The sequence below is a fragment of the Pygocentrus nattereri genome, chromosome 10 (assembly GCF_015220715.1).
Source record: "Pygocentrus nattereri isolate fPygNat1 chromosome 10, fPygNat1.pri, whole genome shotgun sequence".
In the NCBI taxonomy this organism is placed as follows: domain Eukaryota; kingdom Metazoa; phylum Chordata; class Actinopteri; order Characiformes; family Serrasalmidae; genus Pygocentrus; species Pygocentrus nattereri.
Window position 1 is genome coordinate 12,393,290 of NC_051220.1, and position 72,089 is coordinate 12,465,378.

The window sequence follows — 72,089 nt, forward strand, 5'->3', positions numbered from 1 at the left end:
ACGAACAAGAGTGGAGACAGAGCACAACCCTGGCGGGGTCCAAAGCTAACACTGAAAGAGTCTGACTTAATGCCGAGTATACGGACACAGCTTTCACTCCAGGAGTACAGAGATTAGACGGCCTGGAGTAGTATCCCCAGCACCCCATATTCCCGGAGGACCTACCACAAGATATCTCGAGGAACACGGTCATAAGCCTTCTCCAAGTCCACAAAACACATGTAGACTGGGTTGGCAAACTCCCATGCCCCCTCAACAATCTGTGAGAGGGTGAAAAGCTGATCCATTGTTCCAAGGCCGGGACGGAATCCACATTGTTCCTCCTCAATCTGAGGTTCAACTATCGGTCGGAGTCTCCTTTCCAGCACCTTTGCATAGACTTTCCCAGGGAGGCTGAGCAGTGTGATACCCCAATAATTGGCACACACCCTCCGGTCCCCCTTTTTAAAAATAGGGACCACCACCCCAGTCTGCCAGTCCAAGGGTACTGTTCCTGAGATCCATGCAATATTGCAGAGGCGTGTTAGCCATGACAGCCCCACAATATACAGAGCTTTAAGCATTTCTCGACGAATCTCATCCACCCCCAGTGCCTTGCCACTGAGGAGCTTACCAACTACCTCAGTGACCTCCACCAGGGAAATGGAACTTGACACCCCAGAAGCCTCTGGCCCTGACTCCCATGAGGGAGGCACGTCTCCCGAATTAAGAAGTTCCTCAAAGTGCTCCTTCCACCGACTGACAATATCTTCATTCGAAGTCAGAGTTTCTCCACCCTTGCCGAATACAGCTTGGGCGCAGCCACCCCGACCCCTCCTGAGTTGCCGGACAGTTGTCCAGAACCTCTTTGAGGCCGAATGAAAATCTTTTTCTAAGGCCTCACCAAACTCCTCCCATGCCCTGGATTTTGCTTCTGCAACCGTTGCAGCTGCCACCTTTTTTGCCTGTCGGTACTAATCTGCTGAATCGGGAGTCCTTCGGGCCAACCAGTCCCTAAAGGCCTCTTTCTTCAGCTTGACGGCCTCCCTCACCACCGGTGTCCACCAGGAGGTTCTTGGGTTACTGCCCCGACAGGCACCCACAAGCTTTTGGCCACAGCTACGCCTGGCAGCTTCCACATTGGAGGTTTCGAACAGGGTCCATTCAGACTCCATGTCCCCTACCTCCTCCGGGACGTGAGAAAAGCTCTCTCGGAGGTGGGCGTTGAAATCATTCCAAACAGGGTCCTACGACAGTCGTTCCCAGCACACCCTCACTATTCGCTTGGGCCTACCGGATCTGACCATCAGTCTTCCCTGCCATCTGATCCAACTCACCACCAGATGGTGATCAGTTGACAGCTCAGCACCTCTCTTCACCCTAGTGTCCAGAACATATGGTCCCAAGTCAGATGAAACGACAACAAAGTCGATCATTGACCTTTGACCCAAGGAGCTCTGGTAGCACGTACACTTATGAACATCCTTGTGTTCAAACTTGGTGTTCGTTATGGACAATCCATGCCTGGCACAGAAGTCCAATAACAATTAACCATTCGGGTTTAGATCGGGCAGGCCATTCTTCCCAATCACGGGTTACGTTGGCTGCACGGCCGCCAGGCACTCGCCGTGGAACACTACCCCCAGGCCTAGCTCCAGGGGTCCCGGTGACCCATTCCCGGGCAGGGTACACAATTTTTTGTGCACGATATGCATGGAGAAACTTTGGATCGTGTTAGTCTGGGTCTTCACTCCAGACCTGTTCGCCCTGGGAGACTCTGAAGATCCCTAGACCACACAAGCCCTTCCACCATGACAAGGCCCCGATCCAGGAAGGGTTTTCTTAACCTAATATTTTAAAACAGAACAATAAAATAAAAGCCTGGAGATGAGACAGGGTGCGTCTAGCCAATACAGTCTAGAAAATATAATCTCAGTACAGTTATGATCCCTGGCTAAAGGTACTGACATGTACATTTGAGGATTTCACCCCAGTGACAAAAGGGGAACTGTCCCAGTGACAGTTTACTACTTATTTCAGAGATTGTATAACACAATGTTCTGTACCATTAAGTGACATGATGAAGAGAAAATAACAGTTAAAAAACAACTAACAGCTACACAGTGGAAGTGTGCACAGCCTACATTTAGCATCTGTTATTGTTTGCCTTGTAAGTAGAGCTAGATAAACAGATCAGCTTCAATGATGTTGTACGTTCTTGATGGTTCTCCAAGGGTTCTTTAGTAAAGATAATGGTTCTATATAAAACCACAAACTCCTTTGCAAACTTAAATGGTTACTTGCGTAGTGAAATGGTTTTTCATAGTAATGGAGAATGCATTGTATACGGTTCCATATAGAACTTTTATGAAAGTGGTTCAATATAGTACCAAAAGTGGTTCTAGCTTGACATCAGGACAATAGCAGAATATATCTTATGTGATATAGAACCATATACAACATATTCTCCATTAAACTGAAGAACCACGTCACCATGCTGAGAACCATTTAAGCATGCAAAGGGTTCTTGGAGTGTTCATAGTTCCATTTCATGGTCTTTGATAAAGAACCCTGGAAGAACCATCATTTTAAGAGTGTACTCATGTATGCTGTGCTTGATTACTGATCACTTTTACTTTAGTGCGCGTGCACTACAACCCTTTCAAAGAACCCAGCTCGGGCATAACATCCCATGGTTAATATGCTGAGGGTGTTGTAGCTCCACTGAAGCAGCCTGATGATGCTGGAATTGAGCATCACACTGAGTGACAACGGCACGACGAAACTGCCATAGCAGAGAGAGAGAGACTGTAGAACAACTGACAAGGGAAAGATTTAGAACACGAATGACCGAAGCATGACACAGCTGTCAACAGCCATCCATCACCTGCTCTGCCACAAACCTGTAGACAGATTATTGTAAATGTCACATATACGACCAGTGAGCCTCAGACCCACTGTTTTTATGTGTGTACTGCATTTATGATTAGGTCCAGCTTTACACTGACTATACCAAATGAGCAGTTCACGGTGCTTATTTGTTTGTTTATTTGTTCTCTTTAATTAACAACAGAAGCAGAAGACTGTGTCTCAGCAAGAGGAAACTCAGCACTGATCTATGAGATCTGTACATTCAGGGTACTTGAAGTGTAATCCAATATACTGTGGAAAATACAGACATTACTCAAAGCTTTTTTAAAACACTGTAGCAAATACAGTTAATAGAGTAATTTTTCAATGTTTATATAAAATTCCGTAGCAAATAGAGGTTTTTCCATTGCTTAAATAAAATATACAATGTGGCACCAAAAAGGGTTATTTTCTAAAGCTCAAGTACTGTAGCAAATGAAGTTGCTACTTATAAAAAAAGCTGTAGCAATATATATGCTTATATAAAATGTTGTATAAAATACAGTAATTTCTCTTGCAAATACAGTCATTTCTGTAGTAACTACAGTAGTTTTTAATGATATATAAAATACTGTAGAAGACAGTAATTTATGTAGCAAATACTGTAATTTCTGCAGCAAATACAGTAGTTTTTCAATTATTATATAAAATGCTCTAACAAATAGTCATTTCTGTAGTGAATACATTAGTTTTTCAATGATTATATAAAATACTGTAGAAAATAGTCATTTCTGTAGTAAATACAGTTATTTTTCAATAATTCTATAAAGTGCTGCAGTAAATAATCATTTCTGTAGTAAATACAGTAGGTTTTCAGTGATTATATAAAATACTGTAGAAAATACAGAGAAAGAGAGGGGGGAATGAAAAGAGCAGACTGGAGTTCAGATGAAGCTTCTGGCTCCAGTGTGAAAGAATGCTTTAATATGACGGCAGCAGAGTGTTAATGAAGATAAGACTGAGTCTCAGACATTTAAACACTAAATGAATTATGGAGACATTATGTTCATTATGTATGACCTATTCTGATTGAGTGAGAGAATGAAGAGTGAAGAGACACAACACTGATACACACACACACACACGCACACACTTTATACATACGCCCTAACATACATGTACATGTACGCTAATACACACATTTGTCGACAAACCCAGTGACACACACATATTATGTAATCATTATATAATGAATATCATAATGTAATATACAATATTATGCAATACCCAATATAACATTTAAAATGTTTGTGTGTTGCTGTGATTATATACATGATATGATATAATAATATAGATTATTAAATGAATCAAGATAAATTTGAAGAATGCAAAGAAAGAAAATTATTTTGTGCTGTCCTAACTTCAAGTGACCTGGTCCAGAGTTCACTGGGAAGCTGTGGTTTGAATGGCAGCGTTCTCACTTGTTGTAATGAGCTGCACTAACAGAGCGATCATACCGAGTTACCATTCACTCCAACCCAACCTGCCAATGTTAACACGCCCTCAGAATAATGGCCTCTGTACCAGCACACTGTAAACACATATAGGTACAATTCAGCTTTAATTACTCCCTGAGGTTCCTCAACGGTGAGAAAAACGATGCTCTTACACATTGGCTCTCATTTACCCAGTTAGTGTCTGTATGTGTGTGTTTCCTTCTCGATCTCCTCCTCTAATAGTGTGTCTTAAGGTTTAAGTGATACAAATGGATAGCGTCATCTCATTCTCTCCTCAGCCAGACGAGTCTATGTGGGGGGGGTAATCAGCCCATAGGGAGCTGTAGAGAAAGACTCTCTAAGCTCATTGTTACAAAAACAGCTATTACATATCCTGCCTGCTTCCATAGCACAAACTGACGCCTACTGCAGAGAAACTGTACTCTTTAACTGTACTCTCTAAACTACGGATGCATCAATATCAGTGTTTTCAGAAGAGTATGAGTATATACTTTTTGGTACTTGCCAATACCATAAGTCAGACAAAAGTCTGATACCATATTGAGTGCCTACTGAGAATGAACTGTCTCTTAGTATAAATGAGTGCAGTGTACCTTAACAGTTAAATCATTATATCTCTCTGATTTTAAAAGAAGTGTGTTAGCTAGCGGGTTTTGTTCTCCATCAGAAAAGCTCTTCTGTACAGCTGTAAGTAAAGTAGGTTTCATAGCTTTGATCCTCATATGTCTCTTTCAGCAGCAGCACAGTGAGAGCACGAATCACATCTGAAGCTAATGCGTCCAAGGACCTCACACATCCAGCTTAACATCTTGTTGGAGTATTTAGCTGGTTTAGCTGTAGCTGAATGTCCTCTAAAGCCAGACAGACACTGTGTGATTTTAGAAATCTTGTTCTTTGGTGACTCACACCGTATGTTTAAATAGACTATTGTGTTCAGACAAAGCTACAACTTATATACTCACACTGTACAAACATGCTACGTCTGACTGAGCTACTACGTGAAATGCAAGCTCTACAGACACTCTGTCTATATTTAATAAACTACATGCACTAACCTATACACACCAAACTGTACTCACTGAACAATATTCACCCAACTATGCTCACTACACTGTACTCACTGAACTACATTCACTGGACAATACTCACTGAACAATACTCACCCAACTAAGCTCACTAAAATTTACTCACTAAACTATACTTACAACTATACACACTGAACTACTGTATATACACTAAATTATGTTCACTGAAAAGTGCTGAATGTTCAGCTTTTATTTCAAGGCATTTATATCAGTACTGACTCACAGCATTTTTACAATATATCCCCTTTTTGGAGGAACAAAGTAAATGAGCAAATTGACTTCATGTAAAGAAAAACTACATTTAAGGGTTTGGTTTTAAAATTCTTGGCTGCAGAGATCTGAAGGTTTGTGACCCCATTTTCAGTTCTTGTGTATTTTACAACTTTTTGCCTGAGGTTGTATCTTCAGCTCAGTGAGTTTCAGGTTGGGTGATTGATTTGGCCAGTGAAGAACACAACACTTTTCAGCCCTGAAAACTCCACAGATGCTTTAGCAGGATATTTGGGGTCACTATCCTGCTGCAAGGTAGGGCACCGTACACTGAATTTTGAAGTCTGAGCAGTTATATATATATATATATATATATATATATATATATATACAGGGTGGGCCATTTATATGGATACATCCAAATAAAATGGGAATGGTTGGTGATATTAACTTCCTGTTTGTGGCACATTAGTATATGGGAGGGGGAAAACTTTTCAAGATGGGTGGTGACCTTTATTCTTTCATGAGTTATTTACAAGTTTCTGACCACTTATAAAATTAGTTCAAAGTGCTGCCCATTCCACTTTGGAAGCTGGCACGTTCCCTGAGTTTTTCCAGCAAGATGTTGCACCACCACATTATGGGTGTCAGGTCCGAGCATTCCTAGATTAACAGTTTCCTGGAAAGTGGATTGGTCGTCGTGGGCCCCAAGGTCTCCCGATCTGACTCCCTTAGACTTTTATCTTTGGGGTCATCTGAAGGCAATTGTCTATGCTGTGAAGATACGAGATGTGCAAAACTGAAACTACGGATACTGCAAGCCTGTGCTAGCATTTCTTCTGCGGTGTTGCTATCAGTGTGTGAAGAGTGGGAGAAGAGGGTTGAAAATGGCCACCATGGTCACCACCCATCTTGAAAAGTTTTCCCCCTCCCATATACTAATGTGCCACAAGCAGGAAGTTAATATCACCATCCGTTCCCATTTTATTTGGATGTATCCATATAAATGGCCCACCCTATATATATATATCCTATATATTATATATATCCTAAATATATATATCCTAAATATATGGTACACATAAAAGTACACAGGAATGTACTAAAGGAATGTCATAATTCATTTCTACTAGGCTAATTTATTCACTGCCCACATACTTTCTTCTCTTCTCTTTTCTTCTCTTCTCTTCTCTTCCTCTGTGAATCTGTATTCAGTAATGTTCTAATCTCTCCTCAGGGTTTTGTCTCTGTTGGTCATTATTGCTAATTTAGATGTATGGATATGCCTGTTTCTCTTGTTCAACGGCGCCCCCTGCTGCGACCCCAGACTCTTCTGGACTCCCTCTCTGCCGCATACACACACCGTCACACCGGTCACTTAACACTCAGCCATTCATCACGGCGGCCAGTTACTGTCACACTGCAGCGTAATTGGAGATGCTGGATCAGCATGGGGGAGAGAGAGTGAAAGAAAGAGAGAGAGAGAGAGAGAGAGAGACAGTCTACATGTGGACCAGTTGTCAGAGTGCTATGTTTACTTACAGTGTGTTTGCAAAAGTCAGAGATAAATATATTTACGTTCCTGTGAAAAAGCTCATTAAGTAAAAGTTGTTTTTTTTTTTTTTCAGGACAAAAGCAGAAAACATGTTTAACAGTAAATGACACAACAGCTAAATCTAATCTCAGCTGTTTGAGTGTTCAGTGAGTCACTCTTTGCCTTTATTCTAGCTTCCAGTCTTTTCAGGAGACTCACTTTCAGTTCCTCAAAGAATCTGCAGACACGCCTCCAAATTCAGTGGTGTTGAGGTCTGGACTCTGGGCTGGTCAGTCTCTTGTTCAGCTTCTTTGTTTGATATGTCTCCTTTTCTCAATGAGGTTCCTCTTGAACAGCTACACATCCTTTCAGACCCACAGCGCTGAGTGGTCTTCTCACAGTGGAAGGATGGACAGAAACACCAGTGGATGCTTTCAGATCTGAAGCAGCTTGATTTTCTCCTCTCTCTCAAAGATCAAAGCTTTAAGTGCTGTTAATCAGATGGGGCAATTCTCGTGTTCATAGTTCAGATAGTTCAGATAGTTCATAGTTCAGATTAGTAACCATACTGCACAGCCCTACTACACTACTGTTGTGTTCGTTCCACAATGACTGTTACAGAACATTTAATTTTCTTCTTTAATTTTCTTCAAACCTTCACTGTAAATTCAAAACAGTTGCCTTAAAAAAATGCAGATTGGCTCCTGAGTGGAACCATCTAAGCGCTGGCCTCCTCCTCATCAGGTGATTGTGAGTTCGATCCCTGGTGATGCTCCGTAGCCGGGAGTCCAAGAGAGCGCATTGGCCTCGCTCTCTCTGGGTGGGTAGGATGACTCTCCTTTCTCCTCCCATCACTCAACGCGATGCTAGTCAGCGCAGGCGTCTGTTAGCTGACGTTACAGATCTGGCGGTTGGCGCTTTCCAAGACGAGTTGAGGTGTGTGGGGTCAATGCAACTTAGACAGTATCATTTCAATGGTACATTTACACTACATTTTCAAAAGTATTCACTCACCCATCCAAATAATTGGATTCAGGTGTTCCAATCACTTCCATGGCCACAGGTGTATAAAACCAAGCACATAGACATGCAGACTGCTTCTACAAACATTAGAGAAAGAATGGGTTGCTCTCAGGAGTTCAGTGAATTCCAGCGTGGTAGACCACCTGTGCAAGTCATGAAATTTTCTCGCTGCTAAATATTCCACAACTGTCAACTGTCAGTGGTATTACAGCAAAGTGGAAGCGATTGGGAGCGACAGCAACTCAGCAGTGGTGGACAGTAACTAAGTAAATGTAATTTGTTACTGGACTTAAGTAGTTTTTTCATGTATCTGTATTTTACTTAAGTATTTCCATTTTAGGCGACTTTTTACTTTCACTCCACTACATTTCAAAGTTAAATATCTTACTTTTTGCTCCACTACATTTTGAGAAATCTGTCATTCCTTTTGGTTTCTGTGTGTATAAAAACGTAACATGTCAAAACAAAAGAAGTGCACAGCAAGAGCACCAAAAAGCAAGTGACCACAGCGGTCACTTTATTCTGAGCTTGTTTTGACCTGTTGGTCATACCGACCCAGTGCAGCACACAGTTACGCAGCAGCGTAAAAATTTGGCAGCACATACATCACCTAAATGATGAACTAACCTAACTTTGTGTAAATAGACCACAATATAGAATTATGTACACATATGCAGTGGTGACTGGCATGTTTCTATTTTTCTGAATTTATGCAAACACTTTCATTTTATAGTAAATTAATTTGGGCTGGTTTGTGTTTATGAACAGTGACCTACAGATCAATATTGTCACGACTGGCCCCTCCCAGTCCTGTACGTGTTTGTGTTTAGGTATAGTCCACGTGCTTCTTTGTTTTGGTATCCATAGTCCTGCCCCTTGTTTTGTAAGTCCGCCCCGATTGTTTTCACCTGTTCCTCGTCTTCCCGGTGTAGTATTTAAGCCCTGTGTTTGCCCTTTGTTGTCGCTGGTCTTTGTTGTTTGAATCTTTGTTTGCTGTATTGGTGTTTGCTGTTGTTAGTATTTCTTGTCATGTCTGTTTCTGAATCTCTCCGTGTTGGCTCTATGACCCTGGACCGTTATGACCCTGATTTTGGATTTGCCCTCAATAAAAGTCGCTTACCTCCACACATGCGTCCGCTACCTCGCTCCCCGTTACAAATATAGTAAAGGAAGCTCATTTGTGATCCTGAGTTTAAAGCTAGTTTTTATTAAACTTAAACTTGGAACCAAGTTGTAAATAAATTTTAAACTGAAACTTTGCTTGTGTGTAAAAAGTGATTTCAGAGCCACTCGGTTCTCCCTGATGGAAACTGTTTACCTTCAGTGTTTTGTGCTTATGATCATTTTAATAGACGTCAGCGTCACTAATTAATGACATTCTATTAAAAGACTGGTTTACCAAGAGAGACGCTGGAGGACTTTCACCTAAAATGAGTTCATGAAGTGAGTCTTGTTATAAAAATGATGACAGATTCAGATTCAGAGATTCAGATTCCTTTATTGATCCCAGGGGGAAATTGCAGAATCCCAGGGGGAACATCAGAGCCATAATTACTCTTTTAGTACTTTTACTTTTGATACTTAAGTACATTTGAAGGCAAATACTTTAGTATTTTTACTCACGTTGTGGTCTAGAGTAATGATTTCTACTTTTACTAGAATAATATGGGTATCTCTACTTTAACTCAAGTACATGATTTGTGTACTTCGTCCACCTCTGCAACTCAGCCACGAAGTGATAGGCCTTCTTACGAGAGCGATGAGACGCTCTTGTTCCCTCAGCGCCAGGGGATTCACTGTCACTGGCAGGGTGGCGTTGGGACGCGGGTAACTTGGGCTGCGTGGAAACAGCCGGAGTTTGTCCCAACAGTACAGCCACAAACCAGTGTGTCGCTTACCTGCTGCGTCCTGTGTTGGCTGGTCTTTCTGTAATGGGGAGAGAGGTAGAAAAGCAAGGTCCATAAAGACATGGATGAGCAAGTTTGGTGTGGAAGAACTTGACTGGCCTGCACAGAGTCCTGACCTCAACTCAGTAGAACAACTTTGGGATGAATTAGAGCAGAGACTGCGAGCCAGGCCTTCACGTCCAACATCATTGTCTGACCTCACAAATGCTCTTCTGGAAGAATGGTCAAAAACACCCATAAACACACTCCTAAACCTTGCCGAAAGCCTTCCCAGAAGACTTGAAGCTGTTATAGCTGCAATGGGTGGGCTGACATCATATGAAACCCTATGGAGTAAGAATAGGAGCTCACTCAAATTCAAATGCATGTGAAGGCAGACAAGCAAATACTTCTGGCAATATAGTGTATGTTCCCTAACTAAAAGTACTGAGATGAACCCTTGAGACAGCAACCCAGTGACAAGAGGGGAACACTTTAGAGACAGTTTAGTACATTTTTTTCCGAGAGTGTGATAAGAAGTCTGTATAAATAAAAGTAATGCATGGATGTGATATAGTAAGGTGTGGGAATGAGACCCTAATACGTGGCCATGAATTGGTAATTGTGGGCATGAGTTAATTAAGCCTTGATCATGTCTTCATAAGGTATGATCTTGTTCCCGCGCCTTATTAAGTTATAGCCGTGACTTAATTATCTCATTTCCATGCCTGACTATGCCCTGGATAGCATTAGGATCTCATTCCCACAAGTTTATACAAGCAGGGCTCCATATTAAAGTGCATTTCAAAGTGAAAATGCAGTAGAAACAGCCACATTAGACTGCTGCCTATAGACATTCATTATTATATAACACTCATAGACACAGCTGTACATCTGGATTATTGCAGAGCTCATAAGGAGCAGAGTCTCATCCTAAACTAGCACCCAGCGCACTTTTTCACCCGACCACTGCAGAGTTCTTAAAGCTGAAAGTTTGTTCTCCATGTTATGAAAGCATTTTGGCTGTGGAGCTCAGTAATAGGCTTTCATGACAGCCTATTTTTAAGCTCTCAGCAGCTAATTTCCCATAAATGGTGCAATTAAAAGCTGTTTTGACTGCGGCGGGTGTGAGGAGACGTGCGCAAAATAGGATCAAAAGCGCGTTAAAGAATCTGGCCGCGTCTCGGGAGGTTAATATTTCATTTTCGGCCTCATTTACGTCTCATCAGGAAGGCAGCGGAGACTCTGACCGGCCGTCAACTTGCCTGGCGCGGCAGAAGAAATTTCATTTGTGTCTATTTGTCTGGAAAATGATAGCACGAACGTTAAAATCAAGCATCTGTGTGTGTGCGTGTGGTGAAGGGCAATGGAAACACTGTCAACTACAAATCAGTGATCTTTTCTTACGGTTGTTCAGCTAATTTGGCTAAGATGAACTGACGCCTAGAGGCTATTTATGTTTTTGTCAGATGCATTCAGAGTAAATACACTAACACTCTATCAAGAACACTATAGATTATATCACAGTATCTACATTTAGAGTCAGTTATTCACTCAACCTAATGAGAAACTGTAGAACAGTCAGTTTATATCACAATACCTACATTTAGAGTCAGTTATTCATTCAACCTAATGAGAAACTGTAGAACAGACTCAGTTTATATTACAATACCTACATTTAGAGCAATTTATTTTTATTAAATTTGTACAAGTAAAGTGTAAAATGAACTGGAGCTTTAGGTTTATTAGTGCTCTGAATGCATCACTGTTTACATGCCATGGTGCGTATAAAGATCATGTGTAGTTATATATGACATATTTTCTCTCCAGTTTACAGCTACATTGAGAATCTGTGATTATATCATCATCTTGCATTATAAAGGACTTATGTGCTTCTTTTAAATTTTGTTTCTGAACATTGTATTTCTATGAATGCCTGTCTGTGTCACCTAGTGGCTTGACTTTATTGTTGTGCTGTGACTCTGCTGTAATGCTGGTAGTATGATGAAGAAAATGTTAAGTTTAAAGTTTATAGTAATTTTAACTATACTGCAGTGTAGGCTTCAACGCTAAATTAGCAAGCTAGCAATGTTAGCTAGTCCCTTAGGTTATCTTCAACCACACAGTACCACACAGTGGTACAGGCTAGAGGTCACTAAGAGGTGGACCGCGGTCCGGGTCCGGTCCCAGACGCTGTGCTATGCGGACATGGACCTATAACCGATAAACTATGGAGAATTCTTTCATTTCGACAGGCTGCTCCTACGTAGCTTTTCTAGCCTTTGCGGTACGGCTTTAGCGGCAGGAGACTCACAGACCAATCACATGTTTTGTGCATTACAGTGCATTACAATGAGCACTGAGACTCGAGTGAGTCTCGGAGAAGTCGGAGAAGAAAATGAGTCAGAGGGTAGTTATTTCACATGCAAAAAATATATTTTGTTGAAATGTGACCGAATTGTACTTTATTTGATTTGACATTCAGTCGTTGACGACTTCAGATGTTGACATACCTACCAGGCTACTTCAGTTTACAGTATATGGTACTGAATCATGATGCAAGTTAGATATTATGATGCTCCGGACCTTTGATTGAGGACATTTTCTATAAGTGGACCTTATTGAATCAGTTAAACACACCTGGTATAGACTAGGAATAGTATAGGCTATGATCTTAGTGAGCTAGCAATGCACCAACAAGTATTAAGCTTAAATTTGAATGAAATGAAGGTTTGTCCATCAATCATGTTGCACAAATTTTAAACCTCATTTTAAAATATTTAGGGTTACATTTAAACCATTATTTTAATCCTGGCTTGCTTTTACAGTAAATCTGGATTAGATTTAATCCTGTTGCACCGTTACTTTACAGTCAGATTCAGATTAAACTTTGCTCAAAAGTTAAATTTAGAATTCCAGTTTTTGGTGCTTTATTGTGTTTAGTTGTTGCAACTCACCCACTGATGGTTGATGATTTTCCCCACAAGGGGGTGCTATTAGCACTCATGTAGCGTTTGTGTGCATCACTGAAATAGAAGGAAATAAACAGAGCAACAAGATCTCACTAATGCATGTTTTACAGTTACACACTGCGTATAAAACCACTGAAATAAACGGATAAAAATGGATGAAAAAGACTGAAAAAGACAGTCATTTTACACTTTATAAGGTAGGAAGATGAACTTATGTTTTAACACAAACTCTGCTTCATCCATCCATCCATTTTCTAAGCCGCTTCTCCGTCAGGGTCACGGGGGATGCTGGAGCCTATCCCAGCAGTCATCGGGCGGAAGGCAGGATACACCCTGGACAGGTCACCAGTCCATCGCAGGGCAGACACACAGTCACTCTGAGTCACTCTCACACTCACACCTAGGGGCAATTTAGCATGTCCAATCAACCTGACTGCATGTCTTTGGACAGTGGGAAGAAACCGGAGAACCCGGAGGAAACCCACACAGACACGGGGAGAACATGCAAACTCCACACAGAGAGGACCCCGGTCACCCGGCCAGGGAATTGAACCCAGGCCCTCCTCACTGTGAGGCAACAGCGCTACCCACCACGCCACCGTGCCGCCCAACTCTGCTTCATTTTCATCATTTTCATGGTGTTGCTTTCTTTTTCCTTCACATAGTTCATGTGCAGAGAACTGTGGGTAACCGAAGGCCTGGAAGAATACATCTGATGCGTCCATGAAATCACTCAGAATATAGGCTGCATTTCTAGGCTTTAAATGAAGGGTCCTTCAATTTGGAACGAGAAATGTTAGATTTGAGTAGTTATTGAACTCTTACTGTAAAAGTGCAGCTTACAGAATAACATACAGAGCGTTTGATTTTAAAATATTTCGATTCAAATTCTAACAGTTGTATATAAGTAGTCTTCTCAGGTTTGGCTGAATAGTGCCCCCCTGATGATGCAGAGGGTCTAGACATGGTCTGTTTAAACGTCTCAGTTTGCTCTTTACCTGTGACAGCTGTTTCTGATGTGGCCCTGCACTAATTTTCACTCAAAATACATAAACAGTAACTTACAGATAGTGATTAGTGTGGAGAGTAATGTTACTGCTTGTTTAGACCAAATCAATCATGGCAGACAATCATAATTAATGATGAATTAAGGTTTTAATCAAAGATTAGGGCTTTAACAGCAGATTTGTTAATCCATGTTTAAAATTAAGTGGTGCAAACATAGCTCGATTTAAAATAACACCTAGATTAACAAATCGTGGTTTAGCCACGTTTAGCCAGATTTGTTGGTGCAGCCCACTCTCAGACTAATGTCTGCCATGCTACTGCAGCTATGATGCTAATGTAGCTAGCCAACAGTGTTTGCAAATCTTTGAGTATGTATCTCATGCTACAGTAGCTACCAGTGTAGGCTACAATACTGACTTAGCTAGAAACATAAGTTTGAGTAACTTCACACCTGCTAGCTAGCAGAACCCCTAGCTTTTGAATAAGATTGAATATGAATAAAAGAGGATCAGTAAAGACTTATTAATCCGTGATTTCTATAAAATTATTGATAACTACAATAAAACAGATAATTATAAAGTTATGAGTAAGTGCTGTTTATCAGATGGGTACAATTTTAGCGTCTACCAGGTCTTCCAAGTGGTTGTTAGGGGTCCCATCTGTGGCTTTTAATCAGTTTTTTAACTCCAGTTTTGGAAACTCCTGCTTTTTTACATTGACTTTGTCCTTCATATTTCAAGTGGATTATCTGATATCTAATCTCCCCACAAACATCTTTTGCACAGTCCAGTGTGTGTAGCACATGACAGTGTTTTCTGTGTGATTCAGTTGTGGTGTTAATGGTCTGTTATTGGACAGTTTTTTGTTTTTCTGGATTAAGAGCGCCCCCAAGAGGACACTGTGTGAGTACACTGTGGGAGCACACGGATTAAGATTGAGTCTCGGAGCTCTGTAATCTGGATTAAATCTATCACAGACAGCATTACACGGCATTAAACAACATTGACTGTGTATACAGAGCTCTGTGTGTGTGTGTGTGTGTGTGTGTGTGTGTGTGTGTGTGTGTGTTGTGTGTGTGCGCGCAAGTGTGTTAGTTCTGATTGGATTGCGGTTTGTGGATTTGTGTATTTAAACTGAGATTACTGATCCAATCCTGCTCTCTGAACCAGAGAGAGAGAGAGAGAGAAAGAGAGAGAGAAAGCTAGAGAGAGGGAAAGAGATCTAGAGAGAGAGAGAGAAAGAAGAAAGAGAGAATGAAAAAAAGAGTTAGAGAAAGGACAGAGAGAGAGAAAAGAAAGAAAGAAAGGGATAGAAAGCGAGAGTATGTTTAAGAGTACAGAGAGAGAGAGAGAGAGAAAAGAGAGAATAAAAGAATGAAGTGAGTGAAAGGAGAGAGAGAACGTGCAAAAGAGACAAGAGAGAGACACATAGAGAGAATAAAAGAAATGAGCGAGAGAAAGGAAGAAAAAGAAGAGGAGAGAACGAAAATGCAAAAGAGAGAGGAGAGAGAAAAGAAAAAGAAAGAAAAGAATGAGAGAAAGGAGAGAGAAAAATATGAGAAAAAAGAGAGTGCAGAGGAGAAAGGAGAGAGAGAGAGAGAGAGAGAGAGAGAGAGAGAGAGGGATGGTGACAGAATGCTGTATGGCAGTTGGTCAATGGAAGTAACAGGAGTGACACAGTGTTTTCGCTCTCTCTCTCTCTCTCTCTCTCTCTCTCTCTCTCTGATTTGTCGTCTGTTTGGTTGATTTCACAGTTTATTTCTCCTGACAGCCTGTTTTCTTTCATAACAGCAGAACTCTACAGAGGCTAAATAAGACGCTGCAGGCTAATTGGATTAAAATGGTCAGAAATGGGTGACAAGCTGTATGTGTGTGTGTGTGTGTGTGCAGGAGAACCACAGTTGTGCCATCTCCTGTAAGTCTGCAGACGACGCCCTGCTCTCGCTGTATGGAATGCTCAGATGAATCAGACGTACCCGTGTGACTGACTGGTCAGAACATCTGGTGTAGTGTAAACAGACGGCACTTCAGCGGCAAGAAGTGACTGTAATTACATGATTGTTTCTAGGCCTCTATAGCAATGCTAATTTCTGCTAATGCACCTATGGCATTATGGTAGTATGTTAGTACTAAGCTAGTGCCAGTTCACATCACTGTTCTACATACTAGCCGATCATTTGAAGTGTGTAACAGATGTTATCATATATCTGAGCTTGTCTGTATTAGTGGTACACTGACTCTTTCAGGAGAGAGTAGTTCTGCTGCCACTGTTTAACATTCCTAACAACTAACCTGACATATCTAGAACTCCCAGAAGAGCTAGAATTACATTTTTCCTCACAAAATTGTAAAGCGAAGTGTGACTGGTTGATTCCTCTGTCACTTCCTACTTATTTTGGTAGTTAATCTAGAATGCAAGGCCTTCACTCCAGCTCCTGAAGTCCTAACCAGTTGGAGAGCAGATTGGATGTATCTACTTAGATGCCTCAGAGAGAACAATCCTGATTGGATAGTTTTCTGGGTGTTTCAGGAATCTAACACTTCTGATTGTAACAATGATGTAAAAGGACAGAGAACAATATAGTTCAAACACAATAAGTATGATGGTCTCCTTGACGCACTTTGTAAGTTCCTTAAGTTCCTCAACACTAACTGGAAGGGATGAACGTTTCTGAAGATGAATCATGATAAAAGAGAGATTATTATATTTGGGAATAGCAATGAGAGGCTCAGACAAGCTGCTGATCTGGAATCACGGACCTTAAAATCTAAAGATCTAGTACATAACCTTGGTGTACTGATGGATCTCAGTTTTATCAGTCATGTCAAAGCTGTTACTAAATCAGCTTTTTTTTCCCTTAAGATCATCAACAGTATCAAAGATGTTCTGACTAAAGCAGACCTGGAGAAACTCATCCACACCTTTATTTCTAGCAGGATTGATCACTGTAATGGTCTCCTAACTGGACTTTCAAAAAAGACAATAACGTCTCTTAGGAGTAAAACAGGGATCACTGACATTCTTAAATCCTTACACTGGCTGCCAAGCTGTTCCAGAATAGATTTTAAGGTGCTGTTACTGCTCTATAAATGTCTTAACGGTGCCGGAGCAGCGTGTCTATGTGATTTGCTGTAGCGATATGAGCCAAGCAGAATTCTCAGATCTTTAGGAACTAGTCAGTTAGTACTGTGAAGACAAAACACGGAGGAACAGCATTTAGCTACTATGCTGCTTTTAAATGGAACCAGTTGACCAGTAAGACCATTAGAAAAGCCCACATTAGACAATGGACACTTTTAAAATCTGACCTGAAAACATTCCTGTTTGAGTAGCTTTCAGCTTAGTTTAAGCACTGTATTAAGTTTACCTCAAATTTTTATATTTATTCATTTATTTTCTAATTTGGTGTATTTTCTCATTAGCACTCTGAATGACAACAGTGCATGAAAGGTGGTCTATAAATGCACACTCATCATTCTCAGAAGGTCTTAATTGCAATATGGTAAATGTTTATAACATCTACAACAATATAGAAATGTAGGAATAAACAAACATTTACAACCCCATTTCCAAAAACATTTTTAAAAAGTCTGGATGCCAGCATGTCTACCTCTCTGTTTCATCAACTCTTCTCTTAACAACACTGTAAGCGTTTGGGAATTGAGGAGACACTGTTGTAGCTTTGAAAGTGAAATGTTTTCCCATTCTTGTTTGAAGTAGGATTTCAGCTGCTCAGCAGTTCTGGGCCTGTATTGTATTTTTCACTTCATAATGTGCCAAATGTTTTCAGTGGCTGACAGATCTGGACTGCAGAAAGGCCAGTTTAGCACCCGGACTCTTTCAGTATGGAGCAATGCTGTTGTAATACATGCAGAATGTGGTTTTATATTGTCCTGCTGAAATAATCAAGGCCTTCTCAGAAAAACATGTCATCTGGATGGCAGCATTTGTTGCTAAAACATGTATATATATCGTTCAGCATCAATGGTGCCTTCACAGATGTACACATCACCCATGCCATGTACACTAATGCATCCCTATACCATCAGGAATACTGGCTTTTGAACTGTGCACTAATGACAAGCTGAGTGGTCTTTAGGCCAGAGGACACAGTGTCCATGATTCCAAAAAGAATTTCAAGTGTTGATTCTATCGACCACAGAACACTTTTCAACTTCACCTCAGTCCATTTTAAATGAGCAGTGTTTCTGGATCCTGTTTATATATGATTTATTCTTTGCGTTTTAATATTTTAACTTGCTTTTGTGGATGCAACGCCAAACTGTTGTCATAGACAGTGTTTTTCAGAAGTGTTTCTGAGCTCATGCAATGATTTCCACTACAGAATCATGTCTGTTTTTAACAGTGGAGGACAGTAACTAAGTAAATGTAATTCATTACTGTACCTAAGTAGTTTTTTCGTGTATCTGTACTTTACTGAAATTTTTCCATTTTGGGCAACTTTTTACTTTCACTTTCACTTTCAAAGTCAAACATCTTACTTTTTACTCCACTACATTTTGAGAAATCTGTCGTTCCTTTTGGTTTGTGTGTATAAAAAGATTTATAAATTTATAAGACTTTTGTTGCCCTGTCCTATTTTTTTTGCACTATGTTGGCATTTAATTCAAAATGGGCAAATATTTTTCAAAAACTCATAATACTTCTTGGTTTCAACATCTGATACTGTATGTTGCCTTTGTACTATTTTCAATTAAATGTATGATGATGGGTTGTAATTTCTGATTTGGTACATTTTCTCATTTGTAAAGCACTTTGAATGACAGCAGTGCATGAAATGTGTTACATAAATAAACTTCACCTGCCTTGGTTTTATTGAAATCATGAACCATAATTACAGATGTAATTTTTTAATTTCACAGACATGATTAGAAGCTATTCTCATCATTCTCTGCAGGTCTTAACTGCAATATACTAAAGGTTTATAACATCTACATCAAGATAGAAAAATATAAATGATCTTTCTTGCTGGGATGCTTAAATGTTTGTGTGCTGATGTTTGTAATCGATCTGAACCAGTGTGAGAGAAATAGTTAAGGCCATTATACACTGAGCACACAATTAATTTGAATGACAGTAAATTTATTCAACGCATGTATAACTGATGCTATCTCACACACCAAATGCCATTTTTCAAAATACAGCCTAATTGGTTTTACTTGAAGGGCGTCTCCATAACACATTTATAACATCTTACATAAACACTTCATAACATGTTAATGAACGTTTGAATCAACATTTATAATGTATACATGTGTTACATGATATTAATATGAACTAATATGTCATTTCATTGAGATGCAATTTTTCAAAATAAAATTTCCCATTTTGGTGGGAAACCTAAACCTAAACAAAAACTAAAAATGTACTAATGCAGGATAAAAATATAAATAATTGTAGACTTACTTTGCTCTGCCTTAAGCTTTAGCTCCGCTATAGTTGCTTTCCTCACATCTCCAGCAGGAAACTTTTCCTCAAAAGTAGAACAGTTTCTTATTAAATGTCTCTCAATATTTGGTTTTTACAAGGCTGAAATCACTTCTCATTCACCAGCTTCTTCTTCAAAGTTTCCTATTCCACCTTAAATGGTGCCTGAGGCACCTGAATGTGAACTGCTAAACCATTTAAGGTGGAACAGGTAAATTCGAACAAGAAACTGGCAAATGAGAAACTGACTTCAGGATAGTCAGGATAGCTTAACTGTAAGTATGGTCAGGATAGCTTAGCTGTAAATATAGTAACACAGGTTCACTATAAGTCTATCACTATTTCTAACTAAACACAGTACTAGTCTGGCTGTTTTGGTACCTCTGGCCACTTTCACTCAAGTGCAGTGATGAGAAAAGTGTATAGAGATAATTTGTTTTAGTGAATAACCAATTTAAAGACTGAAAATCCTGAATTGTAGCTTTTATATTCTCCATTCACCCCTGGACGCTTCTCTGTAACACAGTCTCTCTCACACTACGTTGGGGTCTTCAGTGAGTTTTACACAGTGGGTTACAGAATCATGCTCTGGTATCATGAGCTTCTGCTAGCACGCTAAAGCACACAGATCAATAGAGCAGAACATCTCCATCTGTCTCTCTTATTTCCCTCACTCTCCACATTGCATTTTTCTGTCAATCTGCTTCTACTCTCTCACTTTCTCTGATGTTGTTCTCTCCTGTAGCTCTCTTACTCTGTTTCCTGGTGCTTTCTGTCTGTTCCAATTTCGCTACCACTGTGTTGTCTGTCAGCAGGTGTGAGTGTAATAAGCGGATGTGTGTGTGTGTGTGTGCTACCTTGTGCTCCCACTAACTGGCCGCTTTACTAGAAACACCCACCTTGTACTTCCACTAACTGGCCACTTTATTCAAAACACTCACCTTGCACTTCCACTAACTGGCCACTTTATTAGAAACACCCACCTTGTACTTCCACTAACTGGCCACTTTATTAGAAACACCTACCTTGCACTTCCATTAACTGGCCGCTTTACTAGAAACACCCACCTTGCACTTCCACTCACTGGCCACTTTATTAGAAACACCTACCTTGTGCTTCCACTAACTGGCCACTTTATTAGAAACACCCACCTTGCACTTCCACTCACTGGCCACTTTATTAGAAACACCTACCTTGTGCTTCCACTAACTGGCCACTTTATTAGAAACACATACCTTGTGCTTCCATTAACTGGACACTTTATTCAAAACACTCACCACCTTGCACTTCCACTAACTGGCCACTTTATTAGAAACATGCACCTTGTACTTAAACTAACTGGCCACTTTATTAGAAACACCTACCTTGCACTTCCATTAACTGGCCACTTTATTAGAAACACCCATCTTGCACTTCCACTAACTGGTCGCTTTACTAGAAACACCCACCTTGCACTTCCACTCACTGGCCACTTTATTAGAAACACCTACCTTGTGCTTCCACTAACTGGCCACTTTATTAGAAACACCCACCTTGTGCTTCCACTAACTGGCCACTTTATTAGAAACACCTACCTTGTGCTTCCACTAACTGGCCACTAACTGGCTGCTTTATTAGAAACACCCACCTTGTATTTCCACTAACTGTCCACTTTATTAGAAACACCTACTTTGTATTTCAACTAATAGCATGTTCTCCTTCTGAGTTGTTCACTGATGATGACAGTCGGTCTGGTGAGACCAGCAGGCTGTGTCTGCTGGAGCAGGAGAGCAGGATTAACAAATAAATATTCGGCACGCATGGATGGAGGGAACAAATTAAAAAAGAACAAAAAACCCTCGCTTGCTTATCTTAATCCCTAAAATCCTGCGGGGTTCAGATTGATGATTGTGTGTGTTGTCTCTGAGGGGAGCGGAAGAGTCAGCATTACTTCCTGTAGCATCTTCACCAACACTGAAGTACAGCACCTTTATAGCTTGTCACACATTTTAAAAGAACACAGGCTCAGAGTAAAAAAAACGCAGTTATAAAAATAAACTCCATACAGAGTTGATTTGCCTTTTAATTGTGAAAACATTAAGCCTGCTTTATTATTTGCTCATTATAATTAACTTTGTGTAGTGTAATAATACAGTACGATACATGATAAGTGGGAAATTAAATAATTTCTAACAAGACAAAAGGGATTTATCTTTATTTATTAGTAATACATTTTAGCTTAGTATCTTTATTAGCTGCATTTTATAAAAATTAATCAGAATCACTTTATTTCGCCAAGTATGTTACAGATACAAGAATCAGTCTTGGTGAGTAACACATGACATTGACACTGAACAGACCAAACAAACACAGACTGTTAACAAGTATTTCAGAGACAAATAACATAAAAATACAATAAATATAATCAAGAATAAAAGATAATAATAAAAGACAATGTGACAGAAGCTAAAGAGATATCAAATTGATATAAGTAAGGACTGAGACTCGGCCACTCTAAATCCTTCATTTTCTGTCTTTAAGCCATTCACAGGTGGACTTGCTTGTGAGCTTCAGGATCAGTGTCCTGCACAACCCAACTGCGCTTGAGCTTTAGGTCACAAACTGACAGGTGGACATTCTCCTTCAGGAATTTCTGATAGAGCGCAAAATTCATGGTTCCATCAGTTATTACAAGCCGTCCAGGTCCTGCAGAAGCAAAGCAGTCCCAGACCATCACACTACCACCACCATGTTTCACTGTTGGTTTGATGGTGGAAGGTAGCGTTAGCTTTATGTCATATATAATATAACGAGAGTTATAAAAGTTCCACCTTTGACTCATCAGTCCAAAGGATATTATCCCAAAAGCATCTAGATTAAAAACATCTAGATATTTTTTTGAGAAATGCGAGACGAGTTCTTTTTGGTTAGCAGTGGTTTGTGCCTTGCAGCTCTCCCATGGATGCTGTTTGTGCCCAGTGCCTATCTTATTGTGGAATCATCTACATTGACCTTAACTAAGGTAATTGAGGCCTGCAGCTCTTAAGATGTTTGTCTCAGTTCTTCTATGACCTTCTGGATAAGTCATCAATGTACTCTTGGTGAATTTTTGGTAGGCTGGCCAGTCCTGGGAAGGTTCACTACTGTTCCAAGTGTTCACCATTTGTGGATAACAGCTCTCACTGTAGTTCTCTGGAGTCCCAGAGCCTCAGCAATGATGCTTTTTTAGATCTTCTAGCTGCTTCACATTGCCAGACAGGTTCTATTTAAATGATGTTTAGATTCAGCAGGTCAGGCAGTGATCATGCCTGGGTGTGGATAGTAAAACTGAAACCCAATAGTCAATTGAATTTGATTAACTGGTTGATTTAATAGCTAATAGGGCAATTACTACTTCACACAAAGCCAAGTAGGGCTGAACAGCATTTTTCCTTCAATAAATGAAATCATCCTTTATTAGGAAGATGGGTGACCAGATGGACGTGAGTGATTATATACAGGTAACTAGCAGGGTGTAAATATTAATAATCTCTCTGAATATCTCAAAGGGAATACACACTTTCAAATGAGCAGCATAAAAAACATCAGAGAACATCTGCTCTCACTGTGTAGCAGATTATTAATAAAACTTCATATTCCAGACATGCAATTAGCAGAAATGAAATGAAAAGAATGTGGAGGCATGTTAAAGTGTCCAGCTGTCGCAGTATCTCCACACAGCAGTGCTGAGACAGGTTGAGAGCATTTATAGAGTCAGGATACCCCCTGGTGGATAGAGTGACCAACTGCAAGTGGTCTTCTAATGTTTATAACGTTTTACATTTTCTTCAGGGATATTTCATTAAGTTGGTCTACTGTGGAGCAGTAACTATGGAGAGAGTCAAAAGCTCCAAGTTTCCTTCGTGTGCACGTCACCAGCGACCTCACCTGGACCCTCAACACCACCCACCTAGAGAAGAAAGCCCAGCAGTCACTTCACTTCCTATGAAAAATGAAGAAATATTCTACAGGGGGCAGTAGAGAGCATCCTGACCAGCTGTCTCCCTGTCTGATTTGGGAACTGCACTGTCTCAGACTGCAAGACACCTCGGCGGATTGAGAGGACAGCTGACATCATCAGGCCGTCTTTACCCACAATCCACACCTCCTGGTATAAATGCCAAGGCCACCAGCATTGTTAATGACCGCTGCCACACACCTGGACTAATCTAAAATCAAAAATATAATATTGTAATACTTCAACAAATGTTTGCACAAATGCACAAAGTCCAGTTAAATAGGACTAATTTTGCTTTATAAAGAAGCATGCAGTTGGTCAGTGTCTACAAGTAGGCTACTGATAATATACAACCCCATTTCCAAAAAAGTTGGGATGCTGTGCAGAATGTAAATGAAAATATGATGCAATAATATGATGAAACTGAGAAATTTCATTGTTTTAAAAAATATGCCCATATTGAATGTGATGCCAACAACACATTCTAAAAAAACTGGGATGGGGTCAGACTCTTTTAACACGGAGCCATGCTGTTGTAATACATGCAGAATATGGTTTGACATTGTCTTCCTGAAATAATCAAGGCCTTCCCAGAAAAAGACTGGATGGCAGCATATGTTGCCAAAACATGTATATATTATTCAGCATGAATGGTGTCTTCACAGATGTGCATTTCACCCATGCCATGTGCACTAATGCACCCCTATATCATCATCAATTCTGGCTTTTGAACTGTGCACAGATCACAAGCTGAGTGGCCTTTAGCACAGAGGACACAGTGTCCATGATTTGCAAAAATAATTTAAAATGTTGATTCATTAGACCACAGAACACTTTTCCACTTCCGCTCAGTCCATTTTAAATGGGCTCAGGCCCAGAGAAGGTGGCAGTGTTTCTAGATCCTTTTATATATGATTTATTCTTTGTGTTTTAGAGTTTTAACTTGCATTTGTGCATGCAGCAATTCATTATTTTCACAGACAGTGGTTTTCAGATGTGTTTCTGAGCTCATGCAGTGATTTCCACTATAGAATCATGTCTGTTTTTAACGCAGTGCTGTTTGAGGGCCCAAAAATCTTGTTTTTGGCCTTGTAGTTTTGACCTTGTCCTTTTGTGGCATGCACCCGCCTTTCTGCCCTCATCGTTGGGGCCCAGGGGGCAGGCACATGACACACCCTTGTATACAGAGATTTCCCCAGATTATCTAAATCTTTTAATGTTATTATGTACTATAGATGATGAAAAGCAAAAGTTCTTTGCTATTTTACATTGAGAAATGTTATTGTTGAATTGTTGCACTATTCGTTCAGGCAGTTTTTCACAGAGTGGTGAACCTCTCTTCATCTTTAGTTCTAAAAAACTCTTGATCCTCTCCGACATCCACCTGAACTATTCTAGATCCTCTCCAACATCCAACCTAGTCCGATAACACAGCCCTTTACCGTCACTGCACCCCTACACTTTAAACTCTTTAACTATTTGAATGCTGCTATGACACTCAGTGTTCCTGTACAGTTTACAGTGGCAGTGGTTTCATCTCTCACATCACCACTCCAATTATTTATGCATGTATTTGTGTGTGTGTGTGTATGTGTGTTTGTGTGTGTGTGTATACATACACACGTGTGTGTGTGTGTGTGTGTGTAATAAATATATATATTATATATGTGTGTGAGGAGAGTTCTCAGGCTGAGCAGCGCTGGACTACTGTGCAGTTAGAATGTTATTTCCTCTTTAGATTAGCAATGTTTACAGTGATGGTTATCAGTAGTTTAGTACCGAGTTCAGGGAATGGAAAAATTTTAGAGATACAGTCACACAGTCATAGGTGCTGCTGCTCAAGCACCAGTAAGTGAAATCATCCTCACAGAGAACATACACTGCACAGTTATTGCACAATTACAATCGCTGCTGTGGGGGAAAAAATCCTTCTTTACTTTTAATGTAAGACTTTGTTCCAAGTCATTTTAGGCTGTTTCTTTTGGTCAATTATTCATGAAATTTATACACAATGTAAGGACCAACTGGCACAAACCAAAAAAAACCAACAAAAACAAAAATTGAGATATGCTTTCTTCCAACAACAGTGATATGTATATGTAGCACTCGTGCCCCCTATGTAACAGTATGTTCTAAATATAGAGGGTGAGGCTAGGGTTCGTTATTTTAGAAGTTTGTTTTAGAATTTTAAAACACAGAATGAATTACTCAACCAGAGCATTAGAGTACCTTAATAGAAATAAGCTAAGCCAGACACGCGTATGAAATTAAAACGTTAGCTTTACTGCGTTGGCTTTAGACAACCGTATCATATTTTACAGCGATGCCTTATGAAAGATACCAGTCACAGTAACATTACAACGCACAATATAAATGAAACCCCAAAATGTACAGTCCCAGAATGCAAAACACAACAGTACACACGTAAGTGCTCACCCCAAAAAAAATACCTGAAAGCGGCTCAGCCCGTCAGTACAAAAATCATATACATTCGTAAACCCCAAACTTTAAGAGCCAGTAACCAAATTATTGAGGGACACCCCTTGCATACATACACACACACTCACACACACACAACTGCGCGCACATTCAAAACAAAAAAGGTTGCAAGCCTGAATGATGCTCGGGTGCGGTGTGGCTATGTTGCTAACCCCTTCTTAAGTCTGAGAGAGTAACCTACAGTTCACTGGTGGTAGGGACCAGAGCGAGGAAATGGACAGACGAGGCACGGAGAGCAACTTGCCTCTCCTTGTTCAGCAGCACAGCCAGAACGGGGAAATCTTCGTCAGAGGACCCACACTGCTGTCCCGGTCGCCGTGGGGTCTATCTGACCTTGAACGACGTCCACACGACTCAGCTAGCTCGTCTCGCTAGCTCCAGCACGCGGATAAACACAGTTGCTTATAGAGCACTCAAACATTTATAAAACACCTAAAACTGTATTCACCTAAGGAAATATATCTCGGGACCAGTTTAAAATCCCTTGGAAAGGGAAAAAAAAGTATATACTTGGCTAAATCTCACTTTTACTCCACTTTCCTGTGTTTCCTCGTGTTCCTCCCTTCCAGCTCCCCCCTCTCTCTCTCTCCCTCCCCCACCCCCACCCCCAAACCGGGGAAAGAAAAAAAACCCAAGGGACCTTGACAGACACGGTTATCACCCAATCACATTACTTTTACTCCCTAAAACATTACGAACACAGAGTTGCGGTCCTTTTTAACTTGCTAGTTCTTAAAGTGACGGTATATATGACAGTAGTGACAGTAAATATACTGATTGAAACAGTGCAAGTAAACTGATTCAAATAGTGCGCATTTAAGATCCGTATTTATGCCCGGGCTACATATAAAAATGAAACATGCTATCATTAAAGGGGAACTTCACTGATTCTTCAAAATTCCTCCATAATTGAGTGTTTAAGATGTAAACAGAGTGGTTTAGAGTGGTTTGATATGAAATGCTCTGATGTAAATAAACTTACAAAGTCAGAATTGTTCACAGTGGTGGTGATAGGAACTAGACGTCCACTTCTAAAAGCTCCCCCACAGAAAGTTACTACATGAAATGGTTATGACTTCACTTCCTGAAGACTGAGGCACTGTTTGATGATAGTTTCGAGAACTTAAACTCCATTCATGGTGGAGGGAAACATAATATGCAGGGCACTGTGAGGCAAAATAGTCCCCCAAAAAATGCATTATTTCAGATTTCCCACTATTTTCCATCATCAACATTCTATATAAACTCAGAAGACTCAGGTAGGTTAACTGGTGGTTTTGGCTAGTAAATAAAATGTCTGTATTTGTGTTGTAGTCATGGCGACCCCTGATTTCTATCACCACCACTGTAGAGGACCACTCTGTCTACATCTCACACACTCAATTATAGGGGAATTTTGAAAAATCTGTTGGATTCCCCTTTAAGTTCTCTGTAGAGGATATGTTAACAGATTTTCAGAATATGTCATTTGATAGGCGTGTTCAAACTTTTGGACACATCTATCTGTATGTTTAATGTAGTGTTCAATAATATGAGAGTGAGTGAGACTAACAGGCGTATCTGTGTAATTTCATCAGGAGTGGATCTGCCTGTTGTTTTGCAGCAGAAGAATCTAATGAGGTCATCTGAGGTCATAGTAATTCAATCTTCTGTGAGTCAGAGCTGGGTGTTCCTTATGGTGAGATGGGGGAAATAGGTGGTCTCTCTCTCTCTGCTGTGGGTGTTAGCCACTGAAACTCTCTTAGACTGATGGTGATGAAGAGGGTGGAGTAGTGTGGAGAGAACAGGCCTGAAAGAGCACAAAGGGCTATTAAAGTCCTTCTGTTACTCTGTTTGTCTGCTATCTTAAAAAAACACAAACTGTGCAGCAGCAGATGAGCTATCATCTCTGACTTTACATCTATAAAGTGGAATGACAAGGTAGGAGTGTCTAATGGAGTGGACAGTGAGTGGACACAATGTTTAAAAACTCAAGCATCACTGCTGTGTCTGATCCACTCATACCAGCACAATACACACTAACACACCACCACTACGTCAGTGTTACTGCAGTGCTGAGAATGATCCACCACCCAAATAGTACCTGCTCTATGAGTGTCCATGGGGGTCCTGACTATTGAAGAACAGGGTGAAAGGGGGCTAACAAAGTATCAGAGAAACAGATGGACTACAGTCTGTAATTGTAGAACTACAAAGTGCAGCTATACAGTAAGTGGAGCTGTTAAAATGGAAAATGAGCGTAGAAACAAGGAGGTGGTCAAAATGTTATGCTTGGTCAGTGTATGTGATAATTAAAGTCAGAAGGTTCAATGAAATGGATGACAATCAGGTGTGAACAGGGATGTGGAAAGTGGGGGGGGGGTGTTAAAAATAATAATATTAATAAAACATTCTGAATTTTAAAACAATTTGAGTGTGGTATAGAGCCATGTGGGCTTGTTTCAGAGTGGTGTTTGTATTTTTAGATTTAAAAAAAAACCTGCCGTAGCTGCTCTGTTTAAGTCTGTTTAACACCCTATTTTTATCACAGTGAGACGAAAACTCTTGACTGCTTTGATGGAGCTAAGAATTCTGGAATGTATCAAGAAGCCCTACAGGAGAATGTTAGGGCACCCATACAGGAACAGAACCTCAACAGAAGATGGGCCCTGCAGAAAGACAACAACCATGAAAACACCAGTTAGTCTACAAAGAATTTCTTGAAGCAGAAGAAATGTTTCTTTTTTTTTTCATTTCTGAGTCAAAGTCCAGACCTTAGTCCAGTAAAAATGTGTCAAGTGAGAAGGTTCACCAACGCAGAACAGTTGAAGCAGTTCTGTAAGGAGCCACATGTCATGTATATCACAATAGCACCATCTGCTCAGCATTTAACACAAGCAAAATGCTAATGGCTAAGTGCTAACCACAGCAGCTACAAACTAATGACACACTAAAACTGATCTTAAAAGTGGCTCTAAGTCAAATGACTTACAGTGTTCATAAAGGCCTTAACAGCAGTTAGTAAAGGAGACTCACTTCATTCACTCATACAGCAATGCAGACCTACCTGAATTACCTCTACTGTTAAACTAAACCTGTTATAATAAGAGAGTAAAATGAACTGTTAGGGCTCAAGTTTACCCTGTGCCGAAAACTGATTGTATTACCCATGTTGTGAAAGTGTGTAATTGTGTGTAATTAAATGAAGATTAATGTGTTGGAAATTACTGATGTATCCTCAGTGTCATTCAACAGACCCCTGGGGAGTATGTCTACCAGAGTATGGGAACCACCATATTAGGTAATCGAAGTGTTCTTGTAGTCGACGTTGGATGAGAGAGAAATAAAGACTTGGGCCAAATATCCAGACAACTAGGTTGGCGCATCTCCTTAGCAGCAAGGCTTGTGGGGTAACCCCGGTCAGCAGTGGAGAGTACCTAGGACCAACGAGGGACAAACCACCAACTGGCGACAGGGTGTTGGGCACCCAAGACTCATAGAGGAACAAGAGCAATGAAGGCGATCCCATCTTGGAGGAATGTGTCCCAACACACATGAGGCTGCATAGCCTGGTCAGACAGCCCATGCTGTCCCCTGTCCACTGGCAAAGAATGCCTACACTGGGTACATGTCCACCAGAACAGGACCATGGAGCGATGGAAGAAGATTTGACTGGTCCAAAGAGTACTGTTTACTTGTACATTATGTACACAGCTGAGTACATTTGCACCATTTACCTGGGAACATGATGCACCACACTATTAGAAAAAAGGTGCAATTTTCATCAATCAAAATGCAAAAAATTTAAACGTTCCCTCAAAGGTACAGCAATACTTTTTAAGGTCCAACTGTGAACCTTAAACAAGTTTATCCCAGGGCAAAGGTACATATTTGTACCTTTTCATAACCTCATACCTTTTCAACATGCTCCAGTGACTGAGAGTGCGGGATGCCATGTCTACAGTATCACTCGGTGCTCCGTTTCCTGTTATATGTGGGAGTACGCCAGTGCAACTGCTGATATCTAGAAGTTTGCATGCATCATCCTGTCTTCTGATGAGGCTGAAGGTCATTTTAATTAATGAGTCATTAATGAGAGCCGGCGATTTAAAGCGATGGGAGGCAGTGAGAATGTTGCTGACACAAAGTGAGCGGAGTTTAACTTTAGGCAAATAAGGAACGTGGCAACTACCAGTAGGAATTGAGCTTTGAGCAGCGTAGTACACACTTTATCTCCATGGAGCTCCTTTTTTGGTTCCTAGATAATCATTTGTACTAGAGATGGAATAATAATTGCTGGTGCTTTCACCGCAAATAGACAGTAATCATTTAATACTGTGTACCTCACATACTGACTGCACAGAAATGGATTAAATAAAAAGATACAAATATATCTGATCAGGATTATTATGGAATGTGTCTTATTTGTATTGGGAGTCGGTCAGCTGGAGTTCAGAAAAGGCCACAGGGAATGAGCGATAAGTAATTTGGGCAACAAGAATCTGAGTTCAAAATGAGATCAGATGAAAGATTGATGCCAAAGATCCAACTCAGCAGTTTGTGATTAGAAACAAGAACATTTAAGAGGTTTAGCCATGAGAAGCGTCCCAGTACCCATGACGACTGCTTCACTGCTAGGTCGTGACACACAGGCCAGAGAATAAGGACAGACACTCCAGGACCAGAGAGCCTCTTTAGTGGTCTGTGACATTGTTCAATAGCTTGCGGTTGAGCTAACCTTTCCTGGACATTGGATTTCTTCAGAAGAAGCCTGTCCCGAGACCTCCTCTCCCTCAGGAGGGCGCCTGTGTCTGTTTATCCCCCAGGGTCCTAAACATCAGTAGAGCATTAACGCCTAATCCCTGTTCCTGAGCTTGTTTATACTGACATGGTGGGAAAACTGCAGAGACTGACCACAATGGTGATTCTTACAGAACCTATACCCGCAGACATAAAAGTAGTGACCTTGTCACTGGGGTGGGACCCTCAAGGGTACATCTCAGTACCTTTAGGTCGGGAACATAACTGCACCATAATGTATTTTCAGGCTGTTTTAAAACATAAGGTATGAAAAGGTACAAATACGTACTTTTCACTTGGAAAAACTGATTTAAGTGTAACAACTGGGCCAGAAAACCACTGTTGTACCTTTGAGGGAACATTTACGTTGTTTGTACCTTGATGAATGAAATGATTCAAGCCCTACTTTGAATTATTCAGTATCTACTATAATTTTTTCAGCATCTACTTTGAATTATTCAATATCTACTATTAATTATCCAATGTCTATTATGAATTGTTTAAGTAACTGCTATGAATTATTTATTATCTACTTTCAATTTTTCAGCAACTGCTATTAATTATTCAATATCTGCTATGAATTATTCATTATCTGCTACAAATAATTATCTACTATGAATAATTCATTAGCTACTATCAATTATATCTTCTACAAATTATTCAGTATCTACTAGTATCTACTATCAGCATCTGCTATGAATTATAAAATAACTACTGTGAATTTTTCAGTGTGTACTATACATTTTCAACATTAATGAATAATTATTTAATTTTTTACTGCAAATTGTCTCATCAATTATTAATTATTCAATGCTTACTATTAATTATTCAGTATTTACTACAATTTATTCAGCAACTGCTCTAACTGATTCAGTATCTGCTATAAATGATTCAGTGTAAATGAGTGAGCTGTGTAGTGTGGAGAGTGAAGTGCTGAGGTGTCGGTCTCTGTACATACAGATAGGTAGAGTTACATAAATCAGAATCACATGTGCGCTGATGTTCGGCTGAGATTTAGTCACTCTTTTAGACTCTTTTTGTTTCCATTATTTGGTAATTCTCTGTACTCGTGTCATGAATTAAGCATTTTCCTGTAGTGCGTGATGTTGTGGTGTCTTCACTGGTGGAGCTCTAGAGCCACAGGAGGGATGAGTGCAGAAGAAAAAGGGAAGGAAGCAGATTTCCGCTTGTGCTGTTCCCTCTTACAGGCTGAGTGGAGGAGGCCACGAGAGCTGCTTACTCAATGATTTAGTCCTGTTTGTTCCGTTCTGTCAAAGCTAACTGACGTTCCATCAGAAAGAGAGAGAGGAGAACGAGTTCACCACATATACACAACACTGCACACACTGCCTTTACTCCACACTCTGCCTTTACTCCACACACTGCCTTTACTCCACACGCTGCCTTTACTGCACACTCTGCCTTTACTCTACACACTGCCTTTACTGCACACTCTGCCTTTACTCTACACACTGCCTTTACTGCACACTCTGCCTTTACTCCACATGCTGCCTTTACTGCAAATGCTGCCTTTACTGCACATACTGCCTTTACTGCAAACGCTGCCTTTACTCCACACGCTGCCTTTACTGCACATACTGCCTTTACTCCTCACACTGCCTTTACTGCACACGCTACCTTTACTCCACACACTGCCTTTACTCCATACACTGCCATTACTCCACACGCTGCCTTTTTTGCACACACTGCCTTTACTCCTCATGCTGCCTTTACTGCACACACTGCCTTTACTGCACAAGCTGCCTTTACTGCACACACTGCCTTTACTCCTCACACTGCCTTTACTGCACACACTGCCTTTACTCCACATGTTGCCTTTACTGCACACACTGACTTTACTCCTCACATTGCCTTTACTCCACACTCTACCTTTATTGCACATGCTGCCTTTACTCCACACACTGTCTTTACTGCACATGCTGCCTTTACTCCACACGCTGCCTTTACTGCACACACTGCCTTTCCACATACTGCCTTTATTTCTCACACTGGCTTTAGTCCACATGCTGCCTTTACTGCACACCCTGCCTTTACTCCTCACACTACAGGGTAAACCTGCATGAGCCAATAAACAAACATGGAGAAATGGCAGGTGAATAGCGATAAAACTCTGAGTTGCATAACTTGACAAAAATGACTGTAACAGACACACATAGACAATCATTTATTAAAGTGGGGTTCCTGATATCCCTCAAAAACTCCCTTTCAAATCACAATAAAAAGTAAAGTTTACTGAGTGTCGCAGGTGTGAATATAATAAACATGCTCAAGAATACAGTCAGTAAAGGATTTCATGCCTTAATATCAAAAACCATTTAATAACAGACTTACTACCATCTTGACATTATATGTTCAAATTACAATGACCCACAAAACATCCTGTACAAACTTCAAACAGCCACTTCATGTCTTAATCACCATAACAAACATAAACCAGGAATGTGACTCAAGTTAATCTGTGCTTCCAATTTACAATAAACATTCATTCATACACATTAAACAAATTCATAAGAAATTAAATAAAAACTTACACAAAATCAGAAATATTTCCATGTTCATATCAACACTAGACAGTGCAGTTCTGTTCAGACTCAAACACGGTTTTCGGAACGTGTAGCAGAGGAGCTACAAGAGGAATTCATAGTTTGCTCTGTAGTGCAGCGCACATGACTTGGCTCAGTTGCAGATGAGCTTCAGGCTTGGTAGAGGGTGTCCTAGCACGAAACACAAACGCAGTGTTGTGTCTAAAACCGGAGATGGGACAACAGCAGATTTCACCACACACAGCAGAGACCCTCTCAGTGCTCTCCCCCTCATCCTGGAGATCCTCCCTCCTGCTGGTTCCTCCAGCCCCAACCTGACCCAGCAAATGGATCACAAGTCTGCAGGACAGGATCTCCAGGACTACGACATGTGACTGGACCCACCTAAATGTTCTTCTTTAATCCTGAAGACACTGTTTTGCTTAAATACTTTAAATTAAATTGTAAAAATATGAATTTTTTTTAATAAAATACTTTCATTTGCTAAGCCGACACAAATTGCAGGAGGATCAGCAACAAACTGCTAATGATTTATTATTTTTATAATTTTTATATAAATATTTGTAACGATCATTGTTGTACACATTAAGATACTCGTCGTTTCTTTATAAATGACGAGGTTGTCACCACTTCATATTCCTCATAACCTCATATCTCCAAAAAAGAACTGAACAGGAGAAGTAAAAATGTTCTATACTGTTAATGTAAGCTACTGTAAACAAGTTTTTCAAAGCCACTTTGCAGCATTTTTATTGGTCCATTTGTTCTGAAATTTCGACACATAAAACAGACATTATTTTGTGCAAATAAAGATATCTAAAAATATATAGTCAAAAAAACCTTCAGTAGCCCAACTTTGCCCTGATCTCTCTCACACACACATGTTTGTTTTGCTATACATATGAGGACATCCATGATTTCTATTGTTTTTTGTGTTACTGTAGCTAAATTGCACTATACTAAAACCTAAACCTATCCCTACCTCAGTATCCAAATCTTCTTCTTCTTTCTGGCTTTATCTCCAAACTGCTCCACCTTCATTGTCCCTCTGATCTGCTCATTTCTAATCTTGTCCAGCCGTGTCACTCCCAACGAAAATCTCAGCATCTTCATCTCCGCCACCTCCAGCTCAGCCTCCTGTCTTTTAGACAGAGCCACAGTCTCCAAACCATACATCATAGCAGGACGCACTACTGTCTTGTAAACCTTCCCTTTCACTCTTGCTGCTATTCTTCTGTCACACATCAGCCCTGACACCCGTCTCCACCCACTCCATCCTGCCTGCACCCTCTTCTTCACCTCTTTTCTACACTGTCCATTGCTCTGGATGGTTGACCCAAGGTATTTGAAGTCATCCACCTTTATGACCTCTACTCCTTGCATCTTCACCTTTCCAACTGCCTCCCTCTCATTCACACACATGTATTCCGTCTTATCTCTACTGACCTTCATTCCTCTCCTCTCCAGTGCAAACCTCCACCTCTCCAGATTCTCTTCCACCTGCTCTCTACTCTCACCACAGATTACAATGTCGTCTGCAAACATCATGGTCCATGGAGCGTCCTGCCTGACCTCATCTGTCAACCTGTCCATCACCATTGCAAACAAGAAGGAGCTCAAAGCTGATCCCTGATGTAACCCTACCCTCACCTTTGTCACTCCAACTGCACAACTCACCACTGTCTCACTATCCTCATACATGTCCTGCACCACCCTAACATACTTTTCAGCTACACCTGACTTCCTCATACAGTACCACAGTTCCTCTCTTGGCACCTTATCATATGCCTTCTCTAGATCCACAAAGACACAATGTAGCTCCTTCTGACCTTCTCTGTACTTCTCTACCAACACTCTCAATGCAAGAATTGCATCTGTGGTACTCTACCTCACTAAAAATTAACTGTGGTGAAAACAACACATGCTCAACAAAATGTCCTTACTTAAGCAAAAATTGTATGTATTGCTAACATAGTGAGAACATGTGGTCCTCACAAGTATACCACTACAAACACTCACACACACAAATGTACACATACACACACACGTACATATAATAATTTTTCTGTAATATCCTGTATATTAAAAATGAATAAATAAGTCATTGCTGTCAGAACAGAACACAGTATCTATGAAAATCCAGCATTACAAGAGAAAGAGAAACATTCTTAAATTTAGATGGAACTAATTGGAGAGATATTTTTCTAAGTAACTGTGGGCTGTTTCTGTTCATCCGCTCATCATGAAATTTTCCCACAACGTCAAAAGTCTTTTTTAAATCATGTCAAAAAAAAACTTAAAGACAACAGACCAGCTTCCATACACATACATACATACTCTTAAAAACAATTGGTTCTTGAAAGGTTCTTTAGGAAGGCCAATGGTTCTATAAAACCATGAACACTCAAAGAACCATTTGCATGCTTAAATGGCTCTCTGCATGGGGAAAGGTGTATATAGCACCAAAAAGAGTTCTGTTGTTGTGTCAAGCGTGTAACAGTAGAAGACCCCTTTTTGGCACCGTAAACCGTGGTACCATGGTTCTTTGAGTAGTAATACATTACAGTCCTGCTCTAACACCTGATTCAGCTCATGAAGTCTTTGATGATCATTTCAGTGAATCAGTTAAAACTCTAAAACACACTGAATCTACAGTATTTTTACCAATGGAGAGTTTTTCTTTAACCCATCCATCCAAGTCAAGAACCATTTAGAAGCCTACAAACTTAAAAAGAACCACAGCACCAAAAACGGTTCTTCTACTGTGATAAACTTGACACTGTAACAATAGCAGAATGTAGAACAAAAAGCACTATGTAGAACCATACAGCACCATTAGATAGATCTACATAGAACTCATGGCTGCAAACAGAACCGTGCACGCTTCCCGTGGGGGGACAAGCCCTGAGTCTCATGGTCTGTTATTTCTGAATTTCCTGCATTTTAGAGAACTAGAGAAGTTGCACAAGAAGATGAAGAGGGGTGTGAAGAAATGCAGCTAAGAATGGGAAGAACCTCACAAAACCACTGTAGCCTTCTGTACGGTTTGATATCAATATGGTTATAATTGAAATTCTGGAATTCCTAAAGAGGTTATTTCTAAAGAGCAGTTATGAAAAATGTTATGATCACCTGTACATACACTGGCCCATACACTGGAACATTATTCATGGTCTGAATGATGTTATATGCTCTGCAGTCGTTTAGGTAAACATCTGCAAAATTCCTTCCGTTCAAAAGCTCAAATGTTCAAATAAGTGCACACGTTCCATTCTACCCAGTATGTATACATACTCCTCATTTTTTCATATTATGTTCTGTCCAGTATGTATGCACAATTTACATCTCTTGTTTATGTCTGGTACATGTACACACTCCACTTTTCGACCTGTTATGTATGCACGCATCAAATTTATCCACTTTCTGTCCATTATACACAGCCCAATTTCTTCTTTTATATCCAATATGTATACCGCTGTCCCTGTGACTGTCACTTTTAGGTCCAGTACAACTCACATTTCTCTTTAATGTCCAGTACTTCTCTTCACTTTCTTTCTGGTATGTATGTAATTTAATCACCATGTGCACCATGTGTATCACTGAAGAGCTCTGGTTTCTGGAGCAAGTGGCTTTACCTTGAACACACAGTTACTCTTTGGAGTCCTCAAAGACGCTAACCAGTTCGTTTTGGTGTTTCACCTTCATGGACACTCCGGTGATGGTGGTGTTTGTGGAGCAGGCTTTCCCATCTTTGACCTTACGCAGGTGCCCCTGGATGTACTTGCGGAACTTCCTGGTGGCGAAGCAATAGACGACAGGATCCAGCAGACAGTTCAGTCCCATGAGCATCAGGGTGATCTGGTGGGCATCATTCAGACGCTGGCGGGTTTCCTGGTTCCATTTCATCAGGTCCAGAACGGCTAGCGTCCAGGGCCCCTGGACCACGTGGTGTGGGACAAAGCACACCACAAAAACCCCTATGACAGCACACAGCATGCGTAGAGCGCGCCGTTTGGTACCCTGTGGCCTCCTGCCCGTGCTGGGCCTCGGCTGACTGATAGGCTGCTTTAGCAAGGTGTTAGCGATTAGTACATTACACAAAATGACGAGCATGAAAACAACAAAGAAAATGGCGATAATGATAAAGTGGGCAACTGCTACAGCTATCTTTTCTTTGCGTGACTGGTTGTGATATCCTTCAAAACATCGTGAAATGTTGCCATCTTTCTGGATGCCACGATCTGTGAGCTGTTTAGCCGTGGCCGCAAGAGTGATGAGCCAAACGATGAAGGACACGATGATGCCTCGTCTCCAGCAATCAGAAGAAGCCGCGACTAGAGGCCGGGTCACGGCCCAGTAGCGGTTGATGCTAATCACGGTGAGGAAGAGCACAGAGCAGTAAGTGTTGATGAAGTACATCGCACCAGCGATGCGGCACAGTGCTTCCGAGGAGTTCCAGTTGCCATTGTTACGGTAGTAGTCGATCCAGAAGGGGAGAATGAGGATGAACAGCAGGTCAGCCACAGTCAGGTTGGTCATGTAGATCCTAATCTCGTTCATGGCCTTGGCATCACGCATGTGTCGCAGGATGAAGAGTGCGTAGATGTTAGCCAACAAGCCGAGAATGAACACCAGGCCGTAGAAGGCGGGGAAGAGAGAGTAGCGGAACTGTGAGTCCAGGAATGTCTCGTTCCCGGAGATGTGGTTCTCATCTGTGGTCATGGTGACGAGGTCCCTGGAAGTGACCAAAGCAGCCATGGAGAACAACTGAGAACAGAGAACCGTATTAATCAGCATGGAATAAACTTCAGCATTTCAATTCAAGGTGCTTTATTGGCAGGACACATAATACAATATTTGTGGTGTATTTGTATTTTGTATTTCTCTCTCTTTATATATTACCACTATACATGTATACGTGTATATACCTCTGCTGTCGGAAGAAAACCTTGTATCTCCATTTTTCAGTTTTTGACGTTATTTAAAATGACCTATTATCCTTTATATAGTGTGTCATTTTCATGAGGAATGGATGAAAGAAAATGGCCTGAACTGACTTTATAAAAAATTCTGGTTCCATTGACTTACATTAAAAGTAAAGTAAGTATTTCATTCTCCTGTAAAGTTACTATTTTTTAGGTTTTCTTTCAACAGCAATACACATATAATATGTGTGTGCATGTATATATAAATAAATATGCATATACATATGTATACATACATGCACATACTGAATATTTAAAAATATATATATTTTATTTCTATTTCTCTTGTTCGTATTGTTGCTAACTCTACCAATATCTCTTTCTTTTTCTTTCTGTCTCTATTACTCTCTCACTTTATTTCTATCTTTCCCTCATTCTTACTGTAGCACTTTTCTGCCGAGATGTTTAATCTCTCACCATCTCCTTTCCTCTCTCTCTCTTCTCTCTCTCTCTCTCTCTCTCACACCCACCCACTACATTTCTGAGAACGGTAATAGTGATGTAGTGAATGAGGCTGGTTCTAAATACAGTAAAGATCAGAGAGCAAACCAGACAGAATAAAAAGGAGAGACACTACATTTTCATCACACACTAACAACTGTTCAGAGTTTAACTCTTTTCAGTTAATCGGGCTGACAGATACAGGAGTTTTACATTGTTGGTTAAACAGGCTGACCTTATGTTTATTTTTGCTCTGGATGACAACAGAAATAACCTCATTATTACAATAAATAGTTCTGTAAAAGTAATGAAAAACTGGCCTTCTCTAAGCCAAAAATGCTTGGCCCCTTATAATTGCCTCTCACAGCCGTAATGCTCATACATTTCTGCTGCTCTGCTTGCTGTTTGCTGAAATTTCTATTTTAATCTGCAACTGTCATCTTGAGCTGGAAAGATGGTATGGAACATTGCCTAGAAGTACTAATAATGTTTTAAAGAAAACCTTTTAATCTTACATTTTAAGGATATGTATCATTGATGTTTATATTCCTATGAGGTTCAATGTTCATTAAGACACACTGTTTTGCCTTCAACATTGAAGCCATGTTTTGAGGATGCTGTCAGCACCACAGATTATGATACATAAAGATGTTTTTAGAGAATATTCCCAGGACATCATTCAGGGAATAAAAACAGAACTTCCTACTGAAAACATTAATAGAACATGGATTTGGGTCTCCGATGCTGAAAGTTCAGACTTCTAGAGAAACCTCCAGCTGTGACTTCTAAGGAATCCCACACAGAGTACATGTTGCAGGCTGCTTCGAGTGCTACAGTTGGAGCCAAAACTCAGAGTAAATGCGTTCCTTTCTATTTTCAACTCTTCCCTCTATGGGAATTTTGCCCTTAATGTTAAAAACGGAATTCCACTGAATTTCTGCCTAATTAAACAGAACTGTGCAATGCCAGAATTGTTCTCCATAGAAAGCTTATTGTTCTTCCTATTTTCCACTATTTTCCCATCATTGACATTGTATTTAAAACTCAGAAGACGCGTGTAGGTTCACTGGTTTTGGAAAGTAAATAAAATGTCTATATCTGTGTTGTAGTCACGGTGACCCCTGGTTCCTATCACCACCACTGTAAAGACATCTCAAACTCTGAATTATGCAGGAATTTTGGTAAATTATAGTTTAATTCCATTAAAAAAAGGCTAATTATCTTCTTTAGCTACTGTACAGGTGGTGTGATGATAATTTCAGGTTTCAAGCTCTACTGATGTCTGATTTTGCTTGAATTTTATTTTTTTAATATTAAAGGTCGTGTTGTTGTTTTGATTTACATAATTATTAGCATGATGATATTGTTAGTCATGTAATAAACTACATTTAGATTTGATTTCTATTCTGTTTGGACAGGTTTGAGTCTGCATGTTTTGAAAATGACAAGACCTAAAACTACACTAAAATCACACATTTCTGTATGTTGCTTGTATATTGTGTATTTTTTGTAAATAGTATGCATAGTGTCTGTATATCATTGTCCTTGCATACTCTGCGTATTACTAGTACACCGTGTATAATGTATATTCTGCATTGTCTGTAAATTATACATACATCTAAAACAATGGCAATGGCTGGAACCAAATTCCTTATGTGTGTCAACAGGCTTGGCATACAAATCATGGAACCACAGCATGGTTTTGTTTGTAACGTTCTCAGTCCAGTTTCTTAGTCCGGTCCAGATTTTTACCCTGTTTCAGCTCTAGTGCACTGGACCCAGGTAAGTGCTGAACGTAAAACTAACAGGAAAATCACTCGGATTGCATAAGGTATGAAATTTCCACAGCTGAGTGGAGTTTCCCATCATACTGTCAAACATTCATGACTCATACAGGAGCTTCCTTGCTGGGCGTGCCTGCTCCAATTCTCACACATTGAAGAGCTCAGCTACATTCATGAGCTTTAAAGGTTTAAAGGTCCTCTGTGTCCCATGTGTCAAACACAAGGCCAAGTCAGGCCCATAGCACAGTCCTACTCAGCCTGCAGTTATTTTAATTTTTTATTATTATTAGCCTCTTTCACTCTGAACTACACTACAGTCCCCAGTCTGCATTGCAACATAATGTGTTCTCCAACCCCCTTCCTCCTACAATCTATAGTTCAGCGCTTACACAAGAAGAAAAGATGCCTGTCGTGTAGTTCAAGTGAATAGGCAGGTTTTAAAAACCTACCTCCTGGGGACAGTTAAAGAGGTTTAACAGTTATCTATAGTTAATGTAGCCTATTGTTTTATTCTGAACAATTTAGTTTTATTTTAAATGATTTTGAATGGTTAAAATATTAAATGCCAATTTTTTCTGTTGCAGTTTTGGCATTTGTTTTAAATAAAAGTAAAATTTAAATAAATAAATGCAGCTAGCCCACAAATTTGTTGAAATTTTTAATATGACCCTTTTAGTGTTTGAGTTGACACGCCTGCTGTAGATCAAACCACTTGCCCTCTTGACTCAAAAGCCTTTACGCTACACTTAGAATTATTACCAGTGATCACTAAACACCTAAGTTCTTTAAGATGGCTGTTGGGTTAGATACTCATTAGGCCTATGGGATCCACAAATTCAATGTGTGTGTATCTGTTTGTGTATCTTTGTGATGATCCAGCACAGAAATCCAAGTTCAGACATTTCCTGAATCTGTAGAGTCACCCTGTCCATTCCATCTTATCGCAAGATCATACGTGATTCACATCTGGAGTTATGAGGCTATGAAGAGGGGCTGAGATACACATCATCCGCCTCTCGCCATGTAGAACTGGTGAATTTGTGTGTCCATCTACATTCTGTGTGAAACTGACCAATGGACACTCAGGAAATCACTAAGGACTGACCCATCACGCCAGAAACCCTTCATTCTTCATTCAGTCCTTATCGGAGACACATGAAATATTGAGCAGAGAGTTCACAGCTGCTGAAGTTGCTGCAGTGGTTTTGGAATGTAGTGATGAAGATGACAGAGCATTTTGATATGAAACATATCAGTACCACGTAAAGGAGAGTTTAAGAAGAGATGAACTAATTAAGCCCTCAGAGCCCAGAGGGCCAAGAAACCGCACCTTGATGCCAATCATCTCCCCAATGACCATCTTTTGCCATCACTACTTTTCTTTTTAAGGTTTTGGAGAAAAGTTATTTGCCCAAGTCTCACTTTCGGAAATATCAGTTAGCGGTTCACTAGTTGCCTCACACTGCAGAAGACTCTCTTGTGTCCCATCTGCCCAGTACAATGGCACAATGACTCAAAGTAAAGGATTGTGTAAAGACAAAGCCTGGTTGATGAGGAACTTCCTGCTAAGAGCTGATAAAGCAGAAATGTTGCAGTTGGCTAATAAGTTTGCTGAAAACAAAATTGCAGATTTTATCATTGACCCTCATGGTTTTCCACTGCAAACAAAAGCTACAATTAGAGTTAAGACCCTGTTGCAACCGTGGGTGCTAGGTGTTCATTTGAGTGACATATCAGTAAAATCTCCAAGACCGAGAAACATACCCAAAACAAGACATGCGAAATAAGTTAGCTCTTTCATAAACACTAGATTAGACTGTACAGTGTTACTGGCTGGTTGTTCTGCTGTCTCTCTAAATCAATTTTGACGAGTTCAGAATGCAGCAGCTCATGTGTTCACCTGGAGCACAGTTTGAGCCTGATTCTGGCTAAACTGGTTTCCTTTTAAACCCTTAAATGGCCAGAGGACCCAAATCTAAGAGTAGTTCGGTCAGTTTGCGCTGAAGTCCCGTATTTATGGAATAATGAGCTTTAGTATGTAATAAGCCTGAGATTTGAAGGGCTTAAAGCTGCACTACGTAAGATGTTTTTGTTAAAATTGAATGAAGTGTCATTACTGAGTGAGGTGAAAAAGAACACATTAAAATATGGTGAGCCTGAAATAATTTTTTAAAAGTCAGAGGGAGTTTTTCACACCATGTCGTACAGCTTTAATTATTAACCTCACTCACATAGATTCAAAAATTAGGTCTGGCTCAATGTTTAGGCCTCAAATTATCTCAAAATCCACATTATACTGATGAAGATATGATGACAACGGTAGATAATTCCCTCACATCCTTAGGAAACGTGGCCTTCACCAAGGATAGACGGAGTTCTCGCTGAATTCTCTTTTAACAAACTCACAAATCCTCAACTCATACATAGTGTTGCTTTAAATGGCCAGGGCCCAAAGTTTTATTACATACTATCCTAAGAATAGCTCAGACAGTTTGCATGGCCGTCACTGTAGTTACTGAATAATAAGCCTTAGTGTGTAATAAGCCAGAGGTTTTAAGTTAATTGCTGAATTCTATCATATCTTACTGATCTCTTTGAGTGTTTGACCATCCATACCACCTTACTGAGTTGAGGCAGCCATGAACAACTGTTATGATCTCTTACAGCTCAGTTGGTAGAAGGCTATCATGTTTTGTGAAGTACTGTGACACACAGTTTTTAATTGTCATTTAGAGCATATGTTTTTATCTCTCTAATGTTTTACAATGGAAAATTTAGCCATATCATAAAGCACAGCTATTTTTGGAAATAATTCAGATATACAATGCATAAAAAACACAGTTTCTCTTTAGGTTGAACGAATAACTGACTCTAAATGTAAGTATTGTAATATAAACTGAGCTAGTAGGGGTCACTTATAAATCATATGGAAAATGAAATGAGAGTAGAATATGCGCAAATATGTAAAAATAAAATGAGAACAGTGTTTCAATGCATAAATAAGTAGCATAAATAATAAAAAGTAGCATAAATAATGCGAATGTCATACATAATTAAAATATTGTCACTGTCCAAAGAAAAAGTATCTCTAAAATGGTAACTTTACAGGAGAGGGCAAACGTTTCTTTTTAGCTAAATGTAAAGATTTTTTATGCAAAGTGATTTGAGGGGGCGGGTTTCTACTGGTCCAATCACCATAAAATTTTAACATAATGTAAAGGACAGCTGCTGTACTCGAATTATGAAAAAAAATTCAAAAATGCAGAAAATGGAAATACTTATTTTTATTTTATTTTTTGGACAGCAACAATATGTATAATACAGATAGATATGTATTATGTTACTATGTACAACATTTAAAGTATTGTTTTACCCCAAACATAGTTTATTAGAATTACAGAAGTAAATAAAAGTGTAATGTATTTGAATTCCACTAGAAAATAATTATATCATAATAACAATATTGGACTCACCTCTAATCCAGTCTCGTCTGTCTGTCTGTCTGCGTGTGTTTAATTCACACTCTTTCGTTTTTTACTGTGTTTCACATTCAGTCCCGCCCCGTTGTTTCCACAGTACACACCCACAACACAGAGGAAGTGCTGTCTCTCTATCTCTCTCACTCTATCTCTCTCTCAGGCTGGAGGGGAAAGCCTTCACTGCTGTTTTTCATTTTTTTAAAATGTGAGCAAGTTGGTGCTTGATGTTGTTGAGCTTAATGGCTCCCAGATAAACTACAGAGAAGCCAACTATTCAGAAAACACATACGCATACATACATACAATAAATCTACACTCATTGTCCACTTCATCAGCTCTGACCTTATAGGAGCACTTTGTAGTTCTACAGTTACAGACTGTAGTCCATCTGTTTCTCTGCATACATTGTTACCCTGTTCTTCAGTGGTCAGGACCCCCACAGGACCTCCACAGAGCAGGTACTATTTGGGTGGTGGGTCATTCTCAGCACTGCAGTAACTCTGACGTGGTGGTGGGGTGGTACCTTGTTGGTCTACCTCATAGAAGTCAGAGACGATAGCTCATCTGCTGCTGCACAGTTTGTGTTGGTCATCCATTCAGTGGTCACAGAACTCTTTAGGTTGAATGTTTATGGTTGATGGACTATTCTCAATTCAGTGGTGAGAATCAGGTGTCACTTTTACAACCACATTTCCTATATATATATATATATATATATATATATATATAGGAAGATAGATAGATAGATAGATAGATAGATAGATAGATAGATAGATAGATAGATAGATAGATAGATAGATAGATAGATAGATACTGAAATGTTGATGTTGTTTTTTGAAAAATAGATGCAATTTTTGAATTTGATGTCAACAACACATTCCAAAAAAGTTGGGACAGGGGCCTATTTACCACTGTGTTTCATCACCTCTTCTCTTAACAACACTCTCTAAGTGTTTTGGAACTGAGAAGACAAACTATTGTAGTTTTTAAAGTGAAATGTTTTCCTGTTCTTGTTTGATTATAGGATTTCAGCTGCTTATTTAATTCAACTGCTGTTTTTAATACAGTGCTGCTTGAGGACTTTTTGCAGCTATAACAGCTTCAATTCTTCTGTAAAGGCTTTCCACAAGGTTTAGGAGTTTGTTTATGGGAATTTTTGACCGTTCTTCCAGAAGCACATTTGTGAGGTCAGACACTGATGTTGGACAAGAAGGCCAGGCTCTCTGCTCTAATTCATCCCAAAGGTGTTCTATTGGGTTGAGGTTAGGGTTCAGGCAAATCAAGTTCTTCCACACCAAACTCGCTCATCCACATCTTTATGGACCTCGCTTTGTGCACTGGTGCACAGTCTGGTTGGAACAGGAAGGGGTCATCCCCAAACTGTTCCCACAGAGTTGGGAGCATGAAATTGTCCACAATCTCTTGGTCTGCTGAAGCATTAAGAATTCCTTTCACTGGAACTAAGAGGCCGAGCCCAACTCCTGAAAAACAACCCCCACACCATAATCCCCCTCCACCAAACTTTACACTTGGCACAATGCAGTCAGACGAGTACCGATTTCCTGGCAAGTGCCACACCCAGATTCATCCATTGGATTGTCAGACAGAGAAGCGTGATTCATCATTCCAGAGAACACGTCTCCACTGCTCTAGAGTCCAGTGGCAGCACTTTACACCACTGCATTCGATGCTTTGCATTGCTCTTGGTGATGTAAGGCTTGGATGCAGCTGCTCGGCCATGGAAACCCATTCCATGAAGCTCTCTACGCACTGTTGAGCTAATCTGAAGGCCACATGAAATTTGGATGTCTGTAGCGATTGACTCTGCAGAAAGTTGGTGACCTCTGCGCATTACGTGCCTCAGCATCTGCTGAGGCCGCTCTGTCATTTTATGTGGCTTACCACTTCATGGCTGAGTTGCTGTTGCTCCCAATCGCTTCCACTTTGTTAAAATACCACTGACAGTTGACTGTGTAATATTTAGCAGTGAGGAAATTTCATGACTGGACTTGTTGCACAGGTGGTGTCCTATTATGTTACCATGCTGGAATTCACTGAGCTCCTGAGAGTGACCCATTCTTTCACAAATGTTTGTAGGAGCAGTCTGCAGGCCTAGGTGCTTGATTTTATATACCTGCGGCCATGGAAGTGGTTGGAACACCTGAATTCAATGATTTGGATGGGTGAGTGAATACTTTTGGCGATAGAGTGTACATACAAACAATACATTTTCTAAGTTTCAACATTTAATATGTTGTATTTGTGCTATTTTAATGAAATATAGGGTTTAAATGATTTGCACGTCATTTTTCATTGACATTTTGCTCTGCGCCTCAACTGGGCCTAATCTGGGCCAGAAGCTGACCACAAGATGTGGGCAGACCACAAGATGTGAAAGTAATTTTTGCAGTAAAATTTAATGAAAACAAAATTGAAATGAAAAAATATCAAAGCAACAAGATTGCAAAGAACACTTTAATGACAATCCTGCACATGCAGTGTGAAGTCCTTTTCTGACCACCTTGACCAAACTTACTGGTATAATTTTAGATTACCTTTATTTTCCCATTAAAATTTAATTACTCATTCTAACTTAGATGAAGGACCAGAGCAGGCGTGCTCAACCATGGTCCTGTTGGTCAATCCTCCTATGTTTAGTTCCAGCCTTAGTCCAACACACCTGGTCCAAGCAATGAAGGTTAAATATTAGAGCCTGATGTGTTAAAACCAAACTTTTGAGTAGATCACAAAGACCAAGCGGTAGACCTCTAGCCCTTTTTCAATGGTCAGTTTGTGACCACAGAGAGGGTCTTGACTGGTTTTTGGGTGGTGGTCCACACTCAACCTAGCAGTGACACTGACATGTGTAAAAAAAAAAAACAACAGCATGACTGTGTCTGACATACTTGCTTCAACATTACACACACCACCATGTCAGTGTCACTGCTGAGAACAGACCACCATACAAATAATATCTGGTCATTACTGGTCCTATGAAGGTCCATTTTCCATCCAAATTATGTTTAACAACAGATAAGTTCAGACACAATTTAGGTGTGCGCAATGTACTGGCACAAAAACCACTGTACTATAACAGACATGAAAACATTTCCATTTAAATGCCAACATAATCTTTGAGCAGTGCCAAATTAAACAATTAAACATTAATGAAGTCCTCGTAAAAGGTCACATGTACCAACCAGGCTCTTTTTGATGAGTTTACTGCGGGTCTTCATTCAGGTTTGTGCAAAGTGTTCTCTTGTGGTTTTAATGTGGTCATTCTGAAGGAAACAGACATATACCATTAAATAAAATCCCTACACAAATATTACAAGTTATTGTTCACATAAAATTCGCTTACCTTGCTGATCAGAGCTCAACAAAATTCTCCATGGATTTTCGCTTAGTTCAGTGAGGAAATTCAAAGTGCATTTTGTGGCACTTTTTTTCTCCCTGCTCTGCTTTGGTACCTTGTTCCATACTGACTCACATGAGACTGCAAACCAAAGAGTAGAGCTCATTTTTTTCTAAATTCACAAACTGGATTTTTCTAGTTGATGTATAATCTAAAAAAAAAAAATTACATGCAATACAGTTCTTGTTTAAACAGCCCATTAACTGACCTCAGGACTAACTCCAGTGGCAATGCTGCATCTCTTAAGAAGAAATGTAAATGGTTCAGTTTCTAGGTAATTATGTACACCTTTGTAAACTCACTGTCCACTTCATCTTGTAAACCCATCATAGACATACTCTGCTACAAGATATAGCTGTACAATATTGCAGTCATCCCCAGCCCCAGCCATCAGTGCAAAAGACCACAATGTGTTTATATTGTTGTGGTTGGGACAAAACCTTGCATCCCTAAAATGGTATCATTCTTCAATTTAAGTGAAAATTAATGGAAGAAGATGGAATAAAATAGAATAGAAGAAAAATGGAGATACAAGGCTGTGTCCTGGAAGTAACGGTGCATTTGGTGGACATGATAAAATAGGACAAAAAGTGTGGGAGGTATGACATTTTCTGTCCGTTTGTCCAGCAGTCTCCGTGTCAGTCTTCACTGTTAAAGGGTGAAATAGCAGTTCTACGTTAACTCCAGCGTTTTAAGACATTTATTGTGAAAACTGTGTTAGAACTGTGTGATTTACGTAACGATTTTACAGCAAAAGAGGATTATGATTCTCACCCCAGAGTCAGAGTCACGGATGAGGATTTTGAGGCTAAACATTCTGACCACCTCCTTGTTTCTACGCTCTTTTTCCATTTTATCAGCTCCACTTACTCTATAGGTGCACTTTGCTGTTCTACAGTTTCAGACTGTAGTCCATCTGTTTCTCTGATACTTTGTTAGCCCCCTGTCACCCTGTTCTTCAGTGGTCAGGACCCCCATGGACCCTCACAGAGCAGGTACTATTTGGGTGGTGGATCATTCTCAGCACTGCAGTAACACTGATATGTTGGTGGTGTGTTAATGTGTGTCATGCTGGTATGAGAGGATCAGACAGCAGGGCTGCTGGAGTTTTTAAACACTGTGTCCACTCACTGTCCACTCTATTAGACACTCCTACCTTGTCAGTCCACCTTGTAGATGTAAAGTCAGAGACGATAGCTCATCTGCTGCTGCACAGTTTGTGTTGGTTATCCTCTATTCTCAGTCCAGCCGTGACGCTGAGGTGTTTCAGCAGCACTGCTGTATGAGGTACTCCAGCAGCACTGCTGTATCAGATCCACTCAGACCAGCACAACACACACTAACACACCACCACCACATCTGTGTTACTGCAGTGCTGAGAATGATCCACCACCCAAATAGTACCTGCACTCCAGGGTGGTCCTGACCACTGAAGAACAGGGTAAAGGGGGGATAACAAAGTATCAGAGAAATAGATGGACTACAGTCTGTAACTGTAGAACTACAAAGTGCAGCTATAGAGTAAGTGGAGCTGATAAAATGGACAAAGAGCGTAGAAACAAGGTCATAATGTTATGCCTGATCGGTATATTTTGCTGAAATGTTTCAATTGGACAGTTTTTTTTTCCAACAGTTGACAATGCTTTGCACAAAATTCACAGGATTAAATGCAGTGTCTTGTTCACACTGTCAGTTGGGCCTGTTTAGTGTGTCAGGTCACAACCATTCACAAACATTCTTACAGTCGTGCTTTGAAAGTAACTAAAAAGTAGTGCACTACTTTTCAAAAAGTAGCTTAAAAGTAGCCACTACTCTTTCGGGAAAAGTAACTAAATTGTATCTATCTACAAATTTTGGGGAAGTAGCTACAAAATATCTAACTAATACTTTTACAGTAGCTATCCAAACCCTGGGATTGCATTACTAATAAATAATAATAACACGGTAGTGTAAGATGTACAGCAGAGACAGTTGTACAGCAGAGACTCTTGGATTTTATCCTCTCTGAGTAGGTCAAACTATACTGTACTTTTAAGAGAATTTAAAAAATGCAAATTAGTTTAATTCCTATTGCAGTTAGAGGATATAGGCTAACATTATGTGGCCCAGAAATATAATGTGCAGGGCATATTGGCATTTTATATGTGGGTCACACTTTTGGCTTACATGCTGTTTGCCAGTAGGCAGCACTGCCAAATCTGTGCCAGATATGGACCAGATCTGTTTTGGGACATGTGGGCTATGAATTTTTCTATATGTGGGCCATGTTTGGCTCATATGCTGTTTGCTAGTAGGCAGAACTGCCATATCTGAGCTAGAATTGGACCAGATCTGTTTTGGGCCACCTTTGGCTCACTTGCTGATAGCTAGTGCCGACAGTGGGCCAGCAGAGCCAAATCTGTGACAAAAGTGGACCACATCCGCACACTATCTGGGAGTGGAAGTACAAGGAAGGTGTTTCTAATAAAGTGGCCATCCCAGAGTAGGAAAACAAGTCAAACTTGTTTATTCTTTGTTTTGTTGTGGCTGTTTTGCTGACAGCATGGATTTGTGGTGTCACATTTACACCCAATGCACTTAACACACTTAAATGATGCAAACTCAGTAACTCTGCCTGTAAGAGAAGTTCAGTATTGAAACATTAGTCATTGACTTCACTGCATAAATACATGCCATTGTACGGATGCACATTTGCACAGCTGCTGCTGTAATACTTTTCCAGGGATCATGAAGCTTCGCAATAATTCCGCCTTTTTTTCATGACGTGGGAGGTTGTATTATTTGAATCATAACACTATCACTTCGGGGAGGATGTGCAGGCGTGATTTCCTCTGAAACATCTTGCTAAACTGTTTATACATGTCTAGTGGTAAATGACTTTTGAGTCAAAAGTTAAAAACTATAATATAATACCACATTGGAATATTGGTGTAGTTTTGCTGCACCTAAAACAATTTAAAGTGTCGTCCTAACTGAACTAACTAGATAAAACTGTTTCTCTAGATTTACATTATATTAACACACTTTGACGTGTGTGTGTGTGTGTGTGTGTGTGTTTAGGTGTATATATATATAACAATACAATTAATACAAACAAATAATTACTGCAAAACTTGTTTTTTTAGTTTAGCATTACAGCTAAGTGGTTAACATTGCTAATAAACTTTGAAGTTCTGAACATTTCAGTGCACAGTTACTGTTTCCTCGCTGAATTTAACATATTGAGAAAAAAAAAACCATAATAAAAATGTGCCATAACTTTTGCACAGGCCACATTCTATATTCTATTTTTGTTTCCCAATAATAAAATCTATGTCTTTACTGTGATGTCATTCCATTCCCAAAGTAAAGTGCAATGCACTTCTCTGGCCACACAGTGGCACCAATAGTTCATGTTTGATGGTTGTAATTGTACTGAGTTCTCTCTTTGGCAGCAAGAGCTTAATTAAACATAATATGCTAACGTGGCTAATAGTGAATGGAAGCATGATTTCATTCATTGCCATTCACTGTCAGCAACATTAGCTTATACTCACTCAAAACTATCATAAAACAGTGTATCAGACACCAAGCAGTCAATTTATAACCATTGTATGCAATAACTTTCTGTGATGGAGCTTTTAGAGGTGGATGTCTGGTTCCTATCACCACCAATGTGAACAATTCTTACTTTGTAAGTCTCTCTAGAACAGAGTGTTACACACAAAACCGCTATGATCGACTCTGTTTACATCTTAAATATTTAATTATGCAGGGATTTTGATACATTGGTGGAATTCCAACTAAAAAACAGGTAACACACACATGCACATAAGCAAATATGTGTAAATGAGCATGTCATAAACATGTGAAGCCTGTGGTAAATCCTGGCTTACACTGTGGAAAGGCTGAGCAGAATGAGTTTGCGTGAATGTGGTGCAGAACATCAGAACGTGGTGATGTCATTAAGGTAATTTCATTTATTACAGAGCAGTTTCTCCAAAGAAACAAGAGAGCAAAGATGAAAGTGATAAAAGTCTTTAAAGGGCCCATTCCATGGAAAAACAAAATGTTCCCACTTGTTTGAAATGTTTTAGGTAGTACATAAATATATTTTCAAAATGTGGGGTTCACTCTCCCGTACTACAGCAACCACCTACAGCAGTTTAGCTCCACCCATTCAGCCTATAGCGGTTAAGCTCCACCCATTCCGCCTATAACAATTAAGCTCCACCCATTCAGCCTACAGCAGTTTAACTCCACCCATTCATCCTACAGCAGTTTAGCTACTACCATTCAGCCTATTGCAGTTTAGCTCCACCTATTCATCTTACAGCAGTTTAGCACCACCCATTCATCCTACAGCAGTTTAGCTCCACCCATTCATCTTACAGCAGTTTAGCACCACCCATTTATCCCACAGCAGTTTAGCTCCACCCATTTGGCCTACAGCAGTTTAGCCCCACCCATTAATCTTACAGCAGTTTAGCACCACCCATTTATCCTACAGCAGTTTAGCTCCACCCATTCATCTTACAGCAGTTTAGCACCACCCATTTATCCTACAGCAGTTTAGCTCCACCCATTTGTCCTACAGCAGTTTAGCCCCACCCATTCAGACTATATCAGTTTAGTTGCTACCATTTGGCCTACAGCAGTTTAGCCACACCCATTCAGCCTACAGCATCTTGGCCCCGCCCATTCAACATACAGCAGTTTAGCCCCACACATTCTCTTTCATTTTTAGTGCTGGAGCTACGAGGCTAATGTAGCTAACAACCCTGATAGAAAAAACAGCATAGACCATCATGGCTTGTCACCAGCAAAACCAGCATGTGTTGTGTTTTGAAGCTGGTATGGTGGTCAGTGACCAGGTAAACCAGAACCAGACCAGCAGCCAACCAGCCTAGTTTTTTCAGTAGGAAAGTAACTGTAGCTCTGATTAGCATAGTGCTAAGTATTTCTCTTTGGAGATTAAAAACAAAAGTAGCTACTAAGCTACTAATGTGCTCTTAAAGCTAACTGTGTCTACAGCAAGACAAAGGAAAGCTTCAAACCTGTAATAACACTGGGCGATTTTTAGCTACAAGTCTACTTATGTCTATTTTCACTTATTGATTTTTTATGCTCAGGTATAGATTTAGATGATCCAGTTAGAAGGGGGGAGGGGGGGGGGGTCAATATCGCTGCAGGGCTGCATTCAGTACTGTTCCAGAGCAGCAGTTTAAGAAAGATACTGTCCAAAATTATACTATTTCAAGAATATTGCTCTCAGAAAGTGGGCTAGGATTATATAACGGAGGGAACGCAGCGAACCGCGCTCATGTTTGAGTGATGTTTATTGTGTGATTTATGTGTAGATATGGCCATGTGGTTGGTGAGGCACAGAGAACCTGTTGATGTGATTGTTTATCCTTTGGTTTTATATTAAGCTCGTTTCATTTAATAGTCTATTCAGGGGATCTTAACTTTACGTAGTAGTTATTTATTTACAATGATGGTTTATGCTTTCTAGCGGTAGGTTATAGCGTTCCTTAACCCGCGTAGATATTCATATGAGGCATGAGCACCTTTTTAGACAAAGCTGAAGTCAGCTTCTTATTTGCCAGCTTCTTTTTCTAATTTTCCCACCACCTTAAATGGCGCTTCAGCCAGCTTTTTGTTCAAATTTTCTTGTTCCACCTTAAATGGTGCATCAGCCAGCTTCTTGAATGAGTTTTCCCGTTCCACCTTAAATGGTGCAGTTTCAGGCACCAGAAAGTGACTGCTGCATCATTTAAGGTGGAACGGGAAAACTTAAAGAAGAAGCTAGCGAATAGGAATTCAACATAAGCTTTGTTCTTCTTACTGTGTTTTTTGTGTGGGTTATTTTATTTTTATGTGTATTTCGATTAGATGTGATTCATTTGCTGATGTGTTTAAGACTAACGGAGCTCTAAACTTGTTTTTTTAACCTGGACGGCTAATTAGCACAATCAGTTATTAAAGAAATAAAAGATACTGAGAGTAGTTCATGCAACCTAGATCAAACTCAAACTCTGTCTGAGGATTATAACAAAACAAATTTGGTGAAAATCGGTTGAGTAATAATGAACTTGTGGCCGATTTAATCCTAAGAACTTATCCTCTCTCAGTACAAGTGAATCTGTTCACAAACACATCTTGACCGCTCCAACATGGCAAATACGCAGATATAGATATACCACCCCAAATAGAGAGCAACAGACAGTGCGGCATTTAGGTATGTATGACTATGGCTTGCTAAACCCTTAGTTGTCTGTGTGGTTCTTTGAGGTAAACTAGCTCACTAGTCAGATGTTTGGTACAGGATTGGCTCAGTGATTGGGGGTCGGTTGGAGCCGTTGCCACTGTCCCAAACAATATGGCACCCCTGCATGAATAGCAAAGAACCTATTAAGTTCCTGCTGGTTCCTGCTGGTGTCTGATAGTTTCTAATGGTATTCTGATGGGTTGATAACGGTTTAACAGGTGTCCTTATTCCACACAGCTGAAAAAGGGCTATTTGAAACCACTAGGATTAAAACCTGATGGTTTTGCTTTCTAATGGGAATTGAATGGTTTCCATTAGCGACCACTAATTTCTTGTAGAACATCTTTAGATCCCATTAAGAAACCATCAAATGCATTTAGGACCAGCCACTGGTCACCTGTTAAACCATTAGCATCTTTTACACTGTTATACCCATTAAACATGCCAAACACACTTAATGGTTTGTTTTCAGCAGTGCAGGTGCATTTGATGATTTGCTATTGGGATTTAAAGATGTCCTACAGGAAACTGGTGGTCTCTAATGGTAACCATTAAACAAATTCACAAACCAATTCACATTAGAAAGTGCAAACCATCATAATGGTTCTAATGGACTTTTTCAGCAGGGTTCTGTACTTGCTAATAGGACATTTAGTTGTGCATGCTGCCGCTAACACCCTACCGCTAGCAGAGCCTCATCATTAGTGCAGATGTGTTGAGGCAGCATTTGCGCTCCTGCACAGTGATTTATCACCGGAGTCCAGAGTGGGCTCTGCAGAGGATCAGAGAACTCCTCCAGCAGCAGCTCTGCTCAGAGGGAGACGTTAGCATGTCTGTAATAAGCGGATCAGAGGGATGTTCGGTCAGATTAGGTTTTACAGGACATGAAAGTACATTCAGTCTACAGACACAGCACAGCAAAAACCCACTGCAGTGTAAAAATAAGGGGGTTCTTCGGAGCGATGCCTGAGGAGAACCACTTTTGGTAGTTGAATGTAAATGAGCTGTAAATGTACATGAAATGTTATGTTTATGTGGTGAGGTCTCAATAAAAAATGAGGTGTATAATCTGCTTTTCTGAGACAGATGCATGTCACTCATGATGAAATGTGAACAATGTGCTGTTCTATAGTATTATGGGGAGAAAATGGCAGACTTTGGGTCTTCTCTTTCACTGATGCTACGCTGTTGTCAGAAGTAGGATGCAGCCACTAAGCTTGAGGAAGTTCAGCAGTACATCAACGGACTCAAAAGTAGGCGGCAAAGAAGATATTGTCTTGAGGAAGGGTGTACTGAGTGTTCCATCCTACCTTTCTCAGACAGGCTTTGCTCTCAGCTGGCCACCTTAGGAATCAAATAATACATTGGTTTAGTGTTACAAACATCAAAGCCCCACAATTGCTGTAATGATGCAGTGTTGCACAATGAGGCTCCATCATGTTTGTTCATCAACAATTTCTCCATCATGTCCTCAAATCTGATCATGATGACTCATAACAGAAACTCAGTGTGACCTCAGTTTCAGAAGCATGGTCCAGCAGTTACCTAGCTAGCTATGGGTTGCATAACAACAGTGCTGAGTTCTCCAACATTAGAGATACAAAATGACAGCTTTTTCTCTGTGCAAGGTTGAATCACTCCGACTAGCAGTGTCACCATATTCCTTATAGTAAAGTCTGTTCACTTGGTATCCATCTTTGCAATGCCACCGGCAAATTATTTTCTGTCAAACCAGACCAGACTCCTGAAAAAATCTGACAAAAACCTCATAAATAGTTTGTAGTGTTTGGCTCAGTAATGCATAAAAAATGTGATTTTTTTTCAGGTTGTTCTGGCTACTGATCTCCACAACTGAGCCCAAGTAGAGGTGAGCTTTTCCCTCTTGGGGCTTAACCAGTAAGCCATTGGCTCTTTTTTGTGAAGTGCAGACGCTATGTTGAGCATTAGATTTCCCATTCATCTTCCAACCAGTGACTTGTCTCTGCCTTTATAAACATCTTAGGTGTCACTGGAGCTGGGCTGTTTATGTTGCCTGGGAAACACCACTGTCAATCTTTTTGCAATCTGACATGTCCGCACAGTTATAAACAGCAGCTTGGAATTTTAAAAGCATTTATCTACCATTAAATTGTATTCATTTATATATGTTTCTGGAATATATCACTGGTAAATGTTTATTCCACTGCTTATGTTCACCATTAAAGCAAAAAAACATTTAAAACCAAGTTAACAAAGGCTTTAAATAACCTCCCTGTAATATGAAGTTACTTCCAAGCCAATAACCATGTAGGAATCTTGTGTGTGTAAAAAAGTAAAAGAAGATAGTATTGTGAAGAGAAAAGTCTTCTCCTTTGCTGATTCTACACTGTTGTCAGAAGTGGGATACAGCTGCTAAGCTTGAGGAAGTTGAGCAGCGCAACAGTGAACTTGAAGGCAGGAGGCAAAGAAGACATAGCCTGGAGGAAGGGGGTATTGAGTGTTGCTTACTACCCCTCCTGGACAGACAGCAAAGCAGCTGGCTCAGGAAGACAGCAAAGAAAACAGCACGGCGAGGCTCGCCAGCTAAGCCTAACCAGTAAGAGACAGTAACTGCTAGTCATGCTACTGAGGTGAGTGTGCACAGCAGCAAGTGATCACCTGGTATTATGTCTGGACAGTGGCCATCACCGCACTGTAGCTGTGTTTGGCACTACATGTGCTTGTGAAACTACCACCAGAACAACCTGACGATCTAGCAGCACTGATAGCGGCTCTCCAGCAACACTTCATCCAGGTGCTGGTGGCGTTGTCAGATCGCTGCTCCCAGAAAGCGGATAAGTGTGCTTGCTGCGGAGCTGAGCACAATCGTTTGACAGGCATACTGGGTGTTGCAGAAGGCTGCGCAAGAGGAGTTGGCGATGTGTTGTTGGTAGTTTGAGCGCATCAAAACATGGAAATATAGGGTTCTTAGCTTTGTTCACAAGTAAGCAATATTGGCACAAATATGTACAGCTGTGATTATTTTCCTCTAAATGAACCAGATTAAGATGAAATTCTATAAAATGAATGAAATACAACCCCATTTCCTAAAAACGTTGGGAGACAAAATGTAAATAAAAACAAATACAATGCTGGGTAAATCATTTAAACTCTATAGTTCATTGAAAGACAACAAATCACATGTTGAAACTGAGAAATGTTACTGTCTTTTGAAAAATATATACCCATTTTGAATTTGATGCTAACAACACGTTCCAAAAAAGTTGGGACGGGAGCAACAAAAGGCTGGCAAAGTTGTGTAATGCTAAAAAAACACATGGTAGTTAATTCGCAACAAGCGGAAACATGACTGGGTATAAAAGAACATCCCAGAGAGGCTGAGTCTTTCAGAAGTAAAGATGAGGACAGGTTCGCCAGTCTGTGAAAGACTGCATGATCAAATGCAACAAGTGCAACAACTGATTACGTTTCTCAACATAAAATAGCAAAGAACTTCTGCTTTTCATCATCTACAGTGCATATTGTCATTAAAAGATTTAGAGAACCTAGAGAAATCTCTGTATGCAAGGGACAAAGCCAAAATTAGTATATGCTGACCGTGATCTATGGGCCTTTAGGCGGCACTGAATTGAAAACTGTAGAGGAAATCACTGCATGGGCTCAGAAACATTTTAAAAAACACTGTCTGTGAAAACAGTTTGTGACTGCATCCACAAATAAATACTTCTTAAAACTCTTAAGTGCAAAGAAGAAAACATATATAAACAGGACCCAGAAATGTTGGCACCTTCTCTGGGCTCATTTAAAATGGACTGAGGTGAAGGTGTCCTCTGAGCAAAAGACCACTCAGCTTGTTATCAGTGCACAGTTCAATAGCCAGTATTCATGATGGTGTAGGGGTGCATTAGTGTCCATGGCATGGGTGACATGTGCATCTGTGAAGGCACCATTAATGTTGAGTGATGTATATATGTTTTGGCAACATATGCTGCCATCCAGACAACATCTTTGTCAGGGAAGGCCTTGATTATTTCAGCAAGACAGTGTCAAACCACATTCTGCATATATTATAACAGCATTGCTCTGTGTTAAAAGAATTCAGGTACTAAACTGGCCTGTCAGTAGTCCAGATCTGTCACCCATTGAAAACATTTGGCACATTATGACAAAGGAGACCCCGAACTGTTGAGCAGCTGAAATCCTATATCGAACAAGAACGGGAAAACATTTCACTTTCAAAACTACAGCAGTGTCTCCTTAGTTCCCAGATTCTTACAGAGTGTTGTTAAACATGCCCCAGTCCCAACTTTTCTGGAACATCTTGCTTGCATCAAATTCAAAATGGACATATACTTTTCACAAAACAATAAAATTTCTCAGCTTCTATATTTTCCTTTAGTGTAGTATTTTCCTTTAAAAATATAGTTTACATGATTTGCAGATCATTGCATTCTATTTTTTATTTACATTCTGCACAGCATCCCAACTTTTTTGGAAATCGGGTTATATGATATGCACGATAAAGTGTCTCTTTCTGCCATTTAATATACTTTTACCCTTTCATAATGGTAAAAGGCCACTGAAGAGTGAAGCATATTCCTATTCAAACTAAATAAATGAAATAAAACAAGACACAAATAAGCAGAAGAAGCTAACAAAGTGTAAGGTGTAGGTGTGAAGAGAGACAGGAGCCTCACACCTCCGCCTCACGCTTTGTTAGATCACATTATTAACATATCAGATTAAATGCAACCTCAGCACTGAGACATCCTGTTATTAACAGAGGAGAGTAGATTAAACAGCATAGACAGCTGCTTTTTGGCCTCTGCATTAATTATGGAAAATCAAATCTCAATTTTTACAAATAAAACTCTTGGATATTATATGCAAACAGTGCTGAAGTACCATTCATTCCCCGGCCTATGCAGCCCACACTTAAAAAAGGGTTCTTTAGTAAAGAAAATGGTTCTAAATAGAACCAAGAACACTCAAAAAACACTTTGCATGATTAAAGGGTTATTTGCTTGGTGAAATGGTTATTCAGACTGATGGAAAATATGCTATAGATGGTTCTATATAGAACCTTTTTGGAAAGGGCTCTATGTAGCATTCAAAAGGGTTCTTCTGTTGTATACAAGCTTGACATCGTAACAAAAGAAGAACCTTTTTGGTGTCATGTTGAACCACACATAACACATTGTCCATCAATGTGAAGAGCCATTTCACCATGCAATGTACACCTTTTTGAAGGGCGTGTATCGTTTATTTTAGTTTTTTTTTATCTTACTGGAATTTATGTTGGCACCCAAATCAAGAGAGCCCCCATTAATGTTCATTGTACCTGGAGAATGAAAGATTGTGATGGTGGCTGAGATTTTATTCTGCATTGTGCGGGTTTATCTGAGACATACCGTGCTCTCCTCTCCTCCTCTGTAGTGTGAGTGGGTATTTTATGTAATCTCCATCTGCTGCTGCTGGTCGTGTTCAGGCCTGCGCTGAGGCTCTGCCTGTTTAATGTGGCGCTTTTATCCACTGAAGGGTTTAGTGTTTTTAACAGGCCTGTGTCCTGTGTGGGAAAAGATAAAACCACTCTGAGCTGCTCTCGCCCTCCTCACACCTACGCCTTCAACCCCTACATTAAAATGCCAAACAAAAAAGCAGCAAGACAACACGTATAATTGTTTTTATCCTATTGATGTTCGTCACTGCTGTGTGCATATTGGATAAATTAGAAACGTCAAGCAATAGGTTGGTAAAAAGTTAAATAAAAAATCTAATTTACTCAGTTTTCCTCCTCTTTACACCAAATTTAGTTGATCAGTCAAAAGCTGTGCTAAAAAAAAACAGCACAGACCAGTATGAATATTGGTTTATGCTGGTTTATACTGGTCTGATGCTGGTTTAGTTGGTCACCAAGCATGTTCAAGCATAGACAACATATCGCTGTTGTCAGAAGAAAACATTGTATCTCCCAAATGATAACTTTACAGGAGACGGACCAAACTTTACTCTTAATGTAAGTCAGTGGAACTACATGTCTTTCCAAGTCATTTTGGGTCGTTTCGTTTGGTCCATTCATTATGAAATGTAGACACAATGTAAAGGCCAACAGGTATAAAAGCTGAAAAACAACAAAAATGGAGATATAATGCTGTTTTTTTCTAGCATGTTTGGTGTCTGAGTTTTCCTTAGTTTTACACTGAGGCAACAGAAGCTACTCTATCAGCTAGCATGGTGCTAACAGCACACATCAAACCATGTGGAATTGTTCAGTAATCTCCACTCTGCTAGAGAAACTAGCATGAACCAGCTTAGAACAACTTAGACCAGCATGGAATCCACACTAGTACTGTTTTTGAACAGGGTAACAGACTTGATTATGTGCTTTCTGACACTGTATGACTCACTGTGATCTATAAACATGGACTAAAGTACCGTAGCATAGCTAAAAACAGCAGCAACCTGAATTTTGTTCTCTTTCTTGTCTCCCTGCTAGAAAAACAGCAGAGACCAGCAGGGCTGTCTGTCAGCAAAACCAGCATATGTTTGGATGCTGGTGTGCTGGTCAATCAGTAGGACCATGTAGGGTGACCAGCTAAACCAGCACCAGACCGGCATTAACTAGCATGGCTTTCATGCTGATATGTGCTATTTTAAAAAATTAATTAAAAACGAATGAAAAGGGTCATTTGCAAAGTTTTGTTCTAGCTAGCTAATAACAATAAAAACAGTTGGCTAACATAAAACTGCCTGCTAGCTTTCATAAAACTAGCTAACTGGCTTGCTAATGTAAGCTGGCTTGCTAGACCATTTTTCCTCAACCAGAGTGGCACTGGACAGTATAGTATATGTGTGACATGTGCTTGGTTTTAAGCAGTAAAAACAGAGTAAAATATCAAAAATGTTTATGGTACTAAACTTGACTGTTATATTAAACATCCAGCAATATTTCCATGAAAAATATAAAACGTAAATCTGATCAAATATGGCTTACAACCCACTGTTAAGACCTATCTCAGAACGGTGTGGGCGTGGCTAATGAGCAGCTTGATTGACAGCCCTCTGTCCAACACTCCTAGTCTGTTCCACCCCTCATACAGGACTGACATCGTTATCCAGATTTTATGTGATGCTAACTGGAAGGTCAACAGACAGACATGCAGATGGACAGACGAATGAAGCAGTACATGAAGAAATGAATAAATAAGCGAAGTTGGTGTTGATAAACGAGTGAACAGGCAATGGGCAGCTACAGACAGGCGGTGTATCTCGCTAGCTTTTGATTATGTTGGGTTAGCTTTAGCTCGCTAAGCTTCTCTGACTCTAAAACTGTTCTGTGTGGGCGGGGCCCAGAGACGCAGCCTTGTCATTGGTCAGGGGAATGTTTACAGAGGCGTTACCCAAAATTAGGACCACCCAGTTTACGTCAAGAGGAGAGAAATATGGCAAAATATATTATCGTTTACTGGTCAGTGGAACATCATTCAAAGGAGGAACCAGTACAACCTCATTATAAAGAAAACAGCTGTGGGTTCTCTGGGTCTTTAATAGATAATGGGGTGTCATGGAGTGTCAGAAACCACATAACTGAGTCTATTAGAGCAGTGGTTCTCTACATGTTCCTCTGGGATCCCCAGACAGTCCACATTTTTGGTCTGTCCAAAAGTGTTGTGGTTTGAGAACCACTGTATTATAGATAACTTGACTCCACGTAGTGATGTTGTAGGCATGAAGTTAGCACCATGCTAATTGTCACACAATGCTAATTTCAGACACCAAACGTGTTTTGGCTGACCGGCTACATTTTGAGGGGAAAGGGGAGATTGTTTCCCTCGATTTTTCACTCAGCTATTGCTTTAAAGGTCAGCTTCAGAGGTGCAGTGGAGACGGAGAAGCTGCCCGGCTGCGGTGCGCGGCTAAAAACACAGAGCCTGCTGGTGGAAGAGCCTGAACTTGGCCTCCGCTCCTCCACCACAACTACATGCTGTTTTACTCGTGATTAAACGCTTAGGACAGAAAATTGAGGAGTGCGCGTTTACGAAGGATATAAACGTCTTGTGTATATTTATAAGTACACGCAGAGCAGGAGTCACAATCACCTCCATCTGCCAGAGAACGACCAACTCTCAACGAGGAGCTAAAGCTCAGAATCCTTTCTTACAGAGAGGAACTGTAAACCACCTGAACACGTCTCAAACCGCAGCAATTTCAAATGCTAAAAGTGCAAATTTTATCCCTTACTTCCTGTTTATATATATATATGCAAATATATGCAAGGAATGTAATGAGTTAGCTTATTTGAATAGTTTCAAGGCTAATTTGCATTCAGTAGATCGCTATTGTTACACTATCATTATCTCTGTATTTCTGTTTTATATGAAGTCATGTGTGTTTTATTGTTATTCCTCTGTGAAGAAGAAAATAAAGACCATATTATCAGATACAATAGAAAATATTACGTCAAAAATCTCACTTAACTAAGCCTCAGTCTCTACTAGCGGGTTAGCTGGTTAGCTAGCTCATCTAGAAAGAGCAAGTACATACATCAAACACTTGTTTTCAAGTTAATGTTACAATGAAGAAAACTGTGACTATGATGTGCATACTTTTCTATACTGAGTTCTGTACCTTTTTTCTGCAACTATTGAAGAGAAATGTTTCACGTTTGTTTGTAGATTGTATTAATAGTATATTAGCTGAGTTTAGCAGCTCTGTCAAGTCAATCAAAGCAGGGAGATTCAGACCGTGACCAGGCACAGAAAGGCAGCCTCAGTCCCAGCATGGTGTCTTCTGAAACTGACCGACTGCAGCAGGGAAGATTTCAATTCTAATCAATTATTCTGGGGGTAGAGTCGGATCCTGGCCAATCACAGCAAGGCAGGCTCAGACCCTGACCGACGACAGCAAGGCAGGCTCAGACCCTGACCAGTCACACTAAGGTATGTTCTGACCCTGACCAATCACAGTAAGGTAGGCTCAGACCCTGACCAATCACAGCAAGGCAGTCTCAGACGCTGACCAATCACAGCATGGTATATTTGGAACCTGACCAATTGCAGCAGGGAAATTTAGGAAATTATGGAAAATTTAAATTCTAATCAACAACACTGGGGTAGAGTCAGTCCCTGACAAATCACAGCAAAGCAGGCTATGGCCCTGACCAATCACAGTATGGCAGGCTCAGACCCTGACCAGTCACAGCAAGGTATGTTCTGACCCTGACCAGTCACAACAAAGCAGGCTCAGGCCCTAGCTAATCCCAACAAAGCAGCCTCAGACACTGTGCCAATCATGTTCTGACCTTGACCAATCACAGTAAGACAAGTTCTGAATCTGACCAATAGCAGACTTGCAGATTCCAACCCTGACAAATCACAGGAGTGCACTTTCAAAATAAACCAAAATAAAACATATAAAATAAACTAGACAAATAAAACAACGTGTAACTAAATAAGTCTGTGGAAAAAAAGTTAAACCAAAATGTTAAAACTCCACCTTCTTCATTGTTTGCTCTTCGGAGGAATGCGCAGTATGTGTTTTTTTCCCACCCGTTTTGCGACAATCCCGCCCCTCCAGCGTTGCGATTGGCTTGTAGCTTTTACTTATGCGCACCTCCTACTAGCCAATCGTAGTACATGAGGGGCGGGGCTTTGGAAAGCGACTTGAATACTTCTCTTTTTATTGCAGTGACTTTCAGTTCATAAAACATGTTGAATCTCAATGACACAACAAATATGAATGATGGGAAAAGATTCCTTAAAACATTAACATGGGCTATAAAAACAAGAAGAGAAAAAAAGGAAAAGAAAAAATGATCAAATTGCAAGCTCAAATGGTTCTCTGCATGGTGCAATGGCTCTTCAGACTGTTGGAGAAGGTGAGGTATATATGTTGTATGTGGTTATTTATGTATGTACTACACACCTAAAAACGTTTTTTCAAGGGTTCTTTAATAAAGGCAATGTTTCTATATAGAGCCATGAACACTTAAAGAACCATGTGCATGATTAAAGGGTTCTCTGCATGGTTAAACAGTTCTTCTGGTTGATGGATAATGTATTGTACTGTGTGCTTTTATATAGAGCCCTTTTGAAAAAGGGTTCTTCTATTGTTACAATCCTGACATCTTAACAATAGAAGAACCCTTTTTGCTTCTATATAGAGCTCTATACAAACAAAAAGAAACATTAACAAAATAAAGGAGATGACAAAACTGTACAATATTATACTTTCGTGTCGCTGCTGTCAGATCAAAACCATGTATCTCCAAAATGGTAACTTTACAGGAGAAAGAAAAAACTTACTTTACTTTTAATGTAAGTCAATGTAACCAGACATCTTTCCATGTCATTTTGGGCCATTTCTTTTGGTCCGTTTATCATGAAATTTACACACAATGTACAAAGCAACAGGCATTTTCAGATTATGGCAAAAACTGAAAAATCACAAAAATGAAAAACAAGATTTTGTTCCGACATCAGTGATATAACACCCTTTATTTAACAGTTCGCCACGCAAGCTGACAGGTTGGGAGGCGTTCTAACCTGCTGTTATTTCGCAATAGCATCACAGGTTCTTTCACAAACACTATATTACTCTGCTGAGACGTTGTTGCTAAGCAACGAGTTTGACAGCTGTAGGAGACGCTCAAGCCATTTGAACGTTTTTCCTTCTGACTTTGCCACAAACAGAAAATGGATGCTTTTAAGATCACATCTGACTGACAGCCAATCAAACTGTGAAGATGAGACTACACTAAATTCCCAATTCCCAGTTGGTCTGTGTGGAGCTGGAGAACGAACTGCTGGCTGTGCAGTGAGTGAGCAGAGCTTGTTACTCTGACGACAAGCTGCTTGTTAAGGAATTATAATTTGTTGGAAGGAACTGTGAACATTAGAGCATATTAAACGCCATGTTCACGGCCCAGTTTATTAATTTCTCACTTTATTTATCTAAATGTTGAATAAAAGCAATAGAACACTCAAGGTTGTGTGTTATCGTGAATAACATCACAGCTGAGATGATCTACGTTGACCAAATCACAGCCGTGATGTTATTTACATTACCGGCATTTGGCTGACGCTCTTATCCAGAGTGACTTACAATTTGATCATTTTTACACAAATGGCCTGACTGCATGTCTTTTTTTTTGGACTGTGGGAGGAAACCGGAGAACCCGGAGGAAACCCACACAGACACGGGGAGAACATGCAAACTCCACACAGAGAGGACCCAGGTCGCCCGGCCGGGGAAACAAACCCAGGCCCTCCTTGCTGTGAGGCGACAGCGCTACCCACCACGCCACCGTGCCGCCGTCTCATTATTCCATGAGAACACACTCCCTCTTGTGTTCTATTGCTTAAGCATCTTTGATAAAGTAACAAAATAGGGGTTCATTTGTGCCTTACACCTATGCACACTCTTAAAAACATGGTTCTTCAAGGGTTCTTTAGTAAAGAAAGTGGTATAGAATCATGAACACTCAAAGAGCTGTTTGCATGGTGAACTGGTTCTTCAAATCAATGGAAAATGTGCTGTATTTTTGCTCTGTATAGCACAAAAAAGGGTTTTGCTGTTGTTACAAGCTTGACATTGCAACAGTAACACAACTGCTTTTGGCTCTATATAGAACCAAATACAACACATTCTCCATCAATTGTTTCCCTGGTGGGATGACAACCCAGTGTAAAGAACTCTAACTCAGAAACCAAAGGGTTCTATACAGAACGACATACAACACATTCTGCATAAATCTGAAGAACCATTGTCTTTACAAAAGAACCCTTGGAGAACCATCTTCTTAAGCAAAAATGGATAAACATTGTAAGTGGACCTCAGGGCTGGAACAAGAACTGTTTCAACATGCATCATGCAAAAGCTTATCAGAGTCTTTACTAAAGAAATTTTAATGATGCGTTCATTCAAAACAATTATAACATACATGACAAGACATGACATCACACACATCACATCATCACATCACACATATAACATTACACACATCGCACACATCATATCACACACATCACACATATCACATCACATGACATCACACATATCATACACATCACACACATCACACACACATCACACATCACACATATCACATCACATGACATCACACATATCATACACATCACACACATCATATCACATCACACATCACATCACACATATCACACACATCACACACACATTACACACATCACACATATCACATCACATGACATCACACATATCATACACATCACACACACCATATCACATCACACATCACATCACACATATCACACACATCACACATATCACATCACATGACATCACACATCATACACACATCACACATATCACATCACACACATCATATCACACATATCAAATCACATCGCACACAACACAACATACACATCACACACATCACATTATACACATCGCATCACACATCACATCACACATATCACATCACACATCACATCACACATATCACATCACACATCACATCACACATCTTATCACAGACACTACATCACACATCGCATCACAGACACCACACATATCACATCATACATCGCATCAGACACCACACACATCACACATCACATCACACATATCACATCACACACATCACATCACACATCATACACATCACATTATACATATCATACATATCACATCACACACATCACATCACACATATCGCATAACACACATGACATCACACGTCACACACATAACATCACATATCACATCACACATATTACACCACACACATCACATCACACCACATCACACATATCACACACATCACATCATATAACACATCACACACATCACTGCTACACTAAATGGGTGAATTAACAACAGAAATAATCTAAATAACAGAAAGAAATTCAAGCAAATAAACAAAATAGAACAAAAATCATGTTGATAATCAGACATTGGGGAGCTAAAAATATTTCAAAGCTCCTGATTTCTGAGGAACGTATTGCTCATCTTATCATTTACCATTTTAAGAGAAGTAATACAAGGTTCCATTTCCTTTTGAGTACCGACAGAATTGAACTACAAAAGTTGTATTTATGGATTAAATGTTTTGCAGATAAAATAAAATAACTGTTATTCGAGAGCATGTAATTACAAAATACATTTTTCATGGTGAAGGTGTGAAGAAAAGAGAAAACATCACTGCTGAAAAGGACCATTAGAGGATTAAAACCTGATAGTTTTGCTTTCTAATGGGAATTGGCTTCCTGGTTTCCAATAGAGACCACCAGTTTCCTGTAGAACACCTTTAGATTAAATTAGGAACCTATCAGATGCATATAGAATCAGTCACTAGTCACCTGTTAAACCACTTTACATTGTGATATCAACCCATTAAAAAAGACAAAACACATTACAAAACCATCAGGAACCAACAGAAACTCTTAATGGTTTGTATGTTTTTTTCCAGCTGTGTTAGCCAAGACCAGAAAAGAGATGCAAAGATCCAGTCATAAAATAAAACAAGTTGATTCAAATTCTTCTTTACAAAAGGTACAGTGGACACAATTCATCTGTAAATTTTGACCAGAGAGAATTAAAGGGATGTATATAAAGCTGAAAAAAAAATATATATATATATATTCTTTTTATTAACATGCCTATACTATTATTAAAAATAACCGCACACACATACATCATCACTTTTATAGAAACACAGGTATCTCCAAAATAGTAACAATAGTAACTTTACTAGAGAAGGCAAAAACACTTACCTTTGATGTAAGTTAATGTAAAGAGATTTTATTCATTTTGAAGCTTGTCTATTGGTCCATTATGTGTGACGTCACGCAACGTAAAAGACAGCTGGTGTGTTAAAATGATGCAGAAAAATAAAAATCGACTATAAGATACATGGTTTCTTTAGGCAGCAACATCGACATGAAAAAAATAAATGAAAATCTGCAATGTCAGCACTTTAATACCTCCACAGAACTCGGTGTTGAACCGAATCCAAGTCTTTTTTATTGCTGCATTAAGAAGTCGAACGCTTTCATCTCCCGGACGAGCTGCTTTGTGACGTTTGAAGCAGAGCTGGCCAATCGCAGCGCAGGGGGCGGGGCCTGTAGGAATACGGGTGTGGGGAAGGGGGGAAAAAAGCTCCGGCGTGCGGAATGCGGCGCGCTGCTGCTCTGCTGCTGCTGCGCTGCTGCGAAAAAAGAAAGAGGAAAAAGAAAAGCGACCCAGAGAACATTAGAGAACATTACCGCACTGCCGAGAACCTCTCCACACCGGGCCGCTCCTCGAACTCGCTCGGGACTCTCCGCCGCTCCTCCGCAGCCGAAGGTGAGTGGAAAAAGTAGATAGTGTGAGATCGAAGTTGGGCTTGTTTTTCAACGCGGAGAGCAGAAGCCGGCTGGCCGAGTCAGAGCGTCCTTTCCTCCGTCACAGCCGGCCACAGCGCCCGCTGTCTCCGCCGGGGAGGGGGTGCTGGGGCACTTCCAGCTCGGTCTGTTTTAGCCTGTTTTGCGGCTGTTGGTGCTACAGCTCAGTAATATCGCTGAATTGATGAATTCCAGCCTGTTTAAAGTCAGCAAAGTGTTTCTTTCCACGTCCAGTAGTACATGTCCAACGTCAGCAGGCTGAAGTTTACCCAGTCTGTCCAGCACGAGCGTTTTCCATGCTTTTTCAGAGCTCGTGCAAGCATTAAAACAGTGCTTTGACCCACTTTTCTGGCGGCCGGGTGAAGCACGCACACCGACAGGGGGTTTTCGTGTTTGTCTTGGGAATATTTGAGGTTTTTCTGGAACAGGAAAAGTCACCCTCCTCCTTCGAGAACAATGAGGCTGATCCTGAGTCTGGGAGGAGTGGAAGGACTTTCAGGACTTTCAGGAGCTCGGAAGCTTGGTCAACACCTTTAACACCTCGGATTCTTCAGCTAAACTTGTTTTTTTGAGGCCTGAGGCAGAAGAAAACTGATCCAGAATACAGGCCGGGCCTTCAGGTTCAACTATAGCTCAACTTGACCCCTATCCGTGTTGACAGTCAGGGCTGGAGAGGGTTGAGGTGTCCGCTGCTGGACTTAATGTGTGATGACAGGCTTTGTCATGATGTGATTAAAGAGGGAATTTCACCCATTTTTCTAGTTGTCTGTGTGATTAACTGGTTAAGATGTAAACAGAGTGGTTTGGTCTGAAACACTCAGTTCTAGAGAAAGAAGATTCTAGAGTCAGAATTGTTCACAGTGGTGGTGACAGGAACCAGACATCCACCTCTAAAAGCTCCCTCACAGAAGGTTATTACATAAAACGTTTATGAATACATTGCTCGATGTCCGAGACACTGTTTTATGATGGTTTGAAGAAGATTTTGGGCCTAAAATGTGATTTTCAAACATACATTTCCTTGGTGAAAGTGTACGTGAGACAGTATTGTTCGCAGTGGTGGTGATAGGAACCAGATGTCCTCCTCTGAAGGCTTTAAGAAAGTTTAGGGTTGAAGCTTGAAAGAATCAAAGTTCCTCCGTTTACTTCAAATGTAGACCATCAGCCAAGACAACTTTGGCTTCTTTAGTCTAGAACTGGAGCGGCGAGGCTAACACTGCTAGCATCTAGAACTCCGTAATCACCCAAAATGCTTCCCCAAAACCTCTTTCAAGGTGTTCATCAAGGCCAACGTGTAGATGAGGTTTAGGACAAAGCGTGATTTACTGTGAGCTCTGTTTACATCTCTCACACTGAATTATGGGTTAATTTTGTAAATATATTCTCCTTTAAGGCTCTTTTGGGTTTGAAACAGTTCAGGATGTGAACATGCTGGCCCACATTTCGTCACGTATCTCCGAGGAAAAGTGCAGCTCTCAAATCATGTAGGTCAGTCTAGTGCATGGGTTTGGGGGGTGCTGTTACTTTGGATCAGTATATCAGCAGATGGATGATGTTTTTCTTGGTGTTGATGCCACAGTAGAACCATTTTTGGAACCTTAGCGGATGGTTTAGAGCCTCCACTTAACATGATGGTTCTGTAATTCTTAAATTAAGTAGTGAGCAATAAACTAACTTCTGTATTTGAGTGAAAATAGGGGGGGGGGGGGGGGTGATGTGGCCTAAAAGTAGATATATTCTTCAGGGCTGGGTATTATGACAATATGTTATCAGAATGTGTATTGTGGATATGGTCAGTACTTAAAGAACGCTGAGGAGCTTAACGTAGCACTGTGTGTGAAACGTTAAACAAAAATCACTGTAGTTCACATGTGGTTGTGTTTTTGACTTTCAAACCTCAAAAATGTTGTGATGCATTTTGCAAAAATACCTTCAAGGAAAATGATACCACATTTTTGCCGTATTGCCGACTGCTAACTGTGTCGATATGAGAATATAATGGAGTTAGAGTCTCCAAAATAGAAACAGTTTCTCAAAGTAGTTTATAAAAAAAAATCTAAAAATACATTGTAATGGTAAAAATCACAATACTTTTACTTTTAATACTAAAGTACAGTTAAAAACATTGATAGCAGGGTAGTGAGAGCAGATCTGTGCTATTTACACTGTATTTACTCAGAACCTCTAGATAACTTTGGAAAAATTTGGCAAGATGCTGCTGTAGCTGAATTGTGTTCTTTAAATTTTGAGTGACCAAACTGGTCAGAGGTCAGTGCCCTTCTTCTGAGAAGTCTGAGAAGATAAGGGTCAGCGTATTGGATAGAAATGCTTGTAGGTCAGCTGTTTCCGAAATTGTAGGGATCCAACTTTCTTCTCTCCCGGTTTTGGTGCCTGAACTCGTTTTGTACTAGTGAAGTGCGGACATATACACTCAGTAAGGAAATACGGTTCGAGATAGTATGAAAACTTGGTGATATGTAGAACCATTTTAAAAGTTTTTTTTGAAGAGCTATAAGCAGCATTTTCTCTATCCTAGAGAAGAACCATTCAACAGCGCAGAGAACCATTTAGATATTCAGATGGTTCTTTGAGTTGTGATTCTGTATGTAAACTGAAGAACCTTTAAATTTTATTGTTTTTGTGACAGTAGAGGCTGGTGTGTCATAGTGGAGAAGGTAATGATATTTTTCTTAGGACTGTGCAATTGTTTGAAATGATCTTCTTTTAGAACTTTCATAAAATTGCGTTTTAAAAATTTTATAGCGACAGTGACGACAGAAGTGTTATTGACAGTCATATTTTACCACTGCAAAAACACAATTATTATCAGGAGATCAAATAATTCTGGCATCCTTGAAGCATTAATCAATTACTTACTCGCCTTATTGGCTCATGCAGCTATCATTCGAAGTTCCATACGTGCAACAAGGGATTTCTTTTGTTATGGTGCCCTGAAACGTAGTCGTATCGCCCTCTACACGTCCTGTAGTGTATCACAGTCTGTCAGAATGACTGTGTGGATCATATGAGCATTATAGAGTGCTTTTTTAATTGAAACAGTAGAAGCCGTATCGCCCCCTACGCTTCCTGTAGTGTATTACAGTCTGTCAGAATGACTGTGTGGATCATATGAGCATTATAGAGCGCTTTTTTAATTGAAACAGTAGAAGCCATATCGCCCCTACACTTCCTGTAGTGTATTACAGTCTGTCAGAATGACTGTATGGATCATATGAACATTATAGAGCACTTTTTAATTGAAACAGTAGAAGCCATATCGCCCCCTACGCTTCCTGTAGTGTATTACAGTCTGTCAGAATGACTGTGTGGATCATATGAGCATTATAGAGCGCTTTTTTAATTGAAACAGTAGAAGCCATATCGCCCCTACACTTCCTGTAGTGTATTACAGTCTGTCAGAATGACTGTGTGGATCATATGAACATTATAGAGCACTTTTTAATTGAAACAGTAGAAGCCATATCGCCCCTACACTTCCTGTAGTGTATTACAGTCTGTCAGAATGACTGTGTGGATCATATGAACATTATAGAGCACTTTTTAATTGAAACAGTAGAAGCCATATCGCCCCCTACGCTTCCTGTAGTGTATTACAGTCTGTCAGAATGACTGTGTGGATCATATGAACATTATAGAGCACTTTTTAATTGAAACAGTAGAAGCCATATCGCCCCTACACTTCCTGTAGTGTATTACAGTCTGTCAGAATGACTGTGTGGATCATATGAGCATTATAGAGCGCTTTTTTAATTGAAACAGTAGAAGCCATATCACCCCCTACACTTCCTGTAGTGTATTACAGTCTGTCAGAATGACTGTGTGGATCATATGAACATTATAGAGCACTTTTTTAATTGAAACAGTAGAAGCCATATCACCCCCTACACTTCCTGTAGTGTATTACAGTCTGTCAGAATGACTGTGTGGATCATATGAACATTATAGAGCACTTTTTTAATTGAAACAGTAGAAGCCATATCGCCCCCTACACTTCCTGTAGTGTATTACAGTCTGTCAGAGTGACTGTGTGGATCATATG

General features: G+C 40.1%; 2 protein-coding genes across 4 annotated transcripts in view; one reads left to right on the top strand and one right to left on the bottom strand.

The window, feature by feature from the left end:
• Nucleotides 1-35,094: 35,094 nt before the first annotated feature.
• ptafr (platelet-activating factor receptor) lies at nt 35,095-44,038 on the bottom strand. The gene is made up of 2 exons (XM_017708789.2): nt 44,014-44,038; nt 35,095-38,097 (listed from the first exon to the last, which is right to left on the bottom strand). Exon 2 carries the CDS (start codon nt 38,086-38,088, stop codon nt 36,979-36,981), a length of 1,110 nt encoding a protein of 369 aa, XP_017564278.1. The 5' UTR covers nt 38,089-38,097; nt 44,014-44,038; the 3' UTR covers nt 35,095-36,978.
• A 23,542-nt stretch (nt 44,039-67,580) lies between these two features.
• luzp1 (leucine zipper protein 1) overlaps nt 67,581-72,089 on the top strand; it is a 76,476-nt gene continuing 71,967 nt past the window's right edge. For 2 of the 3 annotated variants that reach the window (XM_017708851.2, XM_017708850.2), the window contains exon 1: nt 67,582-67,991. The gene's annotated coding sequence lies outside the window, so the exon portion shown is untranslated. Of the gene's footprint in view, nt 67,992-72,089 lie in introns of all 3 variants that reach the window. The other variant, XM_017708852.2, reaches the window with a different exon arrangement.

Excerpts from the sequence above, each read along its gene's own strand:
- ptafr (XM_017708789.2), bottom strand. The coding sequence starts at position 38,088 with ATGGCTGCTTTGGTCACTTCCAGGGACCTCGTCACCATGACCACAGAT.